At 41.6% G+C, this 72089-nt stretch overlaps 2 protein-coding genes and 2 non-coding genes across 5 annotated transcripts; 1 reads left to right on the forward strand and 3 right to left on the reverse strand.

Moving 5' to 3' along the window:
• The first annotated feature begins 20723 nt into the window (after nt 1–20723).
• Nanos1 (nanos C2HC-type zinc finger 1) lies at nt 20724–21810 on the forward strand. The gene has a single exon (XM_075974577.1). The coding sequence runs from the start codon at nt 20869–20871 to the stop codon at nt 21682–21684; it is 816 nt and encodes a 271-aa protein (XP_075830692.1). The 5' UTR covers nt 20724–20868; the 3' UTR covers nt 21685–21810.
• A 4000-nt stretch (nt 21811–25810) lies between these two features.
• On the reverse strand, nt 25811–55639 carry Eif3a (eukaryotic translation initiation factor 3 subunit A). Of its 2 annotated transcripts, none has more exons than XM_075974570.1 (22): nt 55408–55639; nt 49045–49235; nt 48758–48894; nt 48099–48262; nt 46834–47033; nt 45340–45548; nt 43715–43886; nt 42551–42655; nt 42089–42187; nt 40544–40660; nt 40159–40344; nt 39309–39656; nt 38952–39056; nt 38483–38596; nt 37704–37826; nt 36435–36588; nt 34949–35133; nt 33121–33209; nt 31469–32217; nt 29034–29235; nt 28040–28239; nt 25811–26958 (listed from the first exon to the last, which is right to left on the reverse strand). In XM_075974570.1, the coding sequence occupies exons 1-22, from the start codon at nt 55454–55456 to the stop codon at nt 26741–26743; spliced, it is 4116 nt and encodes a 1371-aa protein (XP_075830685.1). In that variant the 5' UTR covers nt 55457–55639; the 3' UTR covers nt 25811–26740. The 2 variants fall into 2 exon arrangements, with proteins under 2 accessions (XP_075830685.1, XP_075830686.1); XM_075974571.1 differs by having other exon boundaries at nt 45340–45544; nt 46830–47033; nt 55408–55593.
• On the reverse strand, nt 40971–41102 carry LOC142851463 (small nucleolar RNA SNORA19). Its single transcript, XR_012910781.1, has one exon. It is a non-coding gene; the product is annotated as a small nucleolar RNA SNORA19 (small nucleolar RNA).
• Nucleotides 42315–42443, reverse strand: LOC142851464 (small nucleolar RNA SNORA19). The gene has a single exon (XR_012910782.1). It is a non-coding gene; the product is annotated as a small nucleolar RNA SNORA19 (small nucleolar RNA).
• Nucleotides 55640–72089: the final 16450 nt, after the last annotated feature.

Here is a 72089-nt window from a genome sequence, read left to right on the forward strand (position 1 = left end):
CTAGTACTAACATTTCCACCTGCGCATGGAGAGCCCCCACCTCCAACTACTGATGCTCCAAGTGAGGTATAGGTCAGTAAATCACCCAGTAAATCACCCTAGTTCCTGAGCCTGCAGTACTGCACCTTTCTATGGGCATTTCCTCTTCTCTCAGTTTCGGATGGCTGCAGAAGCATCACAGACTGTTGCAGATTTAAGTATTGATCTGGGAAGAAAACAGTGTACTCTTCTAGGGAGAAACAAGGCATAGCCATCAAGTGGAACTCTGGCTACATGGTGAGGATGGGAGTGGGAGGAGTGTGCCTTAGCTGACCCTGGCAGGTACAAGTGTAGAAGCTGGTATCACTACCTACCCTGTGTTACTTTGAAGACATGTGCCAGGCAGACCTCTATAGGAACCTCAGAAACTCTACTTCATCTTATAAAGCAGGGCAGGTACTTTGCAAGCTTGTGCAAAGGTTCCTGTTTGGTTTCTGGAAGGGGCAAGAAGAAAGTCCCGGACCTTAGAGAGAAAACACAGGCTAAAAGAGGTGTTGCTCCAGCTACAGCCTTTTCCCCGACCTGCTGATACTTCTGGATGACTCAGCTTTCTCATATCTGATTGGAGACAAGGCTTTGCTCAGAGCCTAGGTCTTGGCAAAGAACAAGCTGAAAACACCACAGCAATTCTGTTATATCTGCCCCAGAAGAGTATCTGAGCTGGGACTCTAAGTAGCCATGGAACTGGCTACCTAGCCTCAGAATAAACCTGCCGAAGTCTGGGCTCTGAAGTTCATTCATGACTAGGAACATTTGCCAATGACATAAGCCCTGCATCCAGGCAGCACTGCCACCAAACAGTCAAAACCTGGCACATTATTTCCCTTCTCCTAGCTCTAACTATGGCCCAGATAGGAAAAAGATAGTGAGCCAGTGAGACGGCTCGGTGGGCAAAAGCAATTGCTGTGCAAACCTAACGACCTGAGCTTGAACCCTGGGACCCACAACGAACGGAGAGAACCAACTCCTGAAAGAGGTCCTCTGGTCACCACACATGTACGCTGGGGCACGCATACAGACACATAATCTCTCTCTCTCTCTCTCTCTCTCTCTCTCTCTCTCTCTCTCTCTCTCTCTCATTAAATATTTTTTTTAAAAAAGAGGGTATAGGGACTGGAGTGATGGTTCAGCTGTCAAGAGCACTTACTGCTTTTGCAGAGGACCAAAGTTCATCTCCTAACACCAACATGTGATGGAGGAAGGTCATTGATTAAATAAAGAAACTGCCTTGGCCCTGATAGGTTAAAATTTAGATAGGCGGAGTAAACAGAACAGAATGCTGGGAGGAAGAGGAAGTGAGCTCAGATGCCATGCAGCTCTCTCCAGGGCAGACGCGATACAGCCAACCACCAGGTCAGACATGCTGAATCTTTCCTGGTAAGCGCACCTCGTGGTGCTACATAGATTATTAGAAATGGGTTAAAAGGCTGAAACTAATGGGCCAAGCAGTGTTTAAAAGAATACAATTTGTGTGTTGTTATTTCGGGGTATAAGCTAGCCAGGCGGCTGGGAGCCGGGTGGAACACAGCCCGCAGCTCCCACAACAAACATGGAGGCAAAGAACCATCCCTAACTCTGTCTGATGCCCTCTCCTGACACTGCATGCTTGTGGAGCAGACATCCATTCAGGCAGAAACATATAAAACATATAAAAATAAATAATGTTTTCAAAGAGGATAGCATTCCCAGTGTGGAGATACACTACACATTTAATTCCAACACTGAGGAGGCAGAAGCAGGCAAACCCCTTTGAGATCCAGGGCAGCCAGGACTACACAGAGAAATCCTGTCTTAAAATGCACAATGTCTGTGCATCAAAAGATGACATCAACAGAGCAAAATGTCAATACATGTAATAGAGAAAAAGTATTTGCCAACTATATATCAAACAAATATACATCTGAATTATCTAAGAAACTCCTAAAATTCAACAAACCCTTGATTCAAAATGGACAAAGGACTTGAATAGACATTTATTCCATGAAGCTTAAATGACCCTCCCTAGTAGACACTGTCCACATCTGCTATCAAGGTCACCTATGGGAAATCATTAGCATTGCACCATGCCCACACCTGCTATCAGGGTCACCTATGGAAAATTATCATTGCACCGTGCCCACACCTGCTATCAGGGTCACCTATAGAAAATCATTAGCATTGGACTGTGCCCACGCCTGCTATCAGGGTCACCTATAGAAAATCATTAGCCTTGCACAGTGCCCATGCCTGCTACTAGGATCACCTATAGAAAATCATTAGTGTGTCCTATGTGACGCCATGGTTGGGGGAGGACTCTAGACAGTTTACATCTGGTTTCTCCTGCACTTCATTCCACATCCTTTAGTCTTTGCTATTCTTCTTTGTATACTTTTGCTATAATAAATCCAAGCCACGGATGTAACCTATGTTGAGTCCTGTGAGTCCTTGCAGTAAATCTGAAAGGGTATTTTACAAACAACATACCCATTCACCACCAACACACACACACACATCAAACAAAGTGCCCCCATCATGGTCCACTCCATTCTGAGAATGATCTTCTCACAGTATGAGCCCAAAGTTTTATCCGGAGCCAGTTCCAGATGACAAGCACAGGAACCACCCAGAAAGCTTTCTAATCCTGTGGTCTCTCCGGGCTCGCTGACACCTTGTATCAGTGGAGCAGGGATCAGCTCAGCCTACAAAACTGTTAATTGATCCCTCTGAGGGCTTAGGTGCTTAGTCAGGCTTGGGACATCAAGTTAAAACAAGACTTCTTACACCTAGACTCAGGACTGCTTGGCACCAGTTTAGACAATGACCTGAGGAGCTCTTTCCCATGTCTTCTTCCCAGACCCCTGTCTTTCCACCACCAAGGAAAGAACATGGTCTACATTCGAGGTCCTCAGTGTTTTGGTAGTTATGGGTCCCTTCAAGAATCTGATGGAAGTAATGCATGCTCTCCCTAGAGCACACACACATACATATGCACATACACACACATACTCAGACACATACACCACACACATACACAAACACACCACACACATACACACACACCACACACACATACACACCACACACATACACACACATATAAACACATACACACACACCACACACACATATACACACCACACACATACACACACATGCACACACACATACACACATACCACACATATACACACACACCACACACACACATAAACACACCATACACACACATAAACACACCACACACATACATACACACACATATATATACACACACACCACACACGTTTTACCTATCACCTAGGTGACTTCACTATCCCCACATGCAGATCCCGTGTGTGATTCAGCAATCAGGGCTTCCAACTCTTACACTGTATCAACAACCCGACTGGGCCATGAGATGAGCTCCGCCGCCTCAATCCCTCCACCTCGTGAGTCTTGTTTGCACCAGTCTCTTAATATCTGTAAAATTACAAACACCAAGACTAATTTTCTCTCTGCAGCACTACAGACAGAGATAGAGGGCTGCATTAAGTACAGTTATTAAATTTCCATATTTAGATGTGCAAAACCAAGCTCCTCTTGGGTCCTTAAAAGCCATTCAGTTCCCAATAATTAGATCAGCAGTTGTGGCCATAATTCTTCACATTTTCACTGAAGGTTGTTGAACAATCCTAGGAACAATCTCCTTCAGTTTGGGGCTAACTTTTTGCAAAGTATTGTTTGTAATTTTACTGTACTAATGCTTGTGAATCTTGTCTGTCTGTCAGTTCTTTATTACTTAATAAGTATATTAGCTCCTTTTGTGTTGCTGTGACCAAACAATACGATATGAACAACTTAAGACAGGAGGGGCTTACTTGGATTCACCATTTCAGTTCATCACTGTAGGGATAGCATGATGGAGCAACTCATTCCATGGTACCCTCACAGCACGGAGGAACAGAGAAGATAAGAACCAGACTACTCTAGGGGCTGTGAAACATACAGGATGTAGATCAGTAGGGCCAGCCTACCAGCTGGTGACAAAGCATTCAAAACGTGAGCCTAAGGAAGATGTTTCACACCCAAATTGTAGTGTTGACTCTTGCCTTGGGATAGTAAGCAATCCATTTTTATAAGTACTCCATGTACGGTTGAAAAATATGCAGTTAAATGGCAACCACCATAAGGCTTCTCTACATAACCACCTAACTGAGCCTTTACCCGCTATGCAATCTCACTGGCCTCTCTTTTCTGTATATTTTATAAAAAGCTTTATATCCTTGGTGCCTTGGAACATTTTTTTCCCTGAATCTCATCAGTTTTGAAAGCATTGTCTACATGTATTCACCCATGTCCTCCAAGGATGGGCCTGCTGAGCTCATCAGTGCTGTGCCCATGGGTCACACAACATCGTGTCTATGGGGAAAGGGTAGCAGCCAGCAGCATCTGAGGCATGTCTTTCTGAGAACATTTGCTACCTGAAGCTTCAAGTCTTAGGCCCACATTCCGGGCACCACACAAGGTGTTGTTACAGCTTTATTCAAGTCGTCATCAAGACACACTCCTGTTAGAAATACATTTCCCCCATCAGAAACCAGTGCTGCACTCTATCTCTAATAAAATAAATAAAATGCAATCTTTTGATCTGTGTATAATCAAATGAAAATAAACATATGCAATTTAAATTTTTTTATAAAGAAACCAGATAAAATGCTTCTTATAAATGTGTTAAAATGAGAGTTGATAGGCTTCTAGAAAGCAGCGGCCTCTTCTGCTTAAAGGAGTTCAGCCAGGTGTGGTGACTTTAATCTCAGCATTCAGGAGGCCGCGGCAGACGATCTCTATGAGGTTGAGACCAGCCTGGTCTACAGAGTGAGTTCAGGCTAGACAGAGCTATATAGTGAGCGCCTGTCTCGAACAAACGAAACACTGCAGCTGGAGCCATCTGTTCAAGGTAGCAGCAACTCCCCACATTCTGTTGCCTCCTTCTCAGTCTCCCCCTAGACAGCCATACCCCTAGAAAAGTGGCCACTGCTGGGCTTGTCTTGGAGAGAGTGCTGGGGAGTGCGGCAATTTGTAGATGTGATTAACTGGATTGCCATTTTCTTTTAGTCTTTTTCTAGAAATGAAAGCCTTCTACTGGTCAAATTCAAATCTCTGCAACTGGGTTCTCATTCCTTCGTGTGAAGCCAAGCTGAAAAGGAAACCCCTCAGCACAGCCAACTCTGTGTGCTCTACTGACTACAAGGTCTGTGTATACTGGGTAAGTGTGCACAGCCCAGCCCAGCCCAGCCCAGCCCAGCCCTTTGGGTATCCTCTGACCCTGGGATTCTCAGTGCCCTCTTTGTTCCTACACTCAATTCTGCAGCCTCAGACTGCAGAATTCCTTTGTTCCAAGATACTCAAAAACCAGAATAGGTACCAAGAGTCCCTCCTGCCAAAGGTCCCACCCAACAAGGAGCATCAGCTCCACCTGTGACAACCAGGTAGCAAGGGCAAAGTCCCTGAGGATTAAGAAAAGAAAGTGACCAATTCCATTATGTATATGAGAAAATGGGGAGTTTCTGGGATCATTTAAGATGAGATTTAAAAGGCAACAAGGAAGCTGGGCACTGGTGGTGCACACCTTTAATCCCAGCATTTGGGAGGCAGAGGCAGGCATTTGGAGCATTTGGGAGTTTGAAGCCAACTTGGTCTACAGAGCAAGTTCCAAGATAGCCAGGACTATATAGAGAAATGCTGTTTCGAAAAACCAAATAAAAATAAGTAAAAGGCAACAAGGAGGAAGGGAAGAATATTTGTAGTAACTGAAACAGCTTGTGTGAAGGCAAAAAGCTGAGAATGTGCACAGTGGACAGAGGGTAGGGGCAGATGCAACAACCCTTTTAATATCCAACCACTATCATGGTCCCAGCAGGAACAGAAAAGGACCCAGGAATCCACTGGAACTGAAGCTGACTCCAAAGAGCGTCAATCCTGCCTTAAGATTCAGAACCTCAAGATTCCAAAGCCCCAAGACAGGTTCATCAGGAAGGAACAGACATACCCTAAAATTCGAGGCTGCCCGGGGAGGCAGCACCTACAGACTACAGCCCACCCTGTGCACACACGTCTGTGCAGCTCAGCTGAGCCCCTGGCCAAATAGCTAAAAATAGGCTCAGGGTAGATTTCCAGACAAGACTATGACGCAGTCAAACCCAAAAGATTCAAAGATTGGCATGCTAGTGAAAACAAAAATATCAGCTGGCTTCTCTGGCTTGCACAGCACTATGCTCCATCAGCAAGAGATTTTTTTTCGACTGAGCACCAGCCAGTCTTGTCAAGAGAGATGGGGCACTGGTCAGCACCCCTTAAATAAACTATGGCTCATCTTTACAGCAGCAGAAGAATGTAGTAGTTCTATTTATAGAGATATGGAAAGATTCGAAGACATGTAACAAAATCAGGCAAATTGTAGTATATACGGGAATCTCAGCTACAGTAAACTGAAGGAAAAAGGTGTGTGCATATGTGTCTTAGTTAAGGTTTCTATTGCTGTAAAGAGACACCATGATCATGGCAACTCTTATTTTTTATTGATTTTTGTTGAGCTCTACATTTTTCTCGTCTCCCCTCCCTGCCTCTCCCCTCCCTTTCAGATCTCCCCCAAAAGTCCCCATGCTCCCAATTTACTCAGGAGATCTTGTTTTTTTCTACTTCCCATGTAGATTAGATCTATGTATGTCTCTCTTAGTGTCCTCATTGTTATCTAAGTTCTCTGGGATTGGGATTTGTGGGCTGGTTTTCTTTGCTTTTTGTTTAAAAACCACTTATGAATGAGTACATGTGATAATTGTCTTTCTGGATCTGGGTTACCTCACTCAAAATGATGTTTTCTACCTCCATTCATTTGCCTGCAAATTTTAAGATGTTGTTATTTTTTTCTACTGTGTAGTACTCCATTGTGTAAATGTACCACATTTTCCTTATCCATTCTTCAGTCAAGGAGCATTTAGACTGCTTCCAGGTTCTGGCTATGACAAACAAAGCTGCTATGAACATAGCTGAGCACATACTTGTGGCATGATTGAGCATCCTTTGGATATATACCAAAAAGTGGTATTACTGGGTCTTGAGGAAGGTTGTTTCCTAATTTTCTGAGAAACTGGACCATGGCAACTCTTATAAATAAAAAAAAAAACATTTAATTAGGGTGACTTACATTTTCAGAGGTTCAGTTCATTGTCATCACAGTGGGACATGTCGGCATGCAGGCAGACATATGCTGGAGAAGGAGCCAGGAGTCCTGCATCTTTGATCCGCAGGCAACAGAAAGTGAACTGAGGTACTGGGTGTGGCTCGAGCATCTGTGAGACATCAAAGCTCACTCACACACTTCCTCCAACAAGGCCATATATATTCCAGCAAAGCCACATCTCCTAATAGTGCTGGTCCCTATGAGTTCATGGGGATCAATTACATTCAAACTACCACAGTGTGCACCTGTGTGAGTATATAAACGTTTGCAGACCTCCAACCATGCAGTAGTGTTAACCCACCGAAAGCGAAGTCAGCTAACTTAAAAAATTGGAATATACTAATAATTTCTGGGATTTATGTAGCATTTTTAAATGGTGAGATAACATACATGAACTCAATCATTTACAAACATGAATGGGGTGACTGCTGTAGACTTGGTTCCATCTCCAACTGAGAAGATGACCTCACCAATAAAGTCCTTGACCCTCAGATCTCTGTGAGTTCCAGGCCAGCCTGGTCTACAATGTGAGACCCTGTAGATAGACAGACAGACAGACGATGGACGGACGAACGGACGGACAGACAGATACAGTTCCTGCCCTTGTGGTATTTGCCTCTTAGGAGTTGCCACTGGGGAGGGAATGACAAAGACAGGCAAGATCAGAAGAAAAATATTAATGCTATCTGTATTTTTAATTTTTAATAACATGAGGGAAACTACTATTTGAATAATTTAAAGGTTTTTTTTAGAGTTTTCATTAAAAAGTAACTTTGGGGCTGGAGAGATGAGTTAAGAGAATATACTGCTCTAACAGAGGACCTTGGTTTCCAGTCCCCACGCTGCGTGGCTTACGGTCACCTATAACTCCAGCTCCTGGGCATCTGATGCCTCTGGCCTCCATGGGCACATTCACACATATGAGCACATGAAAATACACACTTAAAAATAAAATAAATCTTTTTTTAAAAAAAAAAGATACTGTTGCCTCGGGAGTATTGACTCTTCTACCAAACCACTGTTTATTTTTAATAGTTTTACATACATAAGTGCAAAGAGTTAGAAGAACGGAGCTTGACTGTTTCCACAGAATGACAGCTGTTTAAGAATGGGCAGGTTTCCCCTGATTTATATCCTGTGTGCACATGAACATAATCCCATCCCATAAACATGCACAATCTTTATGTTTTATGTATCAACACAAGAGACCAAATTAAATTCTTTAAAAAAAAAATACAGACAGACACCATGGAGAGGATCCTCACGACTGTATCAAACGGTAAGAACTGCAGCTGCTTTAGAGATCAGTACTCATCTAGGGGTAACTTCACCTCCAAGGGACAAGCAGCAAATGCTGGGGGGAAGGAATCAGCCACTCTTGATGAACAACAGCCCAGGGATGCTGTTAGAGTCTACAATGAGGAGGTCCATCAGACTAAAAGACAAACAAGAACTGCCCACCCAAAACACCCAAGTCCTGAGATAGGAGAAAGCCTGTTACAGATAAAGAAACCACCTGCCAAGGTTGTCCAGATAGCATAGGATGGTCATCACACTTGCAAGTACATTACCTTCCATGGCAAAGGGGAAGAAGTCAAGTTGGAAATGGGCTTAAGGTTCCTTGTCCATTAGACCTAAAGTAGGCAGATAAGTCTAGATTAGCCAGTAGACCCAGTGTGATCACTAGGGTACTTATGAATAAGGAGGGTCTATGCCACAATACCACTGAGGACGGTCAAGACTGACTGCTGACTTCCAAGCTGAGAGGATTTGTTAACCCCAAAGCCTAGCTCTTAACCACTAAACTAGAAGAGGGGGAAGTCTAATCATCCAGCCCAGGGAGAATCACTGGTAATATCTTAGAATTATACAATAGTACAGATTTATACTGTAATATCTTAGAATTATACAATAGTACAGATTATACTGTAAGCTTTTGCTATGCCAGCAAACATTAGTCTTAAAAAAACTAATTTACATCAATTATGCAATAGTTCATGATCCCTTAGCCAAGCTGCCTCTTTTGTTTATTCAATTGTTTTCAATTCTATAGCATCACAAACAACCCTGCAATAACGTCTCTTGCTGGAATTTTTAATGTATCTTGGGTTACAATTGTGGCTATAATGACATTTAGGTCAACAACGGATCCATTTACAACAGTAGTCTCCTAAGATGATATTGTCTAGTGATATTGTAGTTGTCAGTTTGTATACTATGATCTCACAATAATGAAATCATCTGACATCCCATTTCTCAAATCAACTACAATTGTTTAAAAAAAATAACCTAGGCTAGAGAGGCAGCTCAGCAGTTGAAAGCCCATGCTGCTCTTGCAGGGTACCTGAGTTCAGATACCAGAACCCATGTCAGGTAGGTACTTTTTGGGAGGGCATGTGTGTGTGTTATGCATGCATGAGTGTATGTATGTTCCTATGTGTGAAGGGGCGCCTATAGGAGTGTGTAGCACTTACCTATTGGAGGCTAGAAGCTGCCGGTGAGTATTTACCAGCTGAACCAACTCCCTAACTTCTGGTGTCTCTCTCTCTCTCTCTCTCTCTCTCTCTCTCTCTCTCTCTCTCTCTCTCTCTCTCTCTCTCTCTGAGACGGAGTTTCTCTGTATAACAGTCCTAGCTGTCCTGGAACAAGCTCTTGTAGACTAGACTGGCCTCAAACTCACAGAGATATTCCTGCCTGTGTCTCCCAAGTGCTGGGATTAAAGGTGTCGACCACCACTGCCTTGTAACCCTGGGCTCTTAATAGATACTCCAAATGGCTTTCCAAAAGGCAAGCACAGAAAAGAATCTGCTTTATCAGCTTTTAACAACTGGAGGGGACCTAAAAGCTAGGCATAGTGATCAACACCTGTATTCCCAGTCTTTGGGAGGAAAAGGCAAGATGATAAAGTTCAAAGTCACCCTCCATTACATAGCAAACTCCAACTACCCAGACTACATGTGATCTTGTCCAAAGAATCATTTGAAAAATAAAAAAATAATACTTATTAGGACTGAACAGATGGTTCAGAAGCTAAAACAAAGTTAGCTGAGCAATTATGAGGGCCAGAGCTCAGATCCCAGCACCCATGTAACTTGCCCAAGACAGAGTCTCACTATGTATCCATGGCTCACTAGAATTCACTGTGTAGACCAGCAGACTGACCTCAAATTCACAGAGATCTGCCTGCCTCTGCCTCCCAAACTGCTAGGATTAAAGGTGTACACCACATGCTTGGCAATCAACACCTTCTTCTAGCCTCCACACAGGCACCCAAATCAATATACAAAAATAAAGGTTCTTTTAAAGCAGCGTTAGTGTGCCGTTCTTTGATTAGTAAAAAAATTAAACATTGGGGCTGGAGAGATGGCTCAGTGGTTAAGAGCTCTCCCAAAGGACCTGAGTTCAATTCCCAGCAACCACATGGTGGCTCACAACCATCTGTAATGAGATCTGGTGCCCTCTTCTGGCCTGCAGGCAGAGCACTGAGAATACTGTATACATAATCAATAAATAAATCTTAAAAAAAATTAAACATTTTCCACATGTGTGTGTATATCTTTATTCATCTACAAACTGAATAACCCCATGTTCTCGTTGATTTCAATAGATATATTTTAGAAAATACATTTGGGAAGAAATATTTTTCTAAGTATTTGGTTTTGTTGCCTTTTAAAATTTTGGTGTTGTTAATGTTTTACTGCTTTTCTTTGTTATCAAACCTTTTGATTTTTCCACTGCTATTTTATTCATGGTCTAATTCAGAGGTTCTCAAACTTCCTAATGCTGTGACCCTTTAACAGAGTTCTTCATGTTTTGGTGATTCCCCAATCACACAATTATTTTTGTTGCTACTTCATAACTGTAATTTTTCTATTGTTATATTGTAATGTAAATATTTTTGGAGATAGAGATTTGGCAAAGGGGTTGAGACCCATGGGTTGAGAACCGATGTTCTAAATGGTTTAGAAGAAACACCCCCACACACATCCCAGTTCAGAGAAAGAATAAGGATTTGCATGCGCTTCTTCTCAAACAGTTTAATTTCTTTTAGTTTTCTGTTTCATTTGTTTGTTTGTTTTTCGAGACAGGGTTTCTCTATAGCTTTGGAACCTGTCCTGGAATTAGCTCTTTTGAACCAAACTGGCCTCAAACTCACAGAGACCTGCCTGCCTCTACCTTCTGAGTCCTGGGATTAAAGGCATGCGCCACCATCGCACAGCTAAACAGTTTAATTTCTTAAACATAACTCTTTAATTAACAACTTCATTCTAGCCATGAAATGTTAACCATGAAAGCAAAGTTCTGCAGCTTGTTGTTCATTTTTGAGACAGGGTCTCTACACAGGCAGTTTCAACTTGTGGGCCAAACCCCTTTGGGGATTGAACGACTCACAAGGGCCACCTGAGGCCATTGTAAAACACAAATATTTACATTATGACTCATAACAGTAACAAAAAAATATAATTCTGAAGTAGCAATGAAAATAATTCAATGTTTTGGGGTCATTACAACATGAGGTTGCAGCATTAGGAAGGTTGAGAACCACTGCTCAAAATACCCCTGGCTGTTATGGAACTCACTATGTAGACCATACTGGACTGAACTCTCAAAGATCTACTTGGTTCTGCAGGGATTAAAGTCTTGGGCCACCACTCCTGTTAAAGTTTGGCAACTTTTAAATGCTGTAGACAGGTGGAAATGTTCAATTACAATCCAAGAGAGATTTACACAAAAGGAAGTCTGAACACTGACACTAAATTACAGACACAAAGGGAAAAGGGGTCACTATGGGGTCCTCAAGCAAGCATCTCCTCTCCATCAGCTCACACTTCAGTCTTCTCTCCTGAACATCTGGGTACATGATGATCTGAACTCAGGTCCTTTGGAAAAGCAGTACACACTCTTAACTACAGAGCCAGTTCCCCGCCTATCTCATTTTAAGTGATGGGATCTCACTACATACTCCCATTGTAGCCCCAAACTCCTAGTTTCATAGGTTATCCCTGCCTCAGCCTCCTAAGTAGCTGAGACTATAGGTCTACACCCCATGCCCAGCAAAAAATTTTATTATTAAAGTTTCAAAAGATTATCATAAAAATAAAAAAGGTAGGCATAGCCAGAGGGTGGTGGCACACACCTTTAATCCCAGCACCCAGGAGGCAGAGGCAGGAGGATCTCTGAGTTTGAGACCAGCCTGGTCTTCACAGTGAGTTGCAGGACAGCCAGGGCTACACAGAGGAAACCCTACCTCAGAAAAACAAAACAAAACAAACAAAAAGCCAAGCATGGTAACGTGTTGATAATCCCAAGATTACAAGAACTAAAAGCAGAGGAATCCGATGCTAAATGTCACCCTTAGCTATACACTCAGCCTGAACAACAGGAGATCCTGTCTTAAAACGAGGAAAGGAAGGAATGACCAATCAACCAACCATTGCCTTCATTCTCTCTCCCAGTCCCATGCCATCTCCAGGCTCCCAAAGGAGCACTGTCCTACACCTTACTGTCTTTCATCCATTATGTGTTTCTGTGATGTATATACAGAGGCCAGAGGACAACCTTGGGTGTTTTCCCTCAAGACAGGGTATCTCATTAGACTAAAGCTTGCCGATTTGGCTACACTGGCTAGCCAAAGAGACTACAAGCATGCGCCACGATGCTCAGAGCTGCAGTTTTGTTTTTGATGTGGTGTGTGTGTGTGTGTGTGTGTGTGTGTGTGTGTGTGTGTGTTATGTGGGTTCTGAGGATGGAACTCCAGTTCTTGTACTCTAAAAGTGCCCTATTGTTCTGTTGACCGAGTTATCTCAACCACCCACCCCTTTAGTCTTCTCTCGAGTTGTACCACATGTGTTTGCCATTGAGTAGCACTTTGTTTTGTGTCAATTGGTTACAAATTAACTAGTTGTTTACAACTTAGTTAATTGGCTACTAGGGCTCCTGAAACCACCCAAAACCCTACTAGTGACATTAAACTTCTTTATTGGTTTGTTATGCTGGACCCAGAACAGAGATCAAGAACAAACCAAAGGTGCAGAATGTGTCAAATGGAGGAACACGAGTCAAATAATTCCAAGATAACGCTGAATAGAGTATTCTAAGGTTTTTCTTTATTAAAGGGGAACTCACGGATCACAGGAAGGAAACAGGAATGGGGTCCCACATCCAGCGTAGCTTGCAAGTAGAAGAGAGGGAGCTGGGAGGGACCATGGTTTTTGGGTACCCTAAGTCACGCCCCAACCTGGTCCAGCCTCTTAAAGGCCATTAGCTAAAGGAGGTTCCCACCAGCCCCCTAAAATTAATAGTTAATATCTTGGCAAAATGGAAACGCCACACAATTCACTCTTCTCTAATTGTATCTCCATCATTTGCCCCTATGCTCCTGGTGCCACCTTTTCTCGTGTCGCTATAATTGACTCATTAATACTGCTCAACAGGATCCATTGAATAAACGTCTCAGAGTTTATTTATCCATTCCACTGCCGATGAACATTTGAGATGTTTCCTGTCTGGAGCAATTAAGAATAATGCTGTGTGAACAATGGTAACAACCTTCTTGGGGTAGGATGTGTATCTCCATAAAATTTACCCATCTTAAGTAGTCTATAAATTCATAACAGTTGTGCAAACCTCACCACCACTGAGTCTGGGAACACTCATCGCTCACAGAAGGTCCTTCATGCCTGTTTGCAGTCAACCCCACCTGCCGTAGACCACCTAGAAATTCCACATAAGCAGACTCAGACAATAAGCAGTCTTTGCATCTAGCTCCTTTCCCAGTGCATCAGTGCGGAAGAGTGTTCCATTCTGTGCCTTGTGGACCAAAGCCAAGTAGGTAAAAACTTGGTTGGATTTCAGGTTTTGGCCGAGAGATGCTGAGAATGTGTGTGTGCAAAGCTTTGTGGGGACCTGTATTTTCATTTCTCTGGGAGTAGAATTAGAGGGACAGAGAGTAATTTATGTGTTTTATTTTGTTTTGTTTTGTTTTTAATTTGAGATACACTGTATCCCAGGCTGGCCTCAAATCTATGGTTTTTCTGCCTCAGCCTCCCCAGTGCTGGGACTGCAGATGTATATACCATTAGGTCTGGTATACTGTATATTTTTTTTCTCATTTTTGATGCGCTGGAGATGGAACCCTGAGCTCTGCTTGATCACAAAGTGCTCTACTACTAAACTATACCCACAGCCGGTGTCTAACATTTTTACAAACAATGTAACCGGCAGGTAGTTCTTCAGTTACTATTCTGCACACTGCTCATACCAAAGGGCTCTAAATAAACTTGTTTTCCAAAGTGGCTCAGCCATTTAGCATTCAACACTTATGTCAGAGCAGGAGTAAAGATGAGGGGGGGGGAGGAAGATGGTCCCTTTACGAGGTGCATGAAGAGGGTAGTGAGGCTGGATGTGCGGAATTCTAAATGAAGTTTAGGGGTACTAGGGTTTAGAGAAACACCACCACACCCAGCTGTAGAATGCTGGACTTGTTTTTAAGCTACCCAAACCCAATGTTAATGTCTGTGAAATAGGTACCAGGCTTGGCTGCTAGAAAAGGAATTCAGAACTGTTTTGAGTTCAAAGTAGGCACTACCAGAGTTTGGAACCCTCAACCTCTCATAACCATTACTATAAACCCCATAGACCAGGGACATCAGTTCTTCAACCTATTTACTTCGTGCATAGTCTGCTTTAAACACAACTGGGAACTCCAGATCCTAAAAACAAAAAGCAAAAACAAAAAAAAAATATGTAACTAAGAGAAATGCCCACTCACTTAACCCAAATCCTCATCAATGGACAAACATCCAGACTGCATTTACACAGATCTGCTTTTGGGGACTGGAGGACCTCTCTAACTCAGATTAGGATATTCCCGTGTTTTCTCTGTCCCCACCTGCCACAATGTGTTACTGCCTGGCTCCACACCCTTAGTTAAATCCCTTAAGTCCCCAGAAACACTTCGAACACTTAAAGGGGCAAAAGGGACACAGGTAAAAGAACCTTTGGAGCAAGAAAGACACAGGTGCAAGGCTCAGAGCTGACACTTATCAGGTAAACCTGAGCACAAGGGAAACTAAAGCCCCTGGGCTACATGGGAGATGGTATCCAAGGCAAGGAGTGAGAGAAGAGATGCCCTGATCTGATTCTCCTGATTCTCTTCCAGCCCTTGTCCACATACACAGAATCCTGACATAGTGCAAGGCAAGGTGACCCACACCGTTAATCCCAGCACTCAGGTGGTAGAGGCAGGAGAATCCTGACTTAGAGGACCAGCCTTGGCTACATAAACATCAAGTTCCAGGCCAACCTGAGCTGCATAGTTAGACCTTAACTCAAACAGGGAAAAAGAAAGAGAGGGAGGGAGGCAGAGAGGGAGCACAGAAGGGGGGACTCTGACACAGATGTCACCTCTGTCTGACCAGAACAAAGCATCCTTTTAGACAAGTGACAAATAAATTTTCACAGGACCACAAAATTCCAGTGGAGAAGTAAAGCCAGCTGTAAGTAAGAGGATCCGACTCAAGCACCCCAACCACAAAGACATTTAATTATGTCATGTAACAAGTCACCAACAAAAATGTAACCACAGCTTTTTAAAATAAGCCTTTCCAGTAACCCACCATGGTGTCAGCTTTATCCTGAAGCCTCATTACCTCCAGCTCCATAAATGAGTCGAGGAAGGGATTTCCTGGTACATACTGAGTTTTTGGATTTTGTTATATGAAAATTTGTTTTGAGACTTTCATATGTGAGTGCTGTATTTATATCATTTCCTCCCTTCCTGTCCTCCCTCCAGCTTCTGTGTCCCTTTTTATTCTCGTTCTTTTTTGTTTCTTTGTTTTTTTTTTATTTTTTAAATCAGGTCTCATTATGTAGACCATACTGGCCTTGAACTCACAGAGACCCACCTGTCTCTGCCTCCAAAGTGTTGCTTCTATGTGTGTTAGAACTGACACTAGGGACCAGACAATCTATTGGGTTCTTGCCTGGAGACGACTTCCTCTCTCAGCAACCATTACTTAACTGTAGTTCTTCCTCTAGGGATGAGAGCTTGTGAAATTTTCCCCATTCACATTGGCATTTCAACTGCTGTTGTCATTTTTTCAGGTCTTATTTCAGCAACCACACTGCTAAGATTTCATGGACACAGCTTCCTATCATATGTAGAAAACACTATCTCATTGAGACATCCTGGTCCTCTGCCTCTTATAATCTTCCTGCCCTCTCTTCTGCGAGGTTCTCTGGGCCTTAGTTTTAAGGGTTTTGTCTTAAGTATGGAGAAAACTCCTTCCTAAGAACCCTCTTACAGATATCTGCTTACATCTCAAGTTCAAGGGCTACAGCTAGATCACCAGCCTTCTCACTCAGTGGGAGCCATAAAAGTGAGGTATCTCTGCTTGCCTTAGACCTATCCCAAGTTACAAGGTGAGGGTGGGACACAGAATTAGGAAAGCAGGGCAGGGTGGCTGCCATTTTCCCTGAGGAGCCCCTTCAAGGCTCACAGGAAGGGACTGGGGCCCAGAGACCTTAAGTCTCTCATTCAAAGCCCCACCAGAGCCTAGTAAAGTCACTTCACCCAGGGGTGTCTCTGCCACGTCCAGCTCTATGACTTCACAGGGCATGAGCATTAAGCAAAAGTTGGCCAGAGGTGTGGCAAGGCTAAGGTCAAGGTCCTCCAAACAGATCCCCCGTGCCTCTCACTGGGCCTGCCTACAAAGCCCACAGTAGGAAAGAGCACTTTGAGGTATTCACCAGAGCCTGGCAAGCAAGCCGGTGAGAACCACTGCCCAACAAAAGCTGTATCTCTAGCTTTCTGGTACCTGGCCAAACTGCCTCATAACCCAGAGGTAAAGTCTGGAGAGGTCATGCTTCAATCCACCCACAGTCTGTGTGCAGCTCAGTTCTGCTACCAACAAAGGAAACAGTCAGGCTAGGAGTGTGTGGAGAAAGGAACACAGCACAAACAGCACCCCCACGCCCACCCTGCCCACCACAGCCTCTGTCCAGCCAGTCAAGCCCACTTCAAAAGGGAGGTGAGACGAGGTCCATGTCCACCTGCCTTCTTTCCTCCAATGTATGAGTATATTTTATTAAAACAAAAACAAAAATTTTCACACTGGTTATTTCTGTCTGCTGCATTCAGACTCTTGGAGAGTGAACGGGCAGTTTAACTTCATGAGATGTACTGGAATATGTCTGTTACCAGTTCCACAGAGAGGGGGGGGGAGGGAGGGAGGGAGGGAGGGAGGGAGGGAGGGAGGGAGAGAGGGAGAGAGGGAGAGAGGGAAAGAGGGAGAGAGGGAGAGAGGAAGAGAGGGAGAGCGTGCACTGGAGAATTCATGGCCAGGCTAAGGCCCACATTCAGTGACAAAAAGTAAATGTTTATTTAGCCCATACCTGGAGCAGCCACCCACTCTAGAGGTTCCAAAGTCACTATTAGCAAAACCTCCCTTTGTATGGAAGCCATGTGTGCACCCAAGGACATTTAAAAGCCTTCATGGTCTTATTTTCAAACTCTCTTTCTGGGTCAAACATCTACTTAACACTCGAGAGTGAGAGTGGCCGTGGGAAGCAGCAACTCATGAAGTTGTGCCCCAGGATACACACGCTCCTTTTACACCCTTCCAGGACCTCTTTCTACCAGCACCCTTGCCTTCGGGCTGCAGGAACTACCCAAGGCGTGTAAACATTTTATCCTTGGGCTGTCAAGATGGTTCAGCAGGACAAAGCACTTGCTTGCAAGCCTGACAGTCAAGGTTCAACCCACACAAAGGTGAAGAAACCTCACTCCTGAAAGTTGTCCTCTGACTTTCAGGCTCATACTGCAGTGTGTCACATGCACTCTCTCTCTCTCTCTCTCTCTCTCTCTCTCTCTCTCTCTCTCTCTCTCACACACACACACACACACACACACACACACGTACACAAGTGGAGAGCAGAGTGGGCACACAAAAACACAATAAAATCGTTTTGTTCTCACTCAACCACAGGAACTAAGAAACATGTGGAGAGCCGGGCGGTGGTGGCGCACGCCTTTAATCCCAGCACTCGGGAGGCAGAGGCAGGCGGATCTCTGGGAGTTCGAGGCCAGCCTGGTCTACAAGAGCTAGTTCCGGGACAGGCACCAAAGCTACAGAGAAACCCTGTCTCGAAAAAACCAAAAAAAAAAAAAAAAAAAGAAAGAAAGAAACATGTGGAGGAAGGCAAAGGGCCTGTCTCTTGTTTGCCTTTCTGGCTCTAGTAGGACCCAAAGGAAGTTGACCAGGTTTAAACTTTGCTTGCTGAAATGTTTCTCTCAGAATAGGGCTAAGAGGAGTCTTCAGAGCTTGAAATCTCTGCATACATTGAAAGTATGCAGACAGCGTAGACACATGTACAGAGTGGAATTTTCCACTTACAGAATCATAATCTTCATACCCCTCTGGGGGCCACCGTGCTTGTGGTAAGAGCTCGAGTTCAGTGTCAGCAAACCTGTCAGGCTTCTGTGGGAGACCCACAGCGCTCGAGTTCTTCTGTTTGTTTTTGGTGGGAGAGAGGGAGGAAATAAAGGTGACTTTGAGCCTGAAAGCCAACACAAACTTTAAAAAGGAACCACATTGCCAAGTGCATAGCTTTAGGTCTCTACCAAACACTGGCAGCTAGGGCATGAGAAAGAACATGAAATACATATCTTCAAGCCCTAACTTGACAGTTGGTCAGAACAGATGTCACTTTCTTTCTTTTTTGTTTTATTTTTGTTTTGTTTATCAAGACAAGGTTTCTCTTCCTGTGTAACAGCTCTGGTTGTCCTGGAACTCGCTTTGTAGACTAGACTGGCCTCGGACCCACAGAAATCTGCCTGCTCTGCCTCCCAAGGACTAAGATTAAAGGAATGCACCACCACTGCCCAGCTCAGGTGTCCCTTTCTTGCTTCAGGCCTGATCCTGTACCTCCAGTGTGATTTGTATAGCTCCTTGCAGGCAGGGCCTCAAGCAAAGACAAATCCATCATTCCAACTTATTTCTTTCCAGCTACCCACTGATGATAACACCAACCTAGCCTGAAATATCTTCTGTGCCATGGTATTTGGAGAGGTCACTTGGCCAGGAGTAATGAGGCCAGAGTCCTAATTGTGACTGTAACATAGTCACTGTTTGATCTTCAGGAACTCCATCTCTTCTTGGGGGTCTCATTTTTGTCACCTATAAAGAAAAGATGATCCCAAAGATTCTTCTCATGGCTGATCTGTTTCACCATTCACACATTCATTCTAACATTAACCCAAGCCAGAACCAAGTTCCGAGCATCCCGTGCTAGGCACGGCAAGTCATGTGACTGTGGCTTGTCACCTAAAGCAAGCTGATAGCATTAGGGATCCTACCTCCTCGCTTCCAAGGACACTGTATGGTGCAAAGTGGGAAAAACAAAATCAGCTCTCCTACCTATCTGCCCAGCCAACAAAGGTGTTTTTCTGTCTCTCATCCTAGGTCACGTCACATTTTCAAAGTTTCAAGTTATTTTTTGAAGTTGTTGGTGTTTGCATTTTAAGTTGCCTCTTTCCTTCCTAATAAGTCCTTTATTCTCCAGGGTTTTGCCAAAAAAAAAAAAAGTCACTCATTTCAAAGCATCGGATACACTGTTTTTCAAGTTGCACAGACTCTAGATTTCAATATAAGACCCCAGAAGATGAGCTTCAAGCAAACAGGCCCATAGAAAGAATTTCTGACTCATTCCTCAATACCATCTAAGTATCTTACTGCCCCCAGTTTCTGAACACCTGTTGAACCTGCTATGATTCTCTACCATTTACTTCTGTGAGCTTCCTCCCTGAGCCTCAAAGTTTGTGGGAGGATTCACCCTGTGGAAAGAGCTCCGAAGCGTTGTGCCAAAGGAAGTCACTGGGTCTCTAGTTGGGCTTTGATGGGAGATGGCGCCTAGCTCTGCCTCCCACAGCTTTTCTTGCTGATGACATTGAAAGGCAAGGGGAAATGGTGGTCTCAGACCTAAACTCTCCCCCCCACCCCCACCCCCACCCCTGGTCCAGCCAACGCTGCAGGTGGACACTTGTATCCCAGTGGCTTGGTCGCGATCTGAGTCCACGGCATCTCACTACCCCGCAGAGAGAAAAGCAAGTGTGGCAGTCCCCACACTGGGGCGAAGGCTAGCCCCAGCCACCGCCCCTCCCGGCCCTCTCTGCAAAGCCTCCCCCCACCTCCCCCCCAACACACACACCCGCCGCCCGCCTCCTCCCTGGCTACCACCAATCAGCATCCCGAGCGGCGCTCGCAGAGTCAGGTCGACAGCCATTGAGCGCCGGGGCCCGAGGCGGCGCCTCACCCGCCCCCTCGCAGGATGCCAGGCGCCCCGCAGCTGGAGAGGTGGGCGCAGCGCGCGGGGCGCAGGAGGCGCGCGGGGCTGGAGAGGAGCGCGCACCCGCCTCCGCTCCGCCTCCGTCCGGGGGCGCGGGCGCGGTGGCCCCGGCGGAGGATCGCAGGGGGCAGGGCCGAGACAGAGAGGAGGGGCACTGGGGGAAGCGGGAGCGATAAAAGGAGGCAAGGCTGCCCCACCCCGAGGCAGGCCGGTGGGCAGGCTCTTGCGTCCCTTCCGTCCGGCCTGTGCGGGCGGCGGGGAGGCGCGCGGCCCGCTGCCGGCCCATGGAGGCTTTCCCTTGGGCGCCACGCTCGCCCCGCCGCGCCCGCGCCCCCGCGCCTATGGCGCTCGTGCCCAGCGCCCGCTACATGAGCGCCCCGGGCCCGGTGCACCCGCAGCCCTTCAGCTCCTGGAACGACTACCTGGGTCTCGCCACGCTCATCACCAGGGCTGGAGACCGCAGCTCCCCGCCCTCCTCGTCCCATTGCTCCTCGCACGAAAGGTCCGGGCCCTTGGCGGCGGGGCCCACGCTTGAGCCACCCGACGACGAAGAGGACGACGATGGTGATGAGCCAGGGGCCCGGGACCGCTACCTGGGCAGCGCGCTGGAACTGCGCGCGCTAGAGCTGTGCGCCGGCACTGCCGAGGCCGGGCTGCTGGAGGAGCGCTTCGCTGAGCTAAACCCGTTCGCAGGGCGCGCCGCCGCGGTGCTGCTGAGCTGCACGCCCGCCGCCTCCGCCGCCCCCACGGCCGAGGTGACGCCGCGAGAGGTGCCGGGCCCTGCGTGGGCGGCCGAGCCTCGTCTGCACGCGGCCTCCGGGACGGCCGCCGCACGTCTGCTGAAACCAGAGCTGCAGGTGTGTGTGTTCTGCCGGAACAACAAGGAGGCGGTGGCGCTCTACACCACACACATCCTCAAGGGCCCCGACGGCCGAGTGCTCTGCCCGGTTCTGCGCCGCTACACGTGCCCCTTGTGCGGTGCCAGCGGCGACAACGCACACACCATCAAATATTGCCCGCTTTCCAAAGTGCCACCGCCTGCTGCCCGCCCGCCGCTGCGCAGCACCAGGGACAGCCTGCCCAGCAAGAAGCTGCGCTAGGGCCGGGCTGTGGACACCTGAAGTCATGGTCGCGCCTCCTTTCCCGAGACTCAACTTTGCAAGTGGTCTTCGTTTTGCGGAAGCCGGCGGGGCGCAGCAGTCTCCAGCGGAATGGTCGGGTCTCTGACGTTGAAATCTTGAATTTTGTCTCTAGTTTCTAAAGCGCGCATCCAGAACCGTGAGGACTGAACGAGTATGCCACCGGCTTTAAGTGGCTACTGGAGTTGCTTACTGTATACGTCGGCCTATTTTAGGTGCGCATCATTATGAAATTGTCTCTGATTTGGGATGTTTCGTTTCATGAATGGAGGCACTTTATTAGGTCTAGAGTATTTTTTAATAGCCTCTGAACTTTAGTGTGTAAAACCATTTTATGGAATGTCGGCAAATGTCTATTTTATTGTTTGATGCAATTTATTAACTTTTTAAGTTTGTCCTTACTCTATTTGCAGGTAAAACAATTCAGTACACGTCCCAGTATTAATTTAAGAGGGCATTCCTCATCGTGACTTGTTTCTGTCCTAACTGGGAGGTTTAAAGGCACAATCTGTAGCAGGTAGAATCGTTCTTAACCTTTTATGTATCCGGTATTCTACTGAATTAATAAGTAGCCCTTCCTACCCTTAAAATTAACTGTGCCAAGTCCTAATCATATCATGTTCATATTTGGAAATGGTGCTGTTTAAGAGACTTGTGTATTTATACAGTGACAGTATACGAATACATTAACCTCCCCTGTAACTCCTACTTAGCATTTCCTCTATGCACCATTCCCCAACCTGTCCAATTCTTTATCATGTCTGATGCTAAGATCAGAAAGGAGGAAACCCAAGAACAGTGTTTTAACTCACCTTGATTGTTCCATTTCAGGCTTCCTAAATAGAAAATGGGAAATTATGAAGCAATAATAACCTGAGATCCAGAAGGTTGTACTCTGGGCTGTCTGCCTTCAGATATACAGGTGTGCCAAAATAAACACCATTTAAAGGCTCTAATAATTAGGGTTGGATTCAAGTATCATGACCTTCCTGGTTATGATTCCACTCTTACTGGTCTGCTTCCAGAACCTGATCTTGAGGCAAAAGTTCCTAACCCCTTATTTCCAGTAAATCCATCACATTGAATGCTGGACTATGGCATATAACTGCCATCCAGACAGAAGAGGCAAAGATGGAAGTGAATTAAGATAAACTCAGACATAACACTATCTGAAAATACCAGGCAAGAGTATATAAAACTTCCGGTAGTCAGATTAGCTACAGTACTGAGTAGACTTTCATATGAAACCTAATTTTGACAACTGGCTTCCCATGTACCAGAGAGTGATATAAAAATACTGAATAGCTGTGCACCCTTTTGGTAAAAGGGGGTAGGGGCCACAGGGTACATCATATCATATACAAGGAGAAGGGGTTGATGGAAAGGCATTTTTAGCCAGGAAGAAAATACCCATTGCAGCCCTACAGAATTGCAGATTCCACTCGGCCTGGGCCTAAACTTAAGTAACAAAGCATGTAGTTTCTTGTTCTTTTACTAAAAAATAAACCATTTGTTTTGGGGCAAAGTTTTTCAAGTTAACATAAATTCACATTCTTTCCCCTAACTGGTTTGTTTTTCAAAAACTGAGCATTCTCAAAGGCAAGATCAAGTCATTCAGCTCTTTGAACTTCACTACACATGCCTTGGTGGAACTCCTGAATTTCAAAGAGCACATACCTTACCAAAACCAGGGGTGTTGAGATATGCATTCCTGTTCAGTGGGTGGTACTAAGGCGACTCCCAAAAATGTGCTCACATTAAGTATCTGTTATACTAACAAATGGGGAAATGGCTACCTGAGTTCTATCCCCAGCACCCACATAAAAATATGGGAATGGTGATATGCTTATACTCCCAGTGCTGGTGACGCAGAGGTCAGCCTTGCTAAAAACCCTATCTCATGTTAGGTGGGCTCATGAAGACTATCCCCTCTGAGGCTGACCTTCACATATGTGCACATTTATGTGCAGTTTTGGGTGATTTTTTTTTAAAAGCTATGGTCTTAACCACAGGGAAAGCAGGCTAGCTCCAGGTTTGGAGAACTTCAGATTCAAAGAAACACCTTGTGTGAACAACAAAAAAAAAAATGTGGAATGTGGGGGCTGGACAGATGACTCAGTGGTTAAGAGCATTGCCTGCTCTTCCAAAGGTACTGAGTTCAATTCCCAGCAACCACATGGTGGCTCACAACCATCTGTAATAAGGTCTGGTGCCCTCTTCTGGCCTTCGACATACACACAGATAGACTATTATATACATAATAAATAATATTTTAAAAAATGTGGAATGTGATTGAGGAGGGCACCTCTGACCTCCATGTAACTTATACAAAGAACATGTATACACAAAAACATCCCATACATGTTCTCCACCCTATACTAAGTCAATTTACCAGCTAATTCAAAGTCTTCGATATAAACAAAAAATACTGGTTTTTCTAGTGTTAGAGCTCCAGAGGAAATAGACCCACCACTACCACCAAACCCTTGGAGCCAGGTATGAGCCTTTAATCCTAGCACTCCTGAGGCAGAGGGAGGCTAAGTAATCCTTGCAATGTGATGTGACAATTTATAAAGGTTCTGTAAAGATGTTTACAGTAGAAACTCAAGTTTAGGGCTAGAGATACACTCAGTAGTAGAGCACTTGCCTAGAATGCACAAAACCCTGGGATCAATCCCCATAACAGAGAAGTAAATGAAACTTAAGACCCAAAGCTTAATACAAAACTGTGACAAGGTTGGCTTCTAAGAACACACTGTATCTGGTTAAACCACAAAAGGTACAGCCCTGTAACACCTTTTCCATGAGCACAACAGGCTGTGCTATGCTTTAGCCTGTCTGTCCAAACTTGTTAATTCTAGTGGCTTTCTACTTCCTTGTACTTTATTTTTCCTACAAAATCCTGTTCAGAAGTTAAATAGCTTTGATTAGAACTTTTGTCAGATATATTAAACCAAAACCATGTATTTCAAAACTACCAAATGTATTTCAGATTAATTTTGTTGTTTTAAGCGCCTTGGTAAGAACATTCCCTCCAGTGTCTTGTAGTTCTGTTATAACAGCCAAAATATCTTGGGGAAAATACAACAGATGGAAGTACAGTTTTTGAGACTGTGTCTCACCAGCCAATGCTGACCTGGAGATTTCAGTATCCTTCTGCCTCCCCCAACAAAGTTCGGAGATTACATGTCATGTGGTACTGGTGGTTATTGACTATACCTACACATAGGTTCAAACCCCTTCCTGGTTGGCACCCTATGGGCTGGGCAAGCATGATAAAGATCTTCTGAGGGGCCTCTCTACCTTCAAGAACAGCTACAGGAGCTGTAAGGTTCCATTGTTTACAACTGCCAAAAGCCATAGGGCTCACCTAGAGATTAATCAGCTTTCCTTTAATTTCTTAAATGTATGGAGAGAGCGCTGTGATAGTGGAATCCCACGAGCTAGACCACAGAAGCATCAGCTATTTCTGCCCCTACCCTGTTCTCTGGGTTCTCTCCCAGAACAACAAGAATGCAAACAATGTCTGGAACCCCAGCTAAGCTGCAAAGATAGATCTGCAGGCTACCCCCACCATATGCATTCACCTATATGTAGTTGATTAAAATAACCACTTGATGGGGATTATCTCTGGCATCACAGTAGTGTCTGGCTCACTAGTAAATGCATACATAGGTTACTGTCTCAAATATAACCAATGATCTCCAGGTCTTTTGCATGTTTGAAATTCCAATCCTTGGAAGCACCATACAAAAAGCACATATTCAGTAAGAAGAGCATCAGCTCTCCCTCTTCTGGTCTGACAGCTGTAACAAATTTTTAAACCTTATAATGTATAAAGCCCACCCCCACTCAAAGTTTGTCACACAAACCCCCTACAACTGTTACTTTTTTTTTGTTTTTCCTTTTCCCAACAGATTCTGTGAATGGTAAGAACACTTCACAAACTTGCTAGTTGCTACCATTTACTTTGTGTTTTTAGGTTATTCTTTACTACTAACACTGATAAATTTTAATAGCATTGATAAATTCACAAAACCTCAACTGAATACATGGACTATAACACCATTAACAAATTAACACTAACACCAATTATGTAAGTATTTTATTTATCACTGAAGAAAAAACACAGCAGCAAGTTCTGTGTTGGCTTCAATAAGACCAAATGGTTATTACTCTTTAACACAGCTACCACACTCCAAAATTGAAGTCAACACAGTCATCACTACAAATTACTTGTTGAAATAATCTATCCTGAAGAAAGGAAATTAGGAAAAAATTTAAACAATTCCTCCAAACCACACATTTATAAATATTGTCATATTTAAAATGCTTGAAAGGCATGAATTAGTGGGAAAGCAGTTTTCTTTTGGCAACAGAAAAAAAGAAAGTTTACCAAATGCTCTAGGAACCCAAAGCTGTCCTGTCCGGATCTGCACCTGAGCAGTGCCATGATGACTACAAAATGCTTATACTCACCTCTCTCAAGTAGTCTACAGAAAACCCATTGCAACCAGTGTTTGTAATATATACTGGACTGATCAGAAGCTATAGCCTAAATGTAGTTAATAGTAAATACCCAAGAAAGTATGTCCCCACTAATGATGGGAAAGCTGTCAGATCTGTTGGCTTAAAGGGTTTTCAAATATTTTAACAGAACCTTACCTTATTCCAAATTAATTTGGTATTTCAAAACAAAACAAAAAGATCAATTGTATACCAAGATATAGGTGTTAACACCTGAAGGGTTCATTTTTATTTTTTAGGCTTTTTTTTTAAACAAATGATTGATGAAATAATGCAACACCTTAAATTCCAGAAAATGGCATGGTTTTTCAACCTCCTGTGAATACAGTGCATGATCAATCTATTATATATGATTAATACAAGTTCATGCTTTTTGTGTTATGGTGAGACAACATTAAAGAATTCACTTTAGACCGGGTGAAGCACAAGTATAACCCTTGAATGTGGTCAAACCCATGTGGTAGACAAGTTTGACGCCATCGTCCTGGGCCTAGCGTCGCACTGTTGTCCACCCGTCTTCATCAGTTTCATTCTTAGTACGACGAAGGGGTTCCCTGTCTTTCTCAGCTCTCCAGGACGCTTTCTCTTTCTCACCTTCTCGTTCTCTCTCCCTCTCTCTTGAAAGAGCTGGGGGAGGAACACGACGAGGTAGATCCCGTTCTTCAGTCCGGTCATCTTTCCTGTCATCAGCTCGTCTCCAAGAGCTTGCTAGAAAAGTAAAAAAAATAAAATAAATAAAGTCTAAGTTTGAACTATTTTATTGGTTCAAAATAAACAAGTGAAGCAAAAGAAATGCCCACCTTAAACTATTGAGAAAAATCAACAATGCAGAATCACTTTTTAATTAATTTGTTGTCATTTTAATTATTTGTCCACATTTTAATTTTGTCATTTCTGACAAAAAAAAACCTTTTAAAATATGAACTTGTAGACATAATTGAAAAATTACAAACAGAAATCCTTGACCATAGAAATATCTTAACAGTAGAACACAGGATAAAAACTATCAGAATAAAAATGTCCAATATAGGATTTTTGGCTCTTGAATTTTAGCAAATGAATCATAAAATGTGAGCTTTCAAGTTATAGCTTTAATACTCTTCTGATCCTGATGAGCGAGCAAACTGTTAAAAACCATGTAAGGAAAGCATGGAAGTACAACGGACATCTTAAACTAACTAAAAATACATAAATTTTGTTGTTGTTGTTGCCAAGTGGTGGTGGCAGTGCTCACCTTTAATGCCATCATTTGGAAGGCAGAGGCAGGCAGATCTGAATTCTAGGCCAACCTGGACCACAGATTCTGGGACAGCTAGGGTTACACACAGCCACAACACTGCCTCAAAAAAAAAAAAATCCAAAAACAAGTAGATAAAATTTAAAATATTGTTTAGGTGTTTACAGTTAGGGATGTGAGTGAGTACAGATAACAGCTTTCAGGGAGTGAGTTCTTTTTCTACTATGTAGGTCCCCAGGTCTGACATCAAGTTGCCAAGCAAGAGCTTCACTCACTGAGCCATCTCACCAGCCCCAAAGTGTCTTTACATTTACACACCTGTGTTCATACACCAGGACCTTATAAAATTAATACTTTTCTCTCCAATCTCACCAGTTTCTGCTACTTACTTATCATTTAGTCTGTTGTACACTTGCTTTATACACAAGCTGATAACTAAGTACACTACATGTGCTCTTATTTTCAATGTTCATATAAATCCCAAAGATAATTATATAAAGCCCCAATCCTGCCACAAAACTGTTCATTCCGACCCCCAAAATGTCTCTCTACCTTCTTCTCGCTCTGATCTGAGGGGAGGTCCTCTCCGGTCTCTATCATCTCTTAAATCCCTTCTTTCTCTCAGGTCTCTCAGATCACGACGATCATCTCTTTCCCGACGACGGTCATCCCGGTCTCTATCATCACGGCGACTTGAATCTCGCCAGCTTGAAGATTCTTCTGCTGGTCCTCTTCTCCAGCCACCTTCATCCCTGTAGCCATTTAAAGTAACAAGTTCAGCTCTTGGTAGAATACCTGGGTAATTTCAACACACCAGCCTCATGGGTGGTGGTGCATACAAGTGTGAGGCCAGCCTGACTTACAGAATGAGATCCAGGGTAGCCAGGGCTTCACAGAGAAACCCTGCCTCAAAAAAACAAAAACAAGTATGTGTGGTGCGGGGGTGGGGTGGGAGGGGACGACACGGACACACATAACACACCAAATCTAGTTTATTATTTTGAGGTTTAAACTCCCAACACCTCAGTCTCAATCTGGTATCTAAGGCACCTAGACCACTTCACCTACAACAGCACAACCCATACTCCTAGAGCTAGATTACTAGCCACATGAAGCTGCTGCCTGCCGTTCTGGACAAAATACAGAACTTTACCCACCAGATTTCCTAGAACTTTTACTGCTAATAATAACTGGGTGTGTTGTCAACAGACTATAAATCTCAGCATATGAGTGCTGGATAAAAACTGGAATTCAGGTCATCCTAAGCTACACATTAACACTTCATCTTCTCAAAAACCAACAAGAAAGGATAATTTAAAGACAATTAAGATAATTCATTGCTCTAAGAAACAGGAGCAGTAGACACCCAGACTGGCCCATTTACCTGCTAAACAACCTGCAGGCAGCCAATAAGAGTTAACTTCCCCCCACAGCCCCATTTTTTTTATTTTCTAGATACTCTGTTTATCTAAATGGTATTACTTATCAAAAATGATTTGGAGTGCATAGCAAAGTGTAAGAGAACTACAAGTAGGGTAATTCCAACCTGGGTCTTCTGAAGCGATCCTCCCGGTCTCCATCTCTCTCTCTGTCCCTTTCTCGTTCAGGGTCCTTGTCGTTCTCCTCTCGATCTTGACTGTCTCTATCCCTCTCTTTGTCTCTATCCCATTCACGTTCTTCTGATGGTCTTGATTCTCGTGGTGGACCCCAACTCTCTTCTCTAGCCTTTTCTTTCTCTCTCCATCCACCTATTTTATAAAAAGAAGCAATTTTATTTTTAACAGATTAGCAATTGTATGTGTGGTGCTGGGGATTTAATAAGACCTTATGCATGCTAAGCAAGTTGTCAATATCAACTGAGCTCATCCCTGGCCTTTATGAAGGTATCTTAACATTAATTCATCATCCTAAGCAAATTGAAGATACTCTTATTCCAGTAAGAAAATTAAAACTAGGGGGCTAGAGAGATGGCTCAGAGGGTAAGAGCATTGCCTGCTCTTCCAAAGTTCCTGAGTTCAATTCTCAGCAACCACATGGTGGCTCACAACCATCTGTAATGAGGTCTGGTGCACTCTTCTGGCCTGTAGGCATACACACAGACAGAATATTGTATACATAATAAATATATATTTAAAAAAAAAAGAAAATTAAAACTAAATCCATATGTATGCCATATATATATATATATATATATATATATATATATATGGCTGGTCATTAGCATTTTTCTAAATTATGTATCTATAGGAAGTTTAAACAGTCTCGATGTAATGTTTCATAAAATAATAGATTATCAAATATTTCTTGTTGTGTACATTGCCAGCATAAAAATCTGTTCTAATTGTATTACAGGATACTCAGTTAAGCAGAAAACTTCAGAGTTTCCTGGGAATAACTACCCCAATCATGAATTTATACTCTGTAATATTTTATCAATGACTCCTATTCCTGTCCTGTGACATTTACCCCACCATCCAGTTACAAAACAAGGGTAAATGCTTTGATTCTGCCTGGTGTTTTGTCTCACTGGTGCATTATAGCTACAAAGCTCATCACCACTGTACCTTACTTTCGTATCAGTAAGTGAGTAACAAGCTACAGACTTAAATCCCACTTATATTAACTTGCTTAATTAAGTCAATCCTAACTATTATCAAATTCTTGAATTTTCTGTTCCAAAGACAGGGTCGCTCTATGTAGCCCTGGCTGTCCTAGAACTTACCATGGAGACCATGCTGGCCTTATTTTCAGAGATCCTCCTGCCTCTGCCACCAGAGGGTTGAGATTAAAGTGTGTGTCATCACACCCATCCCACTTGCAAATAAATATTTATAATCTCAAATTAATACTTGTGGCAATTTTCTAATTACTCAGTTCAGAAAGAAAATTAAGTTATCTTCTGACATATGTAATACCAGCTCAGGTTTGTAGCACTCTGACTCATAGAATCAGCTTCTTTAACTATAAAAAATGTCCTTTTAAAGGTCTGCTTATTTAGTACTATGATTTTTTTTTTACTCTACTATTCAAATGACCACAAGAATAGGCTGAAGTATGGTCTCAAATTTAAGGGGAAATGCATGTGTTAAGACAAACTTTGTTCAATCATCAGTTACCAAAACTGCTGGCCATGGATTCACTATTTCAAATCAGTACTTTTGAGTAAAGTAGATTTAAACAGAAACACATCAAGAGACAAATTATATGTTGATGGATGGCAGAATAGAAAGGCATCTAAGCTTGTATTTCTTGTAGGATTTCTCAGTATTCACAGCAACTTTATAGGACACATCACAATTTACTAAGAACCTACCATACTGCCAATCTCATTTTACACAAAGCATGGAAATCTAAGGTCACATAGTTCAACATGGAATATGGCCAAGATTAGAAAAGATAAAAAGGTTTGCCACAGAAGTCACAACTAGTAAAAGCAAAAAAGGTGATAATTAGATCTAAACACAGGAAGGACCATTCTGGGTACTGCAAAAAGGAACTGGGAGTGGGGGAAAATGGCAGAAGCCAGTTAGCAGGGCAAGAAGAGTCAAAGGACATATACTCAATTTCAATCAGAGGGAACACAAAAGTTGGTGGATTTAAGGGTCCTCAAAAGGCAGACTGAAAAGGGCTGGAAAGAACACTCAGTGATTAACAGCACATTCTGTTCTTGCAGTTCAATTCCATATACCCATGTCAGGAGGCTCTAATTGCCTTCACTCTGCCTCACGGACACCTGCATTCACGTGTACACACCCGCACAGAGGCAATTTTAAAATGAGATCCTGAGTATGATCCCAGGGTGGACTGGACAAATGAGAGTAATTTTCATTTAAAAATTATTGTACAGGCATTTGGGAAAAAAAAACCTACCTACATTTTTTTAAAAAAGATATAGTACAACTGTCATTTAGGCCTACAATTTCATTTTTTTACCCACCAAATTCCACAAAAGCATCTAATTTTTTAAATATGAAGTCTTACCTGGCTTGACAAATGGTCTCCAAGGACCAGGTCTTGCATCATCACCCCGTCTGGGAATCCTATCATCGTCCATATTTCTCCAAGGCCCCCGGTCATCATCCGCACCTCTCCTGGGAATCCTATCATCATCAGCATTCCTCCACGGTCCTCGGTCTTCATCTAACCCTCGCCTGGGACCCCGGTCATCATCCATGCCCCTCCTGGGACCCCTGTCATCATCAGCACTACGCCAGGATGACCGCTCTTCATCAGCACCTCCTCTTCTCGGTCCCCGGTCCTCATCCATCCCACGTCTAGGTCCTCTGTCCTCATCTGCTGTACGCCAGCTTCCTCTGTCATCATCCAGTCCTCGTCTGGGAGGTCTGTCATCATCCAGTCCTCGTCTGGGAGGTCTGTCGTCATCCAGTCCTCGTCTGGGAGGTCTGTCATCATCCAGTCCTCGTCTGGGAGGTCTGTCGTCATCTGTGTGACGCCAGCTGCCCCTATCATCATCACCAATTCGCCTGGGAGGTCTGTCATCATCTGCATTACGCCAGGAAGGACGGTCATCATCTGTTCCTCTACGAGAAAATCTATCTTCATCGGGACGTCTAGGCCCTCTGTCATCATCCAGGCCACGCCTGGGGATGCGATCATCATCTGGTCTAAGAGAAGATTCTCTCTCTTCATCATCTCCCAAGCGCCTCAGTCGATCCTCATCTCTCCTGTGAGGTCTCTCATCATCCCGAGTTTCTCCACGTCTCCAGTCCCTAAGGAGCAATAAGGTACAAGCTTTAAAAGCAAATTTTTTCAGAAAGCATATGGATCCTTGATTTCACTCATTCTTCTAAATCACTAAGTCTAAATTCATTAATTCTGGTCCTTTAAAAATGTTTTTCAAATAAAAATTATACAAAATCCAGTACCTTAGCAGACAAGATCCTGAAAACAATTATCTGTGCCTTCCCAAGAGCACCTTGTCAAGTTCTATATCTTTTACAATGAACTTTTGCATAAATAAAGCACTATTCCTACCAATAGTTATTACCATAAAAAATAGTTCAAAAACTAAGCATGTAGTGTAGTGGTAGAGTGCTTGCTATACTAAACTATAACCTTTGATTCTATCTCCCAGTATTACAAAGATTAAAGAATATATTAAAAAACAAAAAACTGTTCAACCTTCTTTGAAAAATGTTATAGACAGCTCTTTTTGGGGAGAGGTTTTCTGTGAAGTCTCAGATGTCCTGGGAACTCACTCTAGAACAGGCTAGTCTGAAACTCAAGAGATTCACCTGTATCTCTGTCACCCAAGTACTGGGACTAAAAGTGTGTGCCACTACAACACGACACATTTCATTCTTATTCTTTGAACTCAGTGCTATTGGGATCTAATGGTATTTCTCAAGATTTATATGGATCAGTCATCAGAGCAATGTTGAAGGAAAAAACAACTATAAAGAAAAGTCGCATTATCCAGGCATAAACTGCAAATCCAACACTTGGGAAGTAGAAATAAGGAGTTTCAAGGTTATATTAAAGCTACACAGGACCATGACCTTGGTTCAAATAATAGATGGATTTGCATACCATCCTATAATCCCAATCTGATTTTTTAAAATCTACATACCAGGATCCAAGACAAGGCACACTGTTCTCATGGTTCCACTTACTTCTCTGGCGGGCCTCTCCTCCACTCAGAGTCAGCTTCTGGTCCTTTCCTCCATGTGCCTTCTGAATCTCTATCTCCCCACCGAGAGTCCTGCACCCACAAAGCAAAGAGGCATCATAGTAATGAAAGTTACAATGCCAACTACTAGAGTTGTAGCAAGCATTTCATGCTTTCATTAAATAACCTCAAGATCCTAAAAAAAAAAAGTCTGGTTGAAGGAGGATGCACAACTCTAACTTCATCATCACTTGGACGGTCAACAGGATCAGGAACCTTTTAAAAGCCAGCCTTGGTTGTCTAAAATCCTCTCCTTTCACAAAAATAAAAAACTAAGGACTGGAAAGAGCTCAGTTCCCAGCAATATCAGATGCGTCACAATTTTACCTGTAACTCCAGTTCCAGTGAATCCAACAATTCTGTGGGCACCTGCACTCATGTGCAGAGAGTTGTGAGCTGCCATGTGCCCACATGCACATAACTAAAAATAATCATTTAGGAGGCTGAATAGATGGCTAAGCAGTTAAGAGCACTGGCTGCTCTTCCAGGGGTCCTGAGTTCAATTCCCAGCAACCACATGGTGACTCACAACCATCTATAGTGAGATCTGGTACCCTCTTCTCACATAAAGTCATACATGCAGATAGAGCATTCATATACATAAAATAAATCTTTTTAAAAAAATCATTTAAAAAATTAGAAAAAATTAATCGATAGACAGTGTTTGGTTTAAAGGGTAAAGTTGCTGAAGCACAAGTATACAGCTGAAACTGTGAAAAGGGTTTGTCAAGTATGTTCCCTTTGGCTCTCAGTAATAAGTATAAACCAAAGGAAGCTGAGACAGAAGAGCAGATTTAAGGATCACATACGCTATCATTATGAAATCTAGAAAAGGTCTGGAAGAAAGTCTAGAAGGATATTATGACTGGAGACATAGGAATCAGAAGCGACATAGAGTGTAATTAAAACTGAACTATGAGGGGCTGGCAAGATGACTCGGCAGTTAAGAGCCCTGGGAGTTCAATTCCCAGCACCCACATGGCAGCTCACAACTCTCTGTAACTCCAGTTCCAGGGGATCTGACATCTCATACATGCAATCAAAACAGTAGTACACATAAAACAAAAATAAATAAATCATTTTTAAAAAGTTTAAAAAAGAGAGAAACAGTCGTAGAAGTATCCCCACTGGGTGAATGAAAGAATGAAACATGGGAAACAGAGGCTCCTTCGTTCCCTAAGGTGCATTCCCCAGAGCTCAGTACTTTACAAAAGCTTGGCCCCATGTGAAAACCTATGTTCACAGGTAATGCCTGCCTAGCATGACTATCCCCCCGCCCCCACCGCCCGCCTACAATCTTAGTCCCTGAGTGTTCTCACCCATCCTTCAGTCTATAAGGAAAAAAAGAAAAACAAAAAACTGAACTATGATTAAGTGGATGAAAGACCACAAATGAGAACAATTCAAAAGATAAGAGAAACAAGTCAATCTGTGTTCAAGCAATTTTTTATCACCTAGGCCCCCAATTACACTGCACATTCTGAATAAGGTTGAGATGGACCTAATTAACTCTCCCAAGTGATGGAGACATTATGAAACGGAACAGTTTTTTGTATTTAGGTAGTCAAGACAATGTCCAGTGGTTTATCAGGCCACAATATTATACAAGAAAATTCATTGGTGATTCTACATGTAACTAAAACAGAATAAATAAATATACAAGGGTTGGGAACACAGAACACAACTCTGTTAACAGTGGACTTGACAGATGAAGAGTCTGGATTCCCTCCCCAGCACTAAAGAGAAACCAAGAGAATAACTTCTGTACTCACCTTCCTAGAAAGTGGGTCATCACCAAGTCTCCTCTCCTCCTCTCTGCGCCGTTCTCTTTCTTCAATCTCCAGTTCCCTCTGCCGTTTTTTCCTTTCTACTTCTTCCAGTTTCTTGACTCTCTCTTGATACTCTCTAAGTTCTTCCTCCCGTTTTGCTCTCTCAGCTCGCTCTCTTTCTTCTCGCTCTATAAAACGTTTTTCAGGTTACTCCAATGTGATTCCCACCCATACCATCAGGGCTACTTTTCTGGTATAAAGCAGTACATGTAGAGCGGAGGTGGAACAGAGCAGACCTGAAGAGGTGACTCAAACTGCTCTTCCACATGGCAGCCACAGTCATCTATAACCCCAATATCTGACATCCTCACAGATATGCACACAGGCAAAAAAACCAATGCACATAAAAGTAAATAAATAGTTTTCCAAAGGCAAGAATATTAAAACAAGCCTGGTAATAGTAGTACACAACTTCAGTCCCAGCACTCATGAGGCAGAGACAGGCAGATCTGAGTTTGAGGACAGCCTGGCCTACACAGTGAGTCCCAGGACAGACAGGGCTACTCAGAGAAATTCTGCCTTGAAAAAATAAACGACAACAGAAAAGAATATTAAAACAAGGCCATCAAGATAGCTCAGCAGACAAAAACATCTACACGTAAGTTAACTATATACATTTAATCCCCAGAACCTACATAAAAATTAAATAAAATCTGACTCCTAAAAAGTTGGCCTCTGACCCCCCCACCAGCACACCTGCCCCATATATATCATATATACCCATTAATGAACAAAAATTTTAAAGAAATCTAAAATAGCTGACAATCAACAAATAGCAGTTGAGAGTCAAGAAAACAAGTAGTCTGCAATGATTTAGGACATCAGTTGACACAAATCCAGACATACTTGGAAGAACTGCCTCCATGAGACTGGCCTATGGACATATCTGTTGGGACACTTTCTTGTTTGCTGATTGCTGTGGGCAATACCATCATTCATCCCTGGATTATACAAGAAAGGTAGCTGAGCGAGTCATAGGGAGTGAGCCACGAAGCAGTCAGTTCTCCTCCATGGTCTGAGTCAGTTTGTCTCCAGGTTCCTACCCTGAGTCCACTAGCAGACTCTCTCACTTGCTCAGTGATGGACTATGATATGGAAGCTAAATAAATCATCTCATCCCCCAAGCTGCTTTTGGTCAGTGTTTTAGCATAGCAACAGAAACCAAACTACAACAAATTCTTAATATGTGATACCAGGTATACAACCACGTATGTAATAATCATTAATAATACAGGATAATAAAATACCAAGAGGGAAAAAGTATAAACTTAAGTATGTAGATATAGGTTGATAGAGGAAACAGCAGCTATAAATAATGCACTGGGTTATCTGTATAGTAGAGACCAATTATGCAGATTCCTTTGTTTTCTAAATCAGATCGTAAAATAGGACATCTAACAATTACCATGCCGTTTATCTAAATGGATACCTTTTAGCATCTGTTCTTCTGCTCTCCTCTGTTCTTCTTCTTCCTTTTCTCTGTAGTAAGTTATCTTCCGTTCTTCTTTACGTTGCCTTTTCCGTTCTTCCAGACGATTATGTCTTTCTTCTGCTAACCGCTCTTCAAACTGTTTCAATTTTTCCTGTGAATTAAACGGATATATTCCCCCACAAAGGTCAATTTTGTCCAAATTATAAATCAGAAATATACTTTTTGTTTCGAGACAGGGTTTCTCCGTAGCTTTTTGGTTCCTGTCCTGGAACTAGCTCTTGTAGACCAGGCTGGCCTGGAACTCAGAGATCCGCCTGCCTCTGCCTCCCGAGTGCTGGAATTAAAGGCGTGCGCCACCACCACCCTGCTTCAGGAATATACTTTTACGTGTGTAAGCTCACAGAATCTAAAAGCCATAGAAAGTGGCCACCAAGGAAAGACAATAGCAGAATCTCTTAAAAGGTAAAGAAATTTTATCAGTGTGTGTGTCAAGTTTTAAAATACTGAATTACACACAACTAAAGCTCAAGACTGGACTGAGAGCAGAGTGCTTTGTCTGGCACATCTGCGGCCATAGGTTCAACTCCCAGTTTCAGTCCCTACCTCAAAACAAAAGAAAAAAGAAGAAAAAAGGGGGGGGAACCCAGTCACATTTTATTTATTTATAACAAAGAAAATGACTATCTAGGAACTTAACAAACATCTTTGATTTAGTTCTAGTTCCCTTTCTTTTTTTGAGACAGGTTCTCTCTAGTCATGAACTTACTATGTAGACCAAGCTGGCCTCCAACTCAGATCTGCCTGCCTCTGCCTCCGAAGTGCTGCAATTAAAAGTGTACACCACCATTCCCAGCCCTGACCTAGTTCATTTCTGAATCAGAGTTTAAAAAAAAAAACAAAAAACCAGAACTTAAAAGCACACATGAATCTGGAGTTAACCATGGTGTGCCTGAAATTCTGCCTCCTTCAAGAGGTTCAGTGTCAAAACACAGCATGACAAACAGGCCCCATCCCCAAAACCCACACTTCTATCAAATGAGGAAAATCGAAAATTTTCATCTTTGAAACATTTCTTGAGATGATTAAAATATCTCCCAACTCTTCCTACTGAAACATTGAATAACTACTTTAACTCAAGACAAATCTTGCCAATGTTAAGGGAGAAAGAATCCTTAAACACACACACACACACACACACGAATGAATGAATGAAAAGAAACCCTCAAAGCTCACAAATTAAGGTTCCCTTAAGCACAAGAATCTCACCTCATAAACAGACTGCCGGGCTGCTTTGAGTCGCATCACAAATAGATCTCTGTCTTCCAACATACGTGACATTCGGTTCTTATGTTCCAGAGCTTTTTCTCGTTCTAGCTGCATTGTAGTAATCTAAAGTACACGACAGAAGAGTCGTCTCCAAAGCATTTGTTTTCCTAATTTACCCCAAAAGGATTCTAATAGACTTTCTTTAAAACTGAGAAACTGCTCCTTCCCCATTGTATCTTGTGGTAACAGTATCCCAGTAGACCCCCAAAATAGAAGGCAGGGATAAGAGTCTGAGGACATTAGTGAGAGTTTTGAGCAAAACTATTTAATTATACTGGAAGTTAAGGCAAATTGTCAAATTTTCTTCTCAGCCCAACGAAAATACAGAAGACTCCAGACTGTCCCAAGTGCTACTTGACCTTCAGCAGCATTTTCTACTTCTACTTAGTCTGAACACTTATGTTTGAGGAGAATTATCAAAAAAATTCCAATTTATTCGTTATAAAGCAGGAAGAACAAAAGGCCTGTAAGTCTCCAGGTACTACATGACTACAGGTGCCACAGGGCCCCACAGCGATGCCCTTCTCTTGTGTACGTGCACACAAGGCTGTGACTTACAGTTTCAATTAAATCTTTATTGTGAATATTTCTCCTTCCAAACTATTAGTAAGCAATTGTTAAAAGCACAATTTCTAGCAAAAGAATTTAAAACTGTTTCATTGGCAGACTTATAACTTAGTTTATATAGTATGTAATACCACAATGAAATGGAAGCTTACTCTTTCTTCTTCTTGTTGCTCCCACAGGTCCATATCTTTAACTCTTTGCTCCTCATAAGCACTCTTTATCAAAGGAATTTCTTCTAAACGCTTGGCTCTTTCAAAATAGTCAATCTGAATGGTATGAAAGCAAATGCAGTTTTACAAAGTAACTTTTGTTTTTATGATTTTAGAGACAAGGTTTCACTATGTAGCTCCAACTGTTCTAGAACCAGGCTAGCCTCAAATTCAGAGATCCACCTGCCTCTACCTCCCAGGTGCAAGGATTCAAGGCATGTACCACCATCACTACCCAGCCAAAATAACTCTACTTAACTCATGTAAAAAGACTAAAAATCCCATTAGGCAGGAAGATCATTTAGAAGACAATTTGGAGAACTTTTATTAAAACTAAAAAAACTTAAAAAAAAAAACACCCAAAACAAAACAAAACCCTCAAGGAAAAAAAAAAATCCACCCTTTCTTTTACCTTCTTTTCTTGATTCTTCAGGCGTTCCTGAAGTTCCTTCTTTTCTTTCTCCAGTTGTTCAACCTGTTTGGCCATGATAAAATCTGGATCCAGTTCTTCAAGGTCCTATTGGCAACACAAAGGCAGAATGATCACTACAACATTTTAGTTTATATTTATTTCAGACAGAAACATTTTAGCTTATATGTATTTGAGACATGAATTCTCTCTAAAACCCTGGCTGTCCTAGAATTCCAGCCTGCCTGGTCCACCTGCCCCTGCCAATTCCTGGCTACAAATTTTAAAGATTAATTTTAATTATAGAGGAGTGTTGCCTGGAGGTCCCAAGTGTTGATGAGTGACTGATGTGCTACATACTTCAATGTCGATGTCTTTGAATGCTTTGGCACCCAGTTCTGTCTTCTTGATCTGCTCTAACCGCTCCCGAACAGTCTTCTTTTTGATTTGCTCATGTTCCTGAAGAATTCGTTCCTTTTCTCGCTCCTTTGCCTCCTGGCGCAGCCTCTCTTCTTCAGCCTTCCGTACTTTCTGGAGCTCCGCTTCCCTCTGCTCCAGTTCTTCTTTCTCACGCTGGATATTCAGACTCTCAAGACGCTCTTTCCTTTCCTCAATTGTCTGTCGACGAGCCAGAATCCGCTGATGCTCTTTTCGTGAATTTTTAAGGTATGCAGTAACTGCCAACTGATGCTGTTCTTCTTTCTCTTGCTTCAAAAACAAATACATTTTTTAAAGTGATTATAACTATGACCTGGTATTAGACAGCAGTAGTAAAAATAAGTGTAAAATATTAGCTTTCCACAAATATGTGTATTTAGTAAGATAATGTTCTAGTATCCAAATACTATAGCACTACAGTTATTCACTCTCTAACTAGCAATAACACAAGCTAAAACACTATTTGCCAGTCTATTATTGTTCTCAGCTCCAAACTTATTGTGTCAAGACTAGAGCTCACCAACAATCATTTAGCAAGAACACAATCACCTCAACAACTAGGCCAAGGTTTTTGTGTATGTTGTCTGCTGTTTTGTATAACATATCCATTATAACCCATTGAAAGGCAGTTCAACAACTTGTCTTGACAAAAGCATCTCAACCACCAGTGAAATCATAAAATCTCTTCCACAGATTTCATCCCAAACCATATTGTGAAAGATATACAAGTACCTCAAACTTTTATAGCTCATATTCCCCTCAAAACACATACCAGAATGTGAGCAGGCTTGATGACTTCAAGGGCTTTTGCAAGCACTGAGGACATGGCTGTGAGCTGATTTCTTATTTGTTCTGATGGCATACTTTGCAGATGAGGGCCAATTGGGGCATCTTCTCGAGTTGCATAATTCAAGTCTGATCCAAAACTCAGAGTCCGAGAAGTATGATCAATACGAACCTTTGAAAATTAAATTATCAGTAATCAAACCTAAACTTACAATTGCATTTGAGAAGAAAATTATCATCCAAAAAGTTAATAGAAAACCAATGAGAATTTACTAATTAGACTTAAACTTAATAGTTTTGATACTATTGTATCAAAAGCAGAGTTTCAAAGACCTTCTAACCGGCCACCAGTGCCTCCTTATAGCACATACCTGCAGGTCGCAGTGCCTGGCTGCATCTACTATGGCCCGTTCCAGTTGGAAAGCATCAACAAAAGGAACCAGAGAAGTCAAACGAGAAAACTCAATGCTCTGATAAATCTGAGCCACCTGCACAAAAAAAACCACAGGGTTAATAATAATAGCTACTATATAGTCACACTTTTTATGCGCAATTTCATGGTAGCTAGAGAAAGCAAAAATTATGACCACTGTCCAGAAAAGGTAAAAAACTGAAGTTCATGCAATTCAGCACAGCAGTAGACTATGGAGTTCCCAAGGCTCTGAATCATATGCTGTACTTATTATACATAACCATCTTCTGAATTCCCAGTTTCACAAAGTCAAAAACCATTAAATGGCCACATATTTGTAGATAAAGGCCTACTACTTACCTAATATAAATACTTGTAATACTTATTTTTGTTTGAAGGAGACTGGCAGCATTACTATATACAGTTACTCTGCTAATTAACCTTCAAGTATTTGTATAGCACATAAGAAATAACACTGCTCACATTTTCAGAAGAAAGCAGGTCAATGAAATGTGCAACAGTATTCCCTCAACAAATGAAAATAAAGTACAAAGAACTCACACCACCAATAAACTGCAACACTCAACCATAGTTATGACATTGAATTAATATGACAGAAAAATACCAATAGTCAGTGTAAGCAAAAAGAATAAAGACCACACGTCCATTACTGGTAAGATGCTGTTAATATAGTCTTCTCAGGAGCTGCTAAAGATTTAATTACATAAACTGTGTGACTAACGTATGCTGCAGGAGTCTCACTCACATGCAAAGGTATATGCATATTAACTGTTTGATGCTCTAACACTTTCTAATGGGGAAACCCTAAAGGAGTTCCAGTGGCAAGAAATAGATGATTTCATTACTATTATCTGAGTAAGTAGAACTTTCAGACTATGAAAAATAATGTAGGTAAAATTTTAAAGGAATACGGAATATTAGCAAGGAAAACTCAGGGTAGGTGCAATGATGCACGCCTTTAATCTCAACACTTGGAAGGCAGAAGAAGCAGGCCAATCTCTGTTGATTTCAAGGCCAGCTTGGTCTACGCGAGTTCCAAGATAGCCAGAGTAAACATAAACAGTGAGACTCTATGGAGGGTAGGGCAGAAGAGGTCAACTACAACCCAACACCTAAGGAAACTCGGTAGTATTTGGCAAATAAAGAGAAGGGAAGAACAGTTGTTAAGTCATTGAGACTGTTTCAAAATTACAAATACAGAAATTGAGCAGGAGTGGAAATTGGGATGGCTTTCACTTAAGCAAACCTAAACTTTTTTTTTCAGTTTTATCTTCAAAATAAAGAATAAAGGAGCTACAGAGGGGAGCTTTCCAGCGCCAGTCAGTCTAACTATTTGTCAGCTTCAGATTCAGTGACAATCTCAAAATACAAGCTAGAGAGTAACAGATAACAGAGGAAAGACAGGCAATGTCCACCTCTGGCCTTCACATAAGTCAAGGACAGAAATTTCACTTTCTCCATAAAGCTTTTGCTTGTATTTTACCTGTTGCAGAAGGCGGAGTATGGTATTGTTCTGTAGTTGTGGTACATACTGTTGCAATTCTGGTTCCTTTTCAGGTTGTTCCCTAACCCAATTTAATACCTATAAAATCAATTAAATTGAGAAAAAAATATAGTTCATACACAAATAGTTCAGATTCTTTCAACTTCTTATATATATACAAATAGTATATAATATAAAGATACAAAAATCATCAAACACTATCAAAACTTGTTTGAAGGTGACTGACAACAGTGGCAGAAATAGTCATGTTGCTAATTTACCTCCAAAAGTTTGTTTAGCACATCAGAAATATCTTTTCTCTTGATATGAAGAAAAAAGACAATAAAATGTGCACTTTTCAACACATGGGGGGAGGGCTTCTTTCTTTGACAAAATACAACGCTCAACTGCAGTAATGGCAACATTGTGGTAAAGACAAAAACCACCCATGCCAAAGCTTACCTTTGTAACTCTCTCACAGAGTTTTAGTGGGTTGAATTCTACCTCCAGCCAGTTGTAAAGATCTTTTACTTCTGGGACAACATATTGTAGCACATTGAATCTGACCTATAGTAAGAAAGGCAAAACATTTAACCGCTAAAGGAAATTTTCTAGCAGAGATTTTGGGCTACAAATGAAAATAGAAAATTAATTGACCCCAGTTCCTTTATCAATTTACCAAATCCAATACAATCCAAACCATTACTTAATTACCCCCATATTGTTTCTACCTATAATTAACAACCCAAAAAAACACTTGAAAAGAGAATAAAATATTAGGTAACATACAATATTTACAAAGGCTGGACAGCACAAATCACACAGCCAAAAAGGCAAAGTAACAGAGCTTACACTTTTTTTTTTGGGGGGGGGGGTGCAAGTTCAAAACAGAGCTTCTCTGTGGAGCTATGGCTGTCTTAGAACTTGCTCTGTAGACCAGAGTTGGCTTCAAACTCAGGGATTGGCCTGCTTCTGTCTCCCATCTACTGGGATCAAAGGAGTGTGCCACCACTGTCCCGCAACAAATTATTCTTATACACAAAGTATCACAATAATTAGTAGGGCGACTATTGTGTAGAGTCAAATTCGGAAAACCCAGCGTTTATTAACAGAACAGTGCTGGTCCCTTGTATCATCAGGTTCCACATACACAATCAAATTTAGATAATATTCAAGAAAAAAATTACACCTGTCCTAAATGCTTTCTCCTTATCATCTAAACAACATAACAATTGTACAACGTGGTATAAATTTAAGTATTCTGAGATTATATTCCAATCTTACATGAAGTTATTATGTATGGATTATATGCAAGTACAACCATACCGTATTTCGGTGTACCAGTAGTTTTGATGTGCACTGGGATCTGAGATGATGATCTGAACCAGTATCATGCAGACACTTTCAGGTGTAACTGAAAATATACTTTACTCATCACATACCCTGATAATAAGGTCTTTAATAAGTCTCCTCAAATGAACAAGATATCCACCCATTTCATCAGTGGGTCCTTGTCCAGACATCAGAAGTCTGACAACGCATCTGAACTCCCAGTATTTAATCATGAATTAAAACTTACCACAAAGTTTTCTCTCCAGAGCTATTAATGCTTATACTTATACTAACCATATCATTAATAAGGCCGATTCGTGTGGGTGGGGCCTGAAGACCTAGCAGTGTTGCAAGGCGTCGCTGCTTCTCAACTATAATACCATCCATATCCAAAAGTCGAGCAATGTCAGTTCGCTCAGGAGTAATAGGTATGGAAAGAGTCGCCAAAAGGACTCTAGTTGACATTCTGTGGTAAACAAAGTTTTATTTATTGAGATTATAAATATGCTTCTTTAATTATTTATTATATGGCAGACAGAATATATACTTCCAGCATATTCCAGCATAGTACAGTATTAGAAAACTGAACTTTGAAGAAATGAATCCTTGTAAACTAAATCTCATCAACACAATGAATGTGGCCCAAAAGCAGTAATGACAAACTTCCTTACCAAAATAATTAAAGGTAGCTTTATAAACTAAGAAAAAAATGACAGGGAAAGAAAACTTAACTTTTTACTTTTCTGCACTTTAGAACGCTAAGGACACAGGTGCTCAGGAGTCTCAACACACAGAAGAAATGGCCTGACGCTGCTAACCCGTATTACAGCATTCATAAGAACAGTATGAACTCTTTTAAGGAAAACCATTTGACTGATTTTGTATTCTTCTACAAAACTAAGAAAAACAGATACATATTAAAAAAAAGTTTACTAATACAAGGAAAAAAGGTGACATGTGACTTATCTAGTTTGTGCAGGATAATGGGTTCAATTCCTAGCTTGACAAGAGAAAAAAGAAAATATAAAGCAACTGAAAGAAACAAGCTATGTGACAGGGTTTGTTGTGGATTTTCCTCTTTTCCTAGTTAAGCTAGTCTAGTTTTATCCATGTGCCACCACATTCGACCTATACTACAATCGACAAGTTTGCACACTCCTTTATCTTTGAAATGTGTTCTCATGACTATCTCCCAAATAGTCTCCATTTTATGATTCACATGTTAAGAAACATGATTTTTTAACCCATATCTTTACCACAGTACAAAAGAAATAGAAACTTTTATCTTTCCCCAGGCTAGTGATGTAAGGTGTTAATAGTCTTGAAAAAAAAGCAGCAGCAGTAATGATACACACAGCTCCTAGTGAGCCATGCAATTTTAAGAGTGAGCAGACCCTCTTCCTCCCCAGTATATTACACTGTTGACAGTAGGTCAGTGTAATACATCCTGACTTAAAACATTTTGAACTTACAATAGGTTTACCAGGATATAACCTAACATAAGTCAAGTGCTTTATGCTACAGTTACTGTTTTATAATCAAGAAAGAAGAAATGAACTTGATGGAGTTACCTAGTTATACAACGTGTGCTAAGAAGAGAATCTACCAATATATGGATAGAAGGTTCACATGTTAGCATTACTTCTGTGAATATACGATTTTCTCAATTGGGTTTCCAGTGTTTTCTGGGTTCAGGAGAATAATCTCCAGGGAGAACATGTCTCAGAGATACTTGGTAGTCACAATTAGAGATTGCCCCTGGCCCCTAAGGAGCAGAGTCTAGGGATACCGCTGCACATCCTATCAAGTACTTGCAATGCACAACAGTCCAAAACGCCCAGAAGCTAAGATACCATGGCTTAGACCACACTGCCACATAGAAGTTTAATTTCATTACCACCCAACTACAACATTTTTACCTTTGCATCTCATCTTGTGTAAGATTCTTTCTCATTTCTCTAGACAGATGATAGAGACGATGAAGTGTAGATGCATGAAATAGAGCATTTCCAGATTTCCAAAACACTGTTGAGACTTTGTTATAGTAATTTGCCATCAATTGAGGCTTAGGTGGTTTTTTAGACAAGGAAAATAGCCCATGAATATCTTCCACAGCTTTGAAGGCTTCCTAAAATGTACAAATTAATCACTTCATCACTTCATTTAAAAAGGATCAAGTATCACTTTCTTGAAATTAAAACGTACTATAAATAATAGAAAATAAAATGCCTAACATGGTTTTTATTTGTCTCATAAATCTGAGAAATTTTTATAATTACAAAAATGCTGCCTTTACATTTTTCTGTTGTTTTTTTTTTCAAAGACAGGGATTCTTTGTGCAGTCTTGGCTGTCCCAGAATATTTTTCCTAATATAATCATGTTTGCTTGCCCTCTACACGTAGTAATTTAAGACAGGTGTCCCTATAAAAAAGGAAAAATACTATGGGCAAGAGCAGAAAATTAAATCACATTTTTACTTTTAACTCTTAGTTAAAGCATTTTAACTAAAAACTGCTGATATTTTAGTTAATCCTTTGTAATTTCAATAGGGTTTTATGTTAAATAAATATGAAAGTCCTCAAGTTATAAAGCCACAAAAATGATGTGACTATAAACTAAGGGGGAAAGGGCCAGGAAGCTTTTCATCACCAATGCCACCTCTAAAATGCAGTATATACCATGCATGGTGCTAAAGCAGCACTTCTCCAAACAGAGAAAAGGATATGTCATTTTAAATTCTCATCATCAACAAATGCTCATAAAGTACATAAAGTTAAAATGTAATATCAGATTAACACAAAATTATGAGGAAACTGCTATTTAATACTGTTTGTAGAAGCTAGAGATGTAATAATCAGTGGTGTTGCACATGCTTACCATTTCAAAGTTTAACTACTGACACCACGAGGTTGGGAGCTTTAGCTCATTAAATTGCTGGCCTACCAAGTCAAGACAAGGCCCTGGGTTTGGTACCTAGCGCAGAAGGGCATGCGCATATAAACAGGTACTAATCGCTGGCACTAAAACCAACCAGTATTGAGGGGAGGAAACAACAGCAACAGCAGCAGCAGCAACAGGAACAAAAATACCTGCATCTTTTAATATTTTTCTCCATACTTTTTTTCATCAGACTACTCAGCTCAGAATGGTACCAATCAGAGACCACTTATAAAACCACATTTTGAGCAGTGGCCATGATGCAGGGTTTTGTTGTGGCATAGAATGAAGATTTCATAATTTAGTCCAGATTTTGCAAGTTATTAAAAACTGACCTCTGAACTTCCTGTCTAGAACTCTTCCTACTGTCAGACAATCTTAAATTCTCACATTACCCACTAAAATTAACCAGTATTGAGTAAATACTAATACTCAAGGTGGAGAGGGAATGGAACAAAGCTAACAGTTAACTTGCCTGCCACAGTTCCATGCTGATAGCACTGTCCAACTGAACAAGTCTGGTTTCCAAATGCATGGACTGGCTCTCTGGATTATTAAGATTGATTGCTGTGCTTTGGTTATGGTGGCGCTGAATCTGCGATAAGTGCATTCGCAAGTTGTCACAGAGCTTGCGGAACTCAGCCTTCCGAGTGTACTGGAGGCAGAATTTGAAAGCTGTAAGCATAATTGTCAAACAAGAATTAGATATTTTGTCAACTTCAGTATCTGAGTAAGTTTAATACACCACATATTAAGATCAACTTTAGCAAGATTAATTAAGCTCACCATTAGTCTTAACTCCCTCATGAACCTAGACCACCACTCTGAATCCTGAGCAAAATAAGACATGGTCATAAATCCTGGCCCAAGATATGGTTCCCAGAAATCTACAAATAGGAAATGAATAGAATTTGAATTTAGGAAAAGTCTCAGAAGCTGGAGAAATGGCTCAACATCTGGTTACTCCAGAGGACTCAAGTTAAGACTCCCTAAATCCACATGGCAATTTATGGCCATCTGTAACTCCAGTTCTAGGGAATCCAGTGCCCTCTTCTGGACTCTGTAGGCACCAGGCATGTATGTATCATAGACAGTCAAAACACCCATACACAAAAAATAATAAATTAATTCAAAATAAACAAACCCAGAGTCACCTTCAAAAACCTAAGCACAAAAGTTGCTAGGTTGAAATACAATAAACTTACATATCTTATGTATAAAAATTCAACATGCTTTTGTACTAATGACAACTATGTAATGAGGATTTACCTAACCTAATTTCAAATACAGAAACAGAAGAGAATATGAACTACTTGTTCCATTAAAATGCACATCTATGCAATATCAGAGTACTTTTTGGGGACATCTTTGCTCTTAAAATATTTTGCTGAGTGGGGGTGGCACAGAAGTCATGGAGTTGGCAGTAAGATAATCAAGAATGAAGAATAATAATATGAAAATATACAAAATAAAGCCTATTGCTCAGTGTGCTTAACTTTAAAAGAGGAGGCTTCAGAAGTCAGTAGATCAATTCTTAAACATGTAAGATATATCTCCTTTTCAGCTATTTATGCAACAAAGATCAATTTCATTTCACCAAGGCTAAAACTAGTTTTTTTTTGTGGTTTTTCGTAAAACTAGTTTTTAAAAACTATAAAGAACAAAATGTTAATGCACAAAAATCTATTCGAAAGTCAACTTTTCAAATCAGTTTATTAACATTTCACGTTGTCATTTTACCTTGCTGGGCAATATCATGGTAAAGGCGCTCTACTCTAGAATTGTTTCGAAGAAGGTCCAAACACTGCCTGTATGATTCCCACAGGAACTTGACCCAAGGAGTCAAAAGCAATCTGTCAGTACGATCTTGAGTGTCTTCCCCGCTTACTGCACTTAAGAGAACACTACAAAGAAAGTCCATGGAAAACTATTAAGTAATTTCCTATTTTATTGTGATCTGAAAGCCCAAACCAACAATGACATTCTTCCCACAACCTCATATATACTGTTGAAATGTCCCCGAATTCTCAGTCTGTATTACAACTGTTTAAATTTTATTGCATGTTCTATCCTAAGGTATAAATTTTAAATATTACTTACATGGTTGGTGAAGTATACATTTTAAGCTTCTAAGCAGTTTTCCTGATAACCACCTACCTTCAAGTAGGGGAATGATAGTGGCCCATAAAAAAGAAAAACACTGTGCTGGGTAGTGGTGGCACACACCTTTAATCACAGCACTTAGGAGGCAGAGGCAAGCGAATTTCTGTGAGTTTGAGGCCAGCCTGGTTCGCAGAATACATTCCAGGACAGTCAGGTGTCTCAAAAACAAACAAGCAAACAAATAAAACCATTGTGCCAACTATCAAAATACTTACTAAGGCATTAAACTCACATACCTCTCAGGAGTCTGAATATTATCCAGATCTTCTATATCTAAAACCATTTGTTGGGACTCTTCTTTAGCAGCTTCTGTTTTTTCCTCTGCTAATTTCAAGTATGCCCTAACAACATCTTCTAAAGATTTAATGTTTACCTACAGGAAGAAGGAAAATGAATTAATTTTTCTCCAATGAACTAAAAGAATGTTTAAAAATCAAACTGAGATAGAAAACTTAATTTGAAAAGTAAATTACTCTAGAAGTTATTAAAAGCCTTTAAAAATACAAAAAACTGAGCTCAGTACCTGCTGACAGATGTTCTTATATTGATATAAACCTTCCTTAGCCAAGTGGCTCTTACGAAGATCCACACACAGTTCCAAGTATTTCAACATAATTGGCTCGTGTATCTTTTGCCATGTTCTGTGTTTCTTACTTTTCATAACATCATAAAGAACATCCAGTGCAGGTTGCTTTTTGCCAACCTCAAGAAATTCTGGAAAAGAAAATGAGAATTAAAATTAGCTGTACATACTACATAAAAACCTAAATGACAGACCAAGGAAATAGCTCAATAGCCCTTGCTGCCAACCCTGACCCTCTTGAGTTTTATTTTTAGAATCCATATGGTGGCAGGAAAACCCACTCTTGTCCCCTTAACTTGCACAAATAAATGTAAAGGAAAAACTTTTTAAAATCTAAATCTTGTCCCTTTACTGATTTAATGTTCTAGCTTACTCCTTTTTTTTACATGTTTGCCTTCTGATTAACAATCCCATAATCATCCAACATATAATGATGAAAAATTAGTATTATCTCAACATAGTGTCTATATAGAGCTCAGTGATTTTAAAATTCCAGAAACTGGAGTCATAGATGGGGGGATACCTCCCCCAATAACTGAAAGTGTAATTATGACCTCATCACATTTCTATGGATGATTTCATTTCTGCTAGATTTTTTTTTTTTGTTTTTTTTTTTTTTTGAGACAGGGTTTCTCTGTGGTTTGGAGCCTGTCCTGGAACTAGCTCTTGTAGACCGGGCTGGTCTCGAACTCACAGAGATCCGCCTGCCTCTGCCTCCCGAGTGCTGGGATTAAAGGCGTGCGCCACCACCGCCCGGCTCTGCTAGATTTTATGAAGTAGAAAAACAGTAGATTGTTTTTATTATCTAAGGTCAACTGACTACATTTAAATGAGTTTATTCTGAAGGAAATCCAGTAGTCTCGAAACTGGATACTAAGTATTCCAATGTTGTCAGTTGGTATCTCTGATCTGATATAGGTCTGAGCCTTTCCACACAAATTTTGCAATCATCTACAAAATAGCTAGCTAAGCTGTTGACTGGGATTAAACTGAAGTTATAGATGTGAGTTTGAAATGTGACAATCCAAATGAGTCGCATACACACACCAAAAAAAGACAAGAAAGGAATTCATGGGTCTGGAGAAGATGGCTCAGCAGTTAAGAGAATGTCCCATTATTACACAGATCTAAATCCCAACACCCCCATCAGGCAGCACACAACTGCTTGTAACTTTCAGCTCCAGGGGATACACAATGCCTTCATCTGGCTCTTCCAGAATTTTACACGCACACACACACACACAAATAAACCTTTTTTTTTCTTGAGGGGAAGAGTCAACACACAGTGGCCCAGCTCAAAAATAAACCTTAAAAAAGAAAAAAGAGCTGCTGAGCTTAATGACACATGCCTTTAATTCCAACACTTAGCAGACAGATGCAGGCGGATCTGAGTTCCAGAATAGCCACACAGAGAAACCCTATCTCGGAAAACAAAACAAACAACAGCAACAACAGAAAGAAAAAAATGTGTGTGTGAGAGAGAGGCAAATCTGTAAGTTGGAGGCTGGCCTGGTCTACTTAGTGAGTTCCAGGGCTACAAAGTAAGATCTTACATCCTATACAAAATAACAAAAAAATTAACTTCATTTACTGGCTCCTTAGTTATGAGCGATATACCATATTGTTTTAAGATGTTCATTAATGGGAACTGTGGTGAAAACTCTGTACTATCTTTAAATGCGTCTTAACTTAAAACTTTTATAAACTTAATGTTAGTTTTAAAAATTATATGGCAAAGTAATGACTTTATTGAGCTTGAAGGCACTGTGTGTAGTAACATTTCCAAATCCAGCTGCTGTCTTAAATTTTATGCAGCACCTTTTCAAATTCAGCCAATAGAAGTGGCTTAAAGTAAAAATGTGTTTTTGTCCTTTTCTCCCCTTCACACAAATAATAGAAAATAGTTAATCTAGTCAACTGGTTAGGTTCATTTTTAAATTTAGTAATTAAGTCAGGAGTGGTGGCTTATACACGTAATCCTAGCATTTAGGAGGCTGAAAACACACACACATCCTGAATTAATCTGAATCTGGGACGTGGTCTACATAGTAAAACCCTGTCTCCACTATTCCCTAAACAAACAAACAAACAAACAAAACACTTGAGCAAACAATTTCTCTTCTGAATTAATCTGAATTTGGGATGTTCTGCCTTAAAGCAAGATTGTTAGATGCCCTGGGTTCAATCCTCAGTACCATTTTTTTTTTAAGTGGACAGCATTGAGGCTGTTCTTTCCACCCAAGTTCTGTAACTCCCGTTCCAGGGAATCTGATAACCTGTCCTCTGAACACCAAACACACAGGTGCACATACATACACTCATGCACACAGAAAGCCAATAAAAGTTCCTTATTTATAGGAAGCTTACTAGATCTACAGGTTTAATGACTAAGATTTCCGGAATGGTACTTCCCAGTTCTTCCAGTGAAATAATTCTCCTGCGGCTCTAGAACATACTAAGTTTAGACCTGAACAAGTCATGCAACAAATCAAAAACTAAGCACCTTTACAGAATGTTCTTAGTCCTCTTATTTATTTTTCTCTCCAGTGCTGGGACCCAAACCTAGCGCCTCACCTCCAGTATGCCAGGCAAACAACCTTAGCACCACCCATACAGTATTAAATAGTATTCACAGCAAACAAATAGAAGCTCAACATTATGTGGAAACAACCATCTTCATTTCAGCCACACACAGTTGCCTCAAAATTTTACCAAATGAAACAAGTTAGTACAGCTAGATATTATATTAGAACCAAAAATTCTGTTTTAAGCACTATCCTCTTCCTGAAGTGTGCCTAAGGTTGTTTTCCATGCTACTTTAGGTGTTTTTCAAAGCTATTTAACTGAAAGTCCTTATCAGAAAAAAAAAACCCACCTTAGTGAATTAATTTAGCCATAATAGCAGGACTTAAAAGATGGCTCAGCAATTTAGAACACTGGCTACTCTTCAAAGACCTGGGTTCTATGCCCAGCACCTTCATGGAAGCGCGCATCATCTCTACCAACTCTTTCTGACACCCTCTTCTGACTTCTAATAGCGTACTACTTGCACATAGTGCACAGACATACATGCAGGCAAAACACATATACACATAAAATAAGATAAAATAAAAAGAAAATTATAACAGCAACATTAAAATGGCATCATACCCATGTACCCAACTCCTAATTGTACACTAAGGATTTATATTTTCAAGCTATTATTCAATGTTTGCAATATAAAATACAAATAAAGTTAACGTTGAGGAGTGAACTCATGATAAAATACAAAACACTGGAAATATAAGAACAATCCACTTTCCCAATATATATTTGAACTGGGGCTTCTTTACTTTATTTGTTTCTGTTTTTTCGAGACAGGGTTTCTCTGTGGTTTTGGAGCCTGTCCTGGAACTAGCTCTTGTAGACCAGGCTGGTCTCGAACTCACGGAGATCCGCCTGCCTCTGCCTCCCGAGTGCTGGGATTAAAGGCGTGCGCCACCACCGCCCGGCTGGGGCTTCTTTACTTTAAAAAAAAATACTATTTCTTAATTATTTTATGTGTATGAGTGTTTTGCTTGCATGTGCCCCACAAGCATGCCTTTGTATGTCAAAAGAGGATAGATCCCCTTCAACTGTAGTTACAGTTGGTTGTTAGAGTGGTTTCTTGATGTCATGTTTAGAAGCTTGATGTGGTAGAATCAAATCTGTATCATTAGCACTGAAGGAGGTTGAAGCAACAGGATCAAGTTTGATGGCAACCTGGGCCACCTAATAATAAGACTCTGGTGCTAAAACAAAAACCCTACAAAAATAAACCTTTAATGATAAGTCTGGTTTAAAACTTATCCTTTCTAACTCTGAAAGTCTCAAATAACTAAAGGAAGCACACTTAAGTGAACATTTTACTGGGTGTAATAGAGCACACCTTTAAATTAACCCCAGCACTCATTAGGTGGATTCATAAGAGACCCTGTCTCAAAACACAAAATTATCATACAGATACCCGCACTGTCCCCCAAATAATAAGAAAAATAAGGGAGGGGATGAATATTTTTAAACAAAACAATGAAATTGGAACAAACTCTTCATGATGATCCATGGTTGTGAGATTTAATGCTCCTAGTTAATGGGGTAGAAGGCCTGATGAAGCTAGGATTTCAACACTTAAAATGATTCCAAGACTAAAATTCTAGAAACTGAAATCCAGAATTTTATGTATTAAGAGAATAAGTGTAGAAATTACTAGCATTCTGTGTTTATCTTTAGAACATGATTGAAACCATGAAAAGGTTCACATCAATCCTTCATTTTTCACTATTCTGTGCAACAGATGTTACTACTCAATTGTGGGGTTTCAATAACAACTTCATCTCTTAAGGCAGGAATTGTAGGGTGTGTGACATTTTTCCCTCAGAAATTACTGCTTAGTGTGACTGGAAGTCTATTTCATTAAAAAATCGCTGGGGTTACAGATGCTACAGATAAAACATTTAAGTAAACAGATTTCTAAAATGTGAAAAGCCCTTTCATTCTTCTACTTAATGTCCTATAAACAGTGCTAAATGTGATAGACAATCTGCTCCAGACAAGTCCCTTGGAAGCTAAGCCATCACCACTTGCTACTTCAGACACTAATGGGGCTGCAACAAGAAGTCAATACAGGCCTTTGGAAAGATACATCAATAGAATCCATGTTATCCACACAGTACTTTACTGCTACTTTCCCCAACTTGCTCATCATTAATCAAGTCTACTTCAAATGAGAAACAGTGAAAACAAATATAGAACACATTATGTAACCTTTTTACTTTAAAAGTTATTTAACTATTAAGTTCACATGCTGATTCCAAACAGGAAAAAACAAGGTCAGCATGTTACTGTGTATGTATGTAGGCCAAAGACTATATAGTATTTTAAGTAGACAACGATGGGGGGGGATGCCAGTTGGTGAAATGTTACAAATAAACATCTATACAACAGCTATACCTAGTAACTCCACCTTTTCTACAGCACAACGGAATTCTAAGTTTCAGAACATCAAAAGTCCTAACTTAGCTACACCTCTGATTTCAAATATAGATTAGTGTTAGTAGTATTAGGTTAGTTATCTGCAACTTGCAGTTTTAGTAAATTCTACTACAATTCCAGGATGCCTAATTACTCTATTCCAGATTACTCCCTAACCACAAAAAAAAATACATTTCAGAAGTACATAACCAACACATCTTTATTCCTGACAGACTATCAACAGTATTCCTTTGTAAGTACTGACTCAAAAGGCCTTTTCACAAAATAAGACCTCCACTTCTAACAAGCTTGCCAAACATAAACCCTCAACATACATGGTTTACCTGTTTGGACTGGGAGTTAAAAGGGGAGACGGCTACAGAATTATTAGGATTTTTTTAAGGCAATTTTTAAAGATCAGAGATGTGCATACGACTTTTCCTTCTCACAATGTCAAACTAAAGAGATCAGGACAAGTCTTTCCTGCAAGGGCCAGGGCTTAAACACACATATGTTAAGAGAAACAGCAGACGGTGGGGCTGCGGTGGAGGAAGGAAAAAAGGAAAAAAAAATCTGATCTGGTTATCAAGAGACCTTGGTTTTAGTTTCCTGAAGCTCCCAAGTGACCTTGGGGAAACAACTCTAGAGGCTTGTCTGGGAAGAACCATTTTTAAATCCCTAAAGAATATTAACTTTTCGTGGTTCAGAATAGGCTTTCGAACTGGCCTTAATCAATATGGGGGGAGGGAGGGCACAGGAAACAAGTTAATGGATGAGAGGCCAGAAGTGCAAACTAGCGACTGTGTAAGGGAAGTGGACCCTGACCCAGCAGGCCTCAGCGTGGGACTTGGGGCCAGACGTGCCTGAGAGGCAGGGTGGAGGAAAACTAGCCGGGTTCCCGGCCCCTGCGGGAGGTGGAGCAGAGGTTCTCGCGTGCATTGTCCCCGGGAGGGAGCCATGTTTCCTCCTCCCCGGCACTCCCAGATGGCGGTCGGGAGCGCGGGGCTTCCCAAGCAGCCCGCGAGTCTGAAAATCCGGAGGGAGGCTGATCGAGGCGAAGGCTCGCTGGGCCGGAGAGACCCCGCGACGCAAGCATCAGGCGGCAGCCAGGGAAGACAAGCCGGGGCGACGGTTCCTGATCCGCGCTTTCCGCCGCGGCCCGTTTGAGCGGGGAGGCCGTGCCGAGACACGGCCGGGGTGGAGGCGGCCGTGATCACCGGTCTCCAGAGCCCGGGCTCCGGGAATCGGGCAGGGGCCCTCGACCTCCCAAGCCTCAGGCCGGCCCTGTGCGGCGCGACCTGCTGCCTTACTCACCGTTGGCGCGCTTGAGGGCATTTTCCGGCCTCTGGAAATAGGCCGGCATCTTGGCTGTAGGCTCAGCTCACCCGGCGTCAGCGAACTCCCTAGTGGCCCGGACCGGGAGAGGAGGCGGAGGGGAACTAGCGCGAGCTTCCACGCGCCTCGCCAGCAGTCGCCCGCGCCCAGCCGGCCAGAGACGGAAAGGAAGGAGCCACGTGATCCCCTTGCGGCGGCACCGCCGCCGCCCGAGCCCCGGATGTAGGGGGCGGGCCTCTGCGCATGCTCCGACTTTCTCCACGCGCAGGCGCGCTCGTCTGTGGAGCGCGGGCTGACGTGGCGGCGGGTACCGGGTGGCGCGAACAGTTGTGTACCCCTTGGGGCAAAGGAGGGGAGGACCTTGGAGACATTTTCCTCCCGACAGCGGTGCTCCAACGAACGAACGTGGGTTGGGAAAGGGGAATTTGCTGTCAGATCTGCGACGAGAAAAGGCAGGGTCTCCACAATCACTTCCAAAGCGAATGGCGCGTGGGCAGACCGCGTTAGGTTAAGGTCACATTGGCTACGTAGGCTCCTCGCCTGACTGTTAGGAAACGCTGAGAAAGAGTTTTGTTTGTTTTTTGTTTTTCGAGACAGGGTTTCACTGTGTGGTGTAGCTCTGGCTGTGCTGGATCTCACTTTGTAGACCAGGTCGGCCTCCTGCCTCTACCGAGTGCTGGGATTAAAGGCCTGTGCTGCCACCGCCGGCCGAATTTACTTAACGGAAATGCGGAGCTCGGCGCCGGGAAATAGGGTACCTGTCGCTTGATTGACAAGGAAGGGGAGGGGAGCACCCTAATAAGTAGAGTTATTTGGTATCCTTGTGTGTTTAGTGTCTCAAGGATTCTCAAGAGAAAGCTAGTGCTGGCAGAGCCACCTCATAAGAGGGAGAAGGCCCTGGAAAATAGCTGATTCTCTGTGTGTTTGAAAATAACGCGAGTGTCGTCGATTTTTACATAACAGTCCACGTCACAAACAAATGTGTGTTGGGAAAAGGGTTTATTGCAAGCCATGTCTTTTATTGCTGACTAACAAACTTAGTGTGCAGAGATTAATTACTATGCTTAGAGCTTGAAAGCCATTTAAACTGCGTCGAATTATTAAGCTCTTGGTAGGAAATAGCTTGAGTTCAGGGCTGAAGATTGCCTAGCATGAACAAGGCCCTTGGCTCAGTCCCTAGCACCATAATAAGAAAGGTACAGAAGGAAAAGGTGGGATAAATTACTGCAAGTTTATTACACATTTTACAATAATAAATATTGGATATGTGAATTAATGAGATACTGTATCAATGAATGAGGAAACTACAGTACATGCCACAAAAGCATCTCTTATTTCTGTCTCCACAATGAGGTTTTTCCATTTAATGCAGAGATTGGGGGGGGGGGGGAGACACAATTTCTTTTCAAATCAAAAACTTGGCGGTGGTCGTGCACACCTTTGAAACCAGCACTCTGGAGACAGAGGTAGGCTCTGAGTTCAAGGTCAGCTCAGTTTACACAGTGAGTTCTAGGAGAGCCAGGGCTACACAGAGAAACCATTTCTCAAATAAAATTTAAAAAGTTAAAGGGCTTTTTAAGGGTCTGAAGAGATGGCTCAGCCTTTAAAAGGGTTCTGGGCCTACAGAGCACCTTAATTCAGTTCCCAGCACTCATGCCAGGCTGCTCATACTCTGAGCGGTATCCAGCACCTCTGGCCTCCCCGTGGCACCCTACATACCCACATGCAGACACAGAATTTTTAAGTTTATTTCAAGAGTTCTTACCCCAGAATGCTTAGACCATGATAAATGCATGAGCTTTCACCTTCCAAAGCAAATACCAGACAGGGTTGGTGTAAAGGAGCAGCAAATACTAAGATGCTTTAGCAACTGTTTTATGGGAATGATCAAGGGATTTCGTTGTGTATATTATAATTAACTCAAAATTTAAAAGCCAAGCATAAAGAGCAAATAGTTCTTTCATGCAGTTTTTATTACATAAAAATTACTTCACAGGCTAAAGAAAGATGCAAACGATAAAATAAGAGGAAACTTGACCTAAATATCAGAAGATGCTTATCATATCAGAAAAGGATAAAAAAAAATAGGAGCTGGAGAAATGGCTCAGCAGTTAAGAGAACTTGTTGCTCCTGAGGAAGATCCAGGTTTGATTCCAAGCATCCACAATGTGGTTTACAACCATCCACCCATAACTCCAGTCCCAGGGTATGTAGCGCTTTCTGACCTCTACAAACACCGGGCACACACATGGTCCACCTACATACATGAAGGCAAAATACCCAGACACATTAATAAATCTAAAAAAAATTTAAAGGTAAATGTGTTCCGCATTACTCATTTGGTAGACCCAGTGGAATGAACCCTAGAAAATTAGAAGATGAACTGAAATCAAATATCCCTCATATTGATAACTTTCCCTTTCTCATTGTTTGAAGCATATGAAACATTGGTGATATAATAGCCAATGATGACTTAAATGCATTAAATAAAATTAGTCAAATTAGTTTTACTTTATTTATATGGTGGCTGGTATCTGAAGTCCCAACCACTCAAAGCCTAAGACAGAAGGATTGCTTGAATCTAGGAGTTCAAGACTAACTGGGCAGCACACAAGACACCATCTCCAATAATTTATTTGGAGTCTGGTACTATTTGTTAATGAAAGCAATGTTATCAATTGCAGGGATAAATATATTCCCCCACCAGGTTTTGGGTAACTTCTAGCAGCCATAATGTTGTGTGGTAGAGATAAGATACCCAATGCCTCCTTTCAAAGGATTCCTTGAATTTAAAAAAAAAAAAAAGATGTTTATACAATGAGACTTGAGATAGGAGCTAATTGGACCAGGAGAAAAGCATAATTGCCTGCTGATTAATGCTCATTCATCAGGAAATAAGCAACTTGAAGATATGTTTGAAACTATTCAAGCATGGTCAAAGCTGATTGATATTTTTTTCCCTTGTCAAGTTACTTTTGACTTCCTGGGATAGTTTCTTTCATACATGTAAGGAATTTTTAACATAATTTTTTTAACTGATTCTTTGGGAATTTCACATCACGCACCCCAATCCCAGTCATTTCCCGGTCCTTCCATGTCCACACTCCACCCCTGTAACCTGTCCCACAAAAGAAAATATAAGTAAGTAAATAAGAAAACACACCAAAAACACTTTGCTCCTCCATCTTTCCAACTCTCCATCACATATTAATTTGTCATGACATTGGGAGCTGTGGTTTGTCATGCAGTATATCCTATCGCCAAAATAGCTTTACTTGCAAATGTTCATTGCAATGAGTTGTTGGTCCAGTTCAAGGCCTCTGGCTTCTGGTACACCATTGAAACCAGACCCTCACCAAAACTTCTCTCATATATCCTGCTGTTGTCCTGAGTTTTGGAGAGCCTGTGGCTATGGTTCTTCAGGGCCAGTGTAGGGAATGTTTTTGAGAGTGGTTTTGTTCTCTTTTGTTTTGCTTTTGAGATAGGATCTCACTATGCAATGAAAAGATTCCAAGCTGGCCCAGAATTTTCAATTCTCCCACGTGAGCCTGCAGTGAGCTCGAACTACAGGCTTGCACCACCATGTCTACCATCACGTTTATCATTTTATTTATAAGAATGTGGCAGTGTACTTATAAACTATGATTCACAGTAAAGCACTCTTTTAACAAATCTTTATCAAGTGTCACTTTACTATGTGCCAGTATAGTAGATATACATTTTTGATAGGTGTAAGGGTCATAAGAGTGAACAAAATAGTCTAGCTTTCTACCTTAATGAACTTTGCAGTCCTAGGAAAGACAGTTCAAACTCATCATAAGCTTTGTGAAGGCAACAGCTCTCCAGGCCCACATCCTATGTCTTTCAGTGTTCTCAAAGGTCCTCCCAACACCTGCCATTACCTCACTAGGAACCAGTCGTTCCTTTTTATTTTGTTTTATTTTATTTTTTGAAGCAGTCTCACTATGTAGTGCTGGCTGGCCAGAAACAGATCCAGTTCCCTCTGTCTCGTAAATTAGTTTTTTGGTTTTTTTTTCTTTTTTTTCCTCTTTTTTCTTTTGTTTTGTTTTACATACCAATCCCAGTTTCCCCACTCTCCTCTCCTCCTGCTCCGACCCCTTCGCCCCACCCCACCCCCCATCTGCTCCTCAGAGAGGTTAAGGGCTCCCCTGGGAAGTCAACTAAGTCTGTCCCATTGCCTCCTTGAGGCAGAACCAAAGGGCACCACCACCACTACTGCCTCCTCCTCCTGGCCTAGGCTGAGCAAGGTATCTGTCCTTAGAGAGTGGGCTCCACAAAGTCAGTACATGGATTAGAGTTAGATCCTGGTCCCATTGCCCGTGACCCCTTACACCGCCCATGCTACACCGTTGTAACCTGTATTCCAGGGGCCTAGTTTGGTCCTGTGCAGGTTCCCCAGTTGTCAGTCCAGAGTCAGTGAGCTCCCACTATCTCGGATCAGCTGGTTCTGTGGGTTTCCCCATCATGGTCTTGACCTCTTTGCTCATTTTTATTTAATTATTTATTTTCCAAGACAGGGCTTCTCTGTGTATCTTTGACTATTCTGGAACTCCCTCTGTAGACCAGGCTGGCCTCGAACTCAGAGAGATCCACCTGCCTCTGTCTCCCGAATGCTGTGATTAAGAGAGTGTGCCACCACACCTGGCCCACTTGTTCACATTATCCCTCCCTCACTTCGGTTGTACTCCAGGAGTTCGGCCCACTGTTTAGTTGTGGATCTCCACATCTGCTTCCATCTGTTTCTGTAAAAGGGTTCTAGCTTCACTGGGGTTGTGGACTGTAGGCTGGTTATCCTTTGCTTTATGTCTGGTATCCACCTATGAATACGTACATACTATATTTGTCTTTCTGGGTCTAGGTTATCTCACACAGGATGTTTTTGTCTAGTTCTATCCATTTGCCTGCAAATTTAAAGTTGTCATTTTTTTTGTCATTTTTTTTTTACCACCGAATAGTACTCCATTGTGTAAATGTACCACATTTTCTTTATCCATTCTTTGGCTGAGGAGTATTTAGGTTGTTTGCAGGTTTTCTACCTCATAAATTCTAAGATTAAAGGCCTCTATCCACCTAACTTCTTGCCTCCTTCCTTGTTTTTAAAACGAACCTTCTCAATTAGGTTTTGTTTAAGGGCCACTTCCTTCAGCTATCTTCCTTGGCACCAGATTAGGTTAAATGCCAAAATGCTGAACATTAACTGGATTTGATGGGCATGCCTTTAATCCCAGCACTCAGGAGGCAGAGGCAGGCAGATCTCTGGGAGTTCCAGGGCAGCCAAGGATACAAAGAGAGATATTCTCTCTCTCTCTCTCTCTCTTTCTCTCTCTCTCTGTCATATATGTGTATACATATATTTAACATTAATAAACTGTCTTACCCTTTATTATACTTAAGAGTGGTAAAGAACCAAAAGTTTGTATTGTTCACTGATGTATCTAAATGCTTGACAAAGCAACAGATAGGTTGCTTACAAACTAAACATGAGAGATTAACAAATGAATATTTAAATAAATCTTTAAATCAAACTGTTTCCAGCTCTGTCTGTAAGGAAGAACAAGTCTAGAAACCCAATATATATAATCCTTAGTTCTTAGAGCATCTGTCCATCTACTTCCAGTTTCCCATTTGCTTAAGCTGCGGAACACAAATACAAAAGTGTTCTCTGCCCAAAGCTTCTGGTTGCACTGTGTCTGAGCCTGCAACTACACTGAAATCTATTTGTGATTTTTCTGAATGTCCAAAGCTTCCTCGTTATCATCCCCACCCCGCCAACACAATACTTCAACTTCCAACTCAAAGCTTCCACTATCAAAATTTTCTTGACTGTAGGGCATCTTAGCTGCCCCACTCCCTGGGCTGTTTGCCCATAAGACCATTAATTCCATCACTGTACCCATCTTTCTGGCCACTATGCCCATCCCGCACCCCTCACAAAGAGGTGAGTGAGTTCCTTTTTCAGCCTACTGGCCTGCAGAGGGGAGATCAGACACATACCACTGCTTCCCAGTAACTACTCCCAGAGCATTCTCTTTCAATCCTCCCTGAACTCTGAACTTTGAAGCTCCAAGAGTCTTATGATATTATGTAACTGAATGTGGTAAAGTTGCAAAATATTTGGCAGCAGTAAAAGGTTTCTGAATGCGCAGAGCTAAAACTTAATACAAAAATCAAATGCACAGTGAACCTGGGGTTAGCCCATGTTGCATCCTATAGCACTGGTTCTGAACATGTGCACTTTGTACATGCTTTAACACCCAACAAAGAACAAAGCTTGCAAAAACTAAATTTGGGGCTGGAGAGGTGCTCACCAGTTAAAAGCACTGGCTGCCTTTCCATCTGACCTGGATTTGATTCCCAACACCCACATGGAGGCTCACAAGCATCTGTATCTCCAGTCCATGGCATTCTGACAATAGCTTTTGGGCCTCTTGGGGGTACCAAGCACACAAGTGATATAAGACATTCATGGAAGAGAAACACTTATACACAAAATTTTAAAATGAAAAAAATAATTTTTGAAAGAACCAAAATTAGTATGTTATGAAATACACTGATTTTTTACTATATATAGGAAGTTTTCTGCTCTTAAAGAAATACAATAGTTTAATCACAAAAAATGATTAATATTCCTATCATTGTTCCTCAGCATGCATCAAATTAGTCTGTCTTTAGATTGTATTATGTTAGACAAACAAATACATCCATCTCAGTATGCAAATTTGCTTTAATCTTTAATAGAATACTAAGTTCTTACGTATACTGGTGTGTGAAGTCCCTCTGTATATATGTTGCTTTTATTAGTTAATGAATAAAAAAAATCTGCCTTGGCCGGGCGATGGTGGCGCACGCCTTTAATCCCAGCACTCGGGAGGCAGAGGCAGGTGGATCTCTGTGAGTTCGAGACCAGCCTGGTCTACAGAGCTAGTTCCAGGACAGGCTCCAAAGCCACAGAGAAACCCTGTCTCGAAAAACCAAAAAAAAAAAAAAAAAAAAAAAAAAAAAAAAAAAATCTGCCTTGGCCTGTGATAGGATAGAATAGAGCTAGGTGGGGGTGGAGGGAACTAAACTGAATACTGGGAGAAAAAGGGCCAAGTCAGGAGACACCATGTAGCTGCTGCTGGGAACAGACATGCCAGAACCTTGCCAGTAAAGCCACAGCCCTGTGGCGATACACAGATTAATCTGGAAATGGGTTAACTTAAGATATAAGAGTTAGCCAATAAGAAGCTAGAGTTAATGGGCCAAGCAGTGATTTAAATAATATAGTTTCTGAGTAATTATTTTGGGAGTCGAGGCAGCCAGGAAATGAACAAGCGGCCTCCTACAACAGTATACCAAAATTGTTTTAAGACAAAGTTCTTTATGATTTCTAATTAGTTTGATGTATAAACTTATTTTTTTAACCTGGTATGTCTATTTAGTAATGAAAGTAACATTTTTCTTTCATCGACTGAAAATTTGCTCGAAATTTAATTGTTTTTTTTTTAAATATTTATTTATTATGCATACAATATTCTGTCTGTGTGTTTGTGTACAGGCCAGAAGAGGGCACCAGACCTCATTACAGATGGTTGTGAGCCACCATGTGGTTGCTGGAAATTGAACTCAGGACCTTTGGAAAAGCAGGCAATGCTCTTAACCACTGAGCCATCTCTCCAGCCCTCGAAATTTAATTGTTATATTATTAATAATACTAACCTTAATGTTGCTGTTTCCATTACAGTTGTACCACCCTCGCATTGCTTTTCTATAGTTTGTAGGGCCCTGGTCTCCCTTATTCCTGGGGTGCTTTCGCGGGGACAGTTTATGATCAGCTAACTAAGCTTCCTGTGTGTTTCTATGCTCTCCCTGCCCCACCTGGTGGTTAGCTGCAGGACATTTACTCCATTGTTAATATGGTAATTTCCCACCTGTCTGGGCGGAGATCCTTGTGCTGCAGTTAGGTAGATAAGGACTCACCCAATACTGAATAAACGGGCAGTCTGCTGATCTCCTTTCCAATGACCCTGGTCTCTCTGTGTGTTCTTTTCAATCTCCAGGCCCTCGCTCGACTAGCGACTAGCGTTCGGTACAGGGGCACGCGAACTGTACCGAGGGTGTAACACAAAATTGGGTGTTACAATAGTTTGTAAATTATATACTTATTTTATATACCTGGAGCCACGCAAAACTGTCTCAGATGAAAAGATTTGAAGTGGAAAAAGTTGAAGAAACCACCACACTAGACCACCTGCTATTCCTCCAAGTTACAACCTGAATTATCTGTAAAGTTCTGACCACGCCTCTCATTCCAAGTTTTGGGAGCATGTGAGGGCATTTACTAGAGATTGAACCCAGGACATTTTACATGCTAGGCGAGTCCTCTGAAACTGACCTATATCCCCAGTCCTCTTCCTAAGTTGCCTAGGCAGAGTCTTTTTTTTAAAAAATATTTATTTATTATGTATACAATATTATGTCAGCATGCCTGAAGGCCAGAAGAGGGCGCCAGACCTCTTTACAGATGGTTGTGAGCCACCTTGTGGTTGCCGGGACCTTTGGAAGAACAGGCAATGCTCTTAACCACTGAGCCATCTCTCCAGCCCCCTAGGCAGAGTCTTAAACATGAAGGAAGTCTTCTGGCATCAGCTTCCTGAGTAGCTAGGATTGCAGGCTGGATTTAAACTTGATATAGAGCTAGCCAGATGGTCAGCCGGTGAAAACTCTTGCCACACAAGCTGGATAACCTGAGTTCAATGGATGGAAACCAAATAAAAGTAGGAGAGAACAACTCCTGAATTCTGCCCTTTGACTCCCATAAGCATGGTCCCACTGACATATGTACATCATACACACACATAATGATGATAATAAAATTTTTAAACAAACAAACGAGGGCCTAAGTTAACTTACAAACACCCACATGGTGGCTTAAGATCATTTGGAATCTGCATTCCCTCAATTCTGTGTCTCTAAGCTAAAGAGATATGGTGACATATATCCGTATGGCAGCTACTTGAGAAGCTGAAGCATGATTATGAGTTCTAGCCCAGCCTAGGCTACATATAACCAGCCTCTGTCTCCAAAGAGCAACTCTGCTTTCATTTTGCTACGCCTCATCCTCTGTTTCCTCCTTCCCAACTTAGATTTCTTCATTGTTGGTGGTTTGTTTTTTTCCTTTTCTGAGTCCTCTCTCAAATTTATTGTTACCTGAAAAACCCCATTCAGGTGAAATCTCATCACATACCCCTTACTGCAGCCATGGAAACCCTTGCAACCACTCAGTCACTCTTTTTCACTTCTCTAGGCTGCTACCCATTTTCCCAGCAGAGTGTTTCTGTTCCTCCCTTTGCTATCTTCAGCGTGTTGACCTATCTCCCACCCAGCTACCCTAGTGCTGCACAACCTCCACCCTTCTGTGCTATCCCGCTAAAGCCACGCTGAATTCCAACACTTCCTCTCACACACAGGCTTGACCACTTCTTGTCCCGGAAGCATTTTCTTCCCCTTAGCTTCCAGGACCTGATTTGCACCCCACCTTGCTGACTACTACCCACCCGTGTGTGATTGTATCTCTCTCTGTGACCTCTGGGATTGAGCTATCCAAGGGCTTAGACCTGGACCTCATTCTCTGACTATAACTCATGCCTACTTTCTAGCTCTTGGGTTTAGACATAATTTCTATTCTGTATATAAAATTGCATTGACACCCTTTGACTTCTCTCTAAGAAGCTAGACTTGCCACACCTCTGTTTTACACATCAAATAAATGTTTATCTTATATATTATATACCTTATTAGTATATATGTATGATCTGTTATAAAATAGACTCCTGGTCTCCTCTGCCTCTACCCTTCCTTGTCATCATTCCAAATTAATGCCAGCAATTCTGTTCTTCCACCTATGCAGATAAAAGACATCTTTGACCCTTATTTTCTGACTTACCCCCACACCCAATACTGTATCCTAGCAGCTACCACCACCGCCTGGTGATGCCTGATCCATGTTGCTGACATTTCTCACATAGAGTAAGTAGTAACCTACTAAATCGGGTTTTTATTTCCACATTGGTTCTTTCTCTTTACTCCCCACATACCAGGAAAGAAATTCTTTGGAAGTAAAAGTGAGTTGGTGCCAACCTCCTGATGAAGTCAGAGTATTCACAGTATCTCACAAGGCCTTGCACAGTCCTGGTCCTCTGCATTATTACTCCCCCCACCAGAGTCACCGTTACTGTAAAATCTTCCCCCATATAGTAATGACAACTTCCCTTTCTCCTACATCTCTTAGCATCGTTCTTTTATTTCCTCCACAGAATTGATCGCCATTGATTTATAGCATATTTTATTCATTTGTTTATTGACTGCCCTCTAAAAAATAGTAATCTTGCCAAGGGCCAGGTCTGTTTATTTGCTCATGTATGTGACACCTATAAGCGTGCCTAACACATAGAAAGTACTCGATAAATGTTTGTTGAGCACATGTTGTAGTTGATTGAGACACGCCTTTAATGCCAAGAAGAGTGGCACACGCCTGTAGTCACATCAACTTTGAAGCTAAGGTGGGAGTATAGCATGAGCCCAGGACTCTCTGAGTAGCCTGGCCAATGTAGCAGACTATCCAGGGAGACAGAGAGAGAGATGCTAAGAGAGTTCCCATTTGCCTGTTGATGTCCTTGTGTGATGCTGGCAGGCTCTTAAGGTGGTGACTCGAGCAGCCTATCATTGTATGCAGATAGTGCCTGGCACATGGTTAATACTCAGAAAACATTAATTCTGTGACTGTTTTCAGAGCAGCTTGATTATTTCACCTATATGAAAAAAAGATCCCAAACCCTCCAGCTTTCAACCTTCATCAAGTCCAGTTAAGGTTGAACTCTTCAGCAGAGATACACCAAGGATGTATTGCACCTCTACCAAGCAGGTCACTGTTGGTGGCCATGAAACTCAGTTTGTGCTTGGCATTTTAGGAAGGTAGGCCCAAAGCTACCCAAACCAACTAGGCCAAAACAAAATGAATAAGACACTGAAGAGTGTTTTTGGGTGTGGTTTGAAAACAAATGTCTCTGTTAAATATGTCAAACATGATTACAGAGAAACATGGAGCCACAGGGTGTGGGCTTTCATGCTGGGAGGTAGAGATAATCTTTGTAGAGATTTCATTCTGTGTTACAGAGCAACTTAAAGGGCACCTGTTTAGAAAGCCCTATCCAATACCCAAATGTAAATCTGATGACCATTCTGTTTTTCCTTTAATTTAGACTTTTTAATAGTGTATATCAATTGTACAAATAAAGGGTTTCATTATGGCATTTTCATGAATGCTTCTCAAATACTTTGAAATAATCATATTTCCCTTTCCCCTTTTCCTTCTACATCTCTAATTTGAATTTTCTGCAGCGTGTTCACCATCAGGTGATTATTTTGTTTCCTTGGTTACTAGGTGGCAAGCTTTAAGGGACCAATGAGGCTGTGTTCACTTTTGTGCCCCAGTCCTGGAACTCTGCCTGGTACAGAGCAGTCACTGCATAAATATGTGTTGTGTGAATAAATAAAAGAGGAGCAGGAACGATGGCTCAACGGTTGAGAGCACTGGCTACTCTTCCAGAGGACTCAGATTTGACTCCCAGTGCCTGCATGGTAGCTCACAACCAAAAGACCTGATGCCCTCATGGCCTCCACAGGCATCCGGCATGCATGCCACACACAGACATACATTTAAGCAAAACACCCATATACATAAAATAGATAAATAAAGTGGTGGAGACTGACCATGGTGGACAGAATTCTGTAATATCCCCGACATTCCCATCTCCTGGTGAACCCGCTTTGTATAAACCCTAGGCCTGTTTTTCAAAAGTAGGATTTGGTTATATGCTACAATTGACTTTTAAATTTTTTTTATTATTGTGTGTGAGTGTGGGTACATGTATGTTGAGGTCAGAGGACAACTTTCAGGAGTTGGTTTTCTCCTTCCACCATGGATTCTGGGTATCAAACTTAGGTTGGCAGGCTTCTGCCCAGCTACAGGTAACTTTTAAAGGAGAGATAGTCCAATGAGATGGCTATAAGAACCCTTGACATGCAGACTTACATATAACACACACACACATACATATATATACATACATTAAATAAATGAATATAATAAAAAATTACTTCAATAAGGAGCTAAGAGCAGTAAACAACCACTCACATAAGAGAGAGATGTTAGTCCTACAACCATAAGGAGCTGAATGCTGTCATCAGTCTGAATTTAGAAGCCAGTTCTTCTGATAATCTCCAACAAGAAATGCAGACTGGACATCACTTGGATTCCAGCCTGAGAGAGACCAGCCCTACTGTACCAAGCCCAGAGAGCTATGAGCTCACGAGTATGGGTATTCTGAGTCTCTAGTTCATGCTAATTTGTTATGCAACTATGAAAATTAACATAGAGGCATTAACAGTTCTCTCTCTCTCTCTCTCTCTCTCTCTCTCTCTCTCTCTCTCGTTTTGGTTTTTGAAACAGGGTTTCTCTACATAGCCCTGGCTGTCCTGGAACTCAATCTCTAGACCAGACTGGCCTTTGTCGTAGGTCATGCAAGAGGAACAATGAGTTGCATTGAAGTTCCAGGAGTCAGCCCACCAGAAGGGCATCCTCTGATGGGTCAATCTCGTTTAGGCAAGACCATGGGACTGCAGACCCTGGAATGTCTTTTGCCTTTGCTGTACCTTTACATGTTTGCTGCAACTCTCTTTCTCTCATATCTTTCATGGTGTGAGTAGATGTGGGGAGATCTTCACTGACTGTAATACAATGTGTTTATCTCTTGGAAACATCCCATTCTACTGGCCATTTTTAACCTGTGGATTGGCAAGAAGATGACCCCTCCTTAAGCTGTACTGTCTAGTTCGATAATGATGATAGCATATATAGAGTTTTGATGAACAAAACTAAATACAAGGGTATGTTTCACAGCTAGGATCTGGGAGTCTCTCATAAGGAGCTGTATGGATTTTAGCTCAAGTTAACAACTAACAACTAAGTCCAAGTAGCCCAGCTAGTTTAAATTCTTTTAAACTTAATGTTGGAAGATGTGTTCACAGTTGAAACAAAACTTTGAAAATAACAAAGTCAGACTAAGATGTTTTTGTTAAATAACATGGAGGTGAAAACCCCAAGAAGACAAGTTTTAGAAAGGCACATAGCTGAATGCAGAACTCTTCAAGATCACAGAACAAGAACAAAGCAGCCCAATTATTACTGGCTGACGTTCTCTCCTTGCTAGGTTTGGTTGATGACAAAAGGTGATGACTAATTCCTTATACCCATGTATGCCCTCAATCTCCTGATATAAAAAAAACTATTAATGAATGGATATGTACCCTAAAGATTTAAAGTAGAGCTGAATGATTTTTTTCATATGTAAAAGTTTACATTTGTGATTTCTTTAAGATTCCTTATAAGGTTACCTGTCAAGATAAGTAATAAAGTAATCGGCCCTTTCTTTGTTAACTGTAAAATGCAGCCTGCCAGTAAAAAGACCTGACAAAAACACCTTGCTTGCCATATGATTAATCTATAACAAGTTGCTTGGGTATGAACGTATGTGGATTCTTGGGATAATTTGTTTCTCACCTGTAATATATAAAATGTTTAATCATGGGAGGGAGATGAAAAACATGTTTTTCCCTATAATCATTCACTTGAGAAATGGAATGCAACTGTTTTGACTCTTGTGCTGCTTGGAAGATTCTTTTGGTGTATAAAAGCTGTAAAACAACTTATATAGAGAGAGAATAAAGAAGAGAAAGAATAAAGAAGGAAACTATCAAAAGAGTTTGTGAGTTTTTCCCTGCCCCCCTCAGATAGAAAAGTTTAGCCTTATTGACTCCATAGATTTCTGTCAAAGCCCTGTGCTGCTCAAGGCTGGTCCCCCAGATGGCAGTAGGCCTTGACCCTCTTGCTCTATCTTCTTCTGAGAGCTGGCATTCAAGGAGTGCGCCACCACTATCCAGCTAAGTTTCTCTGTTCTCTTACTTATTTATTTATTGTGTGCATGTGTGTGGGTATGTGCATGCCATGACATGCATGGGGAGGTCAAATGACAACTCTCAGTCATCAGTTCTCTCCTGCCACCTTGTAGGATCTGGATATTGAACTCTGGTTGTCCAACCTGCATGCAAGCGCCTTTACCTGCTTAGCCATCTCTATAGCTTTCTGCTGTTGTTTGTTCTTGTGAGACAGTGTTTCACTGTTATCCAATCTGGCCTCAAACTCACAGGTATCCTCTTACCTTAATCTCCAGGCTGTCAGTATTACAGGCATGCATCATTGGGACTTTCTCTCCATTATTACGTCAGAAGAATAATGAGATTCTAAAAGTAATCTAACCCCAGCACTTGGAAGGTAGAGTCAGAAAGAACTTCAAGGTCATCTTCAGCTACATAGCAGGTTGGAGACCAGCCTGGTCTACCTCAGACCCTGACTCAAAGAGAAGGAGAATTTTGGTTAATAGTATGTCACCAATTCTCCCAAATCCTGTAAAGCCTTGTGTGCCCCTGCTGCAAGGAGTCTGTTAACAGGAGGTTCTAATAGTGAGAAGCATTGAGAGTTAGTTGTTGGTGCCATGGTTTGGGATGATGCTCGATGACTTGGAGTCAGAAGTTCAGTTACTAAGGATTCTCATTCTGGGTAGTGGTGGTGGTGCAGACCTTTAATCACCACAATAGGAAGGCAGAGGAAAGTGGATCTGAGTTCAAGGCCTGCGTGGTCTACAGAGCAAGTTCTAGGACAATCAGAACTGTATAGAGAAACTCTGTCTTGAAAAAACAAAACAAAAACCAGAGAAAGATTCTCAGAATATGCAACAGAAAGTGGCATGCAGCTAATCACCACACGTAACATGTCAGGATCATGGGGAATAGGTTTAGCAAACCTGCCAGAGATGGAGCTGGGCCTGGGTGCCAAGATGGTTGCCCTACATAAGAAGAAAGTAAAGGCCATGAAAGTGGACTGAAGAAGAATCCTGAAGAACTGTGTGGATGCAGGCTGGGTGCACACGTTCATGCATAACTGCTCACTGGGAAAAGAACTCCTTTGCTTTTTTAATTGTTTAGATTATTTTTTTATGTATGTGTTTTGCATGTACATATGTATGTGCACCCCATACACACCTGATACCTGCACAGACTGTCAGATCCTCTAAAATTGGAGTTACAGATGACTGTGAACTGCCATGTAGGTACTGGGAAACCCAAGTCCTCAGAGAGAGTAACAAGTGCTTTTAACCACTGATTCAGCTCTCCGGCCCAGAACTTGTTTTTTGAATGGATAATTTGAATATAACCTGTACATCATAAAACAAAGATTTTTTTTTGAGACAGGGTTTTATTATGTAGCCCAGGTTGGCCTTGAATTCTCAATCCACCTGCCTCTATCTCCTCTGAGAGTTGAGATTACAGGGAGTATACTACTACAAGAGGTATTTAAATAAACAGTTATGGTGCACCAATCTTGGTCCATTACTTGTAATAAATGTCCTGATGATACAAGGTTGACAGAAAAAACTGGGTGTGAGTTATACGGTAACTCTCAACACTACACTTACGGCTTTTCCGTAAAGTCAAACTGTTCTAAAACAAAAAGATGACTTTTTTTCTGGTTTTTCAAAACAGGGTTTCTCTGTGTAGCCCTGGCTGTCCTGGAACTCTCTTTGTAGACCAGGCTGACCTCACACTCATAGAAATTTGCCTGCCTCTGCTTCCCAAGTGCTAAGATTAAAGGTGTACACCACCACTGCCTAGCAAAAAGATAACTTTTAAAACAGGGTGGAATTATTCTTTTAGACACATCACTGTAAATGATAAATTTTTTAGTGTTCTGTGGTGATTTGCATGAGAATGACCCTCATAGGCCCATATAATACTTGAACACCTGGTTCCCCAGCTTGAAAAACGGTTTGGGAATGACTAGGGCCTTGTTGGAGATGTGTCACTGAATGAACATTAAGTTTTCAAAAGACTCAGTTGATTCCATTCTGTATGCAACTGATGAGTCCTTCAAACAAATCAATGGATTTAGGGGTAGTCTTAGAAACCCCTACAAGGCTAACGACACTTTTCTAAAGTTTTTCTGATTCAAATTTTATTGGGAGGGCTGGAGAGATAGCTCAGAGGTTAAGAGCACTGACTGCTCTTCCAGAGGTCCTGAGTTGAAGTCCCAGCAACCACATGATGGCTCACAACCATCTATGAGAACTGGTTCCCTCTTCTGGCCCGAAGGTCTACCTGCAGGCAGAACACTGTTTACATAATAAATAAAATCTTTAAAAAAAAAATTTGCTGGGAGAGGAACAAAGGTAAGTGTGGTTAGCTTCTCTTGAATTTCAAGGAACCAAGAGGAGAACAAGTGATGTAAATTAGGCTGTACAGCTAAGATGGGCAGACCTGGACTTTGAAACTAGAAAGTTTATTTCTACACCCCAACTTCATCTATGACAGAACAGAGGTCAGTCTCACAGCTAAAGATTGGTTGGATAAGCTTTCTTTCCACGATCTCCATTCTCTAACCTTACCACTTAACGCTGGAGAACTTGTCTGGCAGGTCTGACAACACAAAGTAATGAAATAAGGGGGGAGGGGGAGGCATAATTACCAGTCACCTACTGTCTTAGTCA

Source organism: Microtus pennsylvanicus, chromosome 5 (assembly GCF_037038515.1).
Source record: "Microtus pennsylvanicus isolate mMicPen1 chromosome 5, mMicPen1.hap1, whole genome shotgun sequence".
Classification (NCBI taxonomy): domain Eukaryota; kingdom Metazoa; phylum Chordata; class Mammalia; order Rodentia; family Cricetidae; genus Microtus; species Microtus pennsylvanicus.

Bases quoted from the DNA above. Each gene is read 5' to 3' on its own strand.
- Eif3a (XM_075974570.1), bottom strand. From the start codon at position 55,456: ATGCCGGCCTATTTCCAGAGGCCGGAAAATGCCCTCAAGCGCGCCAAC. The intron at 38,597-38,951 runs GTAAAAGAAAGG...CATACCATTCAG, and splicing joins TGAAGAATCAAGAAAAGAAG to ATTGACTATTTTGAAAGAGC. The intron at 37,827-38,482 runs GTAAGCTTCCAT...CGTGTACTTTAG, and splicing joins AGCAACAAGAAGAAGAAAGA to ATTACTACAATGCAGCTAGA.
- Nanos1 (XM_075974577.1), top strand. From the start codon at position 20,869: ATGGAGGCTTTCCCTTGGGCGCCACGCTCGCCCCGCCGCGCCCGCGCC.